General features: G+C 38.7%; 1 pseudogene; it reads left to right on the top strand.

Annotated features, from left to right (window-relative positions):
- Nucleotides 1-50,066: 50,066 nt before the first annotated feature.
- On the top strand, nt 50,067-63,334 carry LOC143382977 (bifunctional phosphoribosylaminoimidazole carboxylase/phosphoribosylaminoimidazole succinocarboxamide synthetase pseudogene; annotated as a pseudogene).
- Nucleotides 63,335-72,089: the final 8,755 nt, after the last annotated feature.

The raw sequence follows: 72,089 nt of genomic DNA, 5'->3' as shown, positions 1-72,089 counted from the left end.
TTGACTTGCACCTCCAGTTTTAAATATGACTAATACAGTACACTATATAATTCTTCCTTACCTTATGTATGTTTTTAATTTGATATGCCCATTTTTATCTTCTGTAAATTATGATTCTAAACAAATTGCATTTCAGGCAGATTTAGCATACCAAAATTTTACATAGAATGAGTAAAACCAAGTAGTCTTGGGATTATGGAGTAAGGCCACTATCTGTTAAGTATGGGCACTCCCATCAGCAACAGGGACAATACTGAAATTTGTCTTTGGGAGTCCATCACTCAGTATTGTTTACAAGAAAGACAAAAAAAAAAAAAAAAAAACACATGTTTTTAAAGTAAGAGTGATACGAAGAAAACAAAAATGAGCAGAGGCATCTGACACCACACTTCAGTGGGAGAGGGCCGGAGGCGTGGTTCCCCAGGACTGGAGGAGGGTCAAGGAGAACAGCTGTGGTCCCTCCACCCTTCTGAGCCACTACTTGCATGCTGAGATGCTATAGCAAAGAAATCTAAGTGACAATCTAAAAGGAATAAGACGATCCAAAAAAAAAAAAAAAAACCAATAATTTGCTCTTCTAACAACAAAATCTTGGGAGAATACTTGTGACCTACATTGAGGAGTTTAAATTAATGTAGTGCAATGATATACAATACAGACTGTCTACTTTATTCCTCCAATCTGATGTAACAAAATCCATAAAACTATATAAACTCCTACTAATCATCTTTTTGTCATTGTGACCAAACAACTTCGAGAAGAAAAAGGTTATTTTGGGCAAATGGTTTCAGTGGTCTCAGCCCATGGTAGACGGATTCCATTGATCTGGATCTTAGGTGAGACAGAAGATTATGGCAGGAGGGTGGGGCAGAGGGAAGGTGCTCAGCTCATGATAGGTAGGGAGGAAGGAGAGAGAGGAGGGCAGCCTGGAGAGGCCATTCACCCAGTGACCCACTGCCATGCCTAGTGATACCACACAGTAGTGCAGTTCATTCAAATTATTAATCCATCAAATCCACTGGTGAGGTTACACTCTCATAATTTAATTTTTTCATCCCTGAACCTTCCTGCATTGACTAACACATGAGCTTTTCAGGGAACATTCCGAGATCTGAATCTTAATAATGTATTTTATTTATATCTAGGATAACCTAAGCATACTCATCCATGTATCTAGATGGAACATTTGATAATCAATATTCATATCTTTTATAAAAAATAAAATGTATAGAAGTGGTATATATATTTTTATATATATAAAATATATCTTATATTTGAGTATATAAAAGCTTTTTAAATTTACATATAAAATAAGGCAAATTTTTTTTGGAAATAGATTTATCTTCACAAAAGTCCCCAACCCCACACATACCTGCAAACATGTTTGATTTGTTCTAACCTGATGCCTATTCTTGGCTTTTTTTCAAATGATATTTCTTCTTATTATGCACTGTCATTTTCTTATTCTAGTAACAATGACTTCTGTTATTTCATATCAGATTATTATGTTTACCAATCACCTACTAATTACAACGTTAGTTAGATGTTTGGGTAGGTGATGGTGGGTGATTTAACTTGATGTGTTAAAGCAGTTACATAAAAATCATACAGCAAATTAAAAAGCTAGATGTAGAATAAATGAAGTCAAAGTGGGTTTAGAGGGTGACACTACCACTTGAAGTGAAAGAGGTACTTTTGCCTGACCTTTTTATTTTGATTGTCCAAGTTTTATCTATATAAATGGAAAACATAAAGTGAAAATCCTGTTAAATCTAAGGTCACAGCCCCATCCCATCCACAAATCTGTAAAATAGGATTTGGTGAGGAAATGAAACCTGAGTTGCTACATCTTAACAGCAAACACATCACAGGTTTGAATGACAGGTCTGGTTGATTCCCTCATATTGGGGATGTAGAGATCAGACAGGTGGACATGAGTCTCCTTTTCCTGGACTGGCAGCTGCTGTTATCAAAGTGAGAGGTGCCCTTCAAGACACCCAACCAAATCTCCTGTCAGCTAAGCAGATGGCGAAGCCCTTCTTCCTTGCTGACAGTCTGTGGATAAATGGAAGGCTCACTTGGATGGTCCATGAACTGCTGAAAGGCAGGGAAGGTGTAAAACTTGTAAGAAAAAATATCTATGGATCATACAAGAATGGGTCAGTTCATGTTTAAGATAGCATGAGATTTTTTTCTATCAGAGTTGACAAGGCAAAATTCAAGACTGCTTAAATTCACTAACCTCAAGAGAACAAAAAATAAAGGTTTTTGGTGATTAAAGTGATGATTTTTTTTCAACAAATTTGAAATCAAAACATCTCAGCTAAAGGAATGGAATATGTATGTCAGTGTATAAAACAATTTTATGCTTACATGTAAAATAAGGTGAGTTTTTGTAAATAGATTTATCTTCATAAAACTCTCCACCTCCATACATACAAACATATTTAGTTTCTTCTGTCTAATTTGAATGAAAGTCACTGAAAAAGAAAACTTTTAATTAAAATTTAAAATAGATTTTTTGTTTTATGTACATACATGTTTATGAATATTTTTTATATTTTTTAAAATTCTTCAGGGAGAACTAGGAGATCAACTTCTAATATGTTTAAATTTGCCTTAGAGCTATATAAAAGTCACAATTTTGTCTTCATGATCTTGTACCACTATTTCCAATCTGTGTAGGTCATGTGACCACATTTTATTTTTACTTTATTAATTTGAGATTGTTAAATAAAAGGTTTCCTAACACCCTAAGCTTTCATGTAGGGCTTAATGATTTACAGGTATGATTTTAAAGGTATCCCCACTGCTCCATTGTTTTCATCATCTCATCTTCTTTTCCAACAGCTGGGTTTCCTAACAGCCTCAAACATCTGATGACATGTCCATTGCTCTGCACTCAGGAGAAAGTCCCCCGTGAGCAGGGGCCTGCCATTTCTCTGCCCTCTTCCTTGTGCCTGGCAGCATCTCTCAAGTGTACATGTTTTTCTCCTCTTTCCTCTTTTTTTTTTTAATGAAGTGAAATATTAATATATAGCTATGTCCATAGCATGTTAACGGCATCTGACATTAAGACTAAGTATATAATTCCAAATTCCATCTTCCTGCATTTACCTGAAAATGTGGGACTTGTGTGGGACCCTTGTACTTCGTTTATCTTTTAATTATTTTAGATAGGCAAAGATTGATGAAGCGAACGCCTCTCTCACAGAGAGGTGAAATGGACTATTATACAATCATCGGGGCACCTCTCTGATTTATGAGAGGAAGGAAAATCCACTCCATTAAAGGCACCAACTTTCAGAACATTCTGTCCAGAAACCATTTAACCTCTGGGTTATTCCTGCCTCGCAGACCTGGAGGAGGAACCAGGCAGGGCCAAAGAGCAGACATTATTCAGGGATAATTGAGAGGGGCACTTGCTGACTTCTTTTCCCGGGCCTTGTTATGAATAGCAGAAGACAGCCACTGTCAACAAGGTGCACAGTGAAGGGGGCCAAAAGGTCCTCTTGGCCCCAAAACAGCCATCAAAGTCCTGTTTCGTCTTCACAGATTCCAGCCTCATTAGCCCCTTTGGTGCCCTTAAGTGCTCTTTAGACAGTGTTTAAGTTTAAAAGGATAATGAATTTTTCATCAAATTAGCTGAGATAGGTTTATCCAACTATTCATTGCTACCATCTACAAAAGAACCTTGGAGAAATAAGACAAAAACAGTTTGGTGATAGGACCAAATCAGGAGTTTCCAAGGGAACTGAACTTCATCAGATGGAGTCGATGTTCTAATTTCTAACGGGAGGGTCAAGGTGGCAGAGGCAGTTTGTAAATCCTTAAATATGGGATCCAAGCATGACATATGCATGCTTGGGAATGACACAGTGAAAGGACCGAACACTCACAATTAAAAAAGAAAAGCTCATGAGAGCTGTACCCTTTAAAAAAAAAAAGCCCGACCTCCTCCTTGGAGAAAGAAGAAAGCCATTTTTAATAAGCTTAAAGGAAAAAGAACCTTAAATCCCCTATGCATCCCCCCATAACACACCCACATTAGCCATCACCTATTGTTGGCAATAGACAGGTGTGAGAACTGAGGGGTCCAGGAAGCCAGTGGGAGTCATAGGTGTTGAGTCAGACTCCTCTAGTGCTTCAAAGACTCAGGGTAGGTTGTCTATTTTACCCAACCCATAACACCTAGGCAGAAATCACTTCCCAGAGAATTCCATCCAGCTCTCTTTGCTGGATGTCCTGATGGGTTGTTTAGTGCTAAATCATGTAAGATAGTTTGATAATACATTTACTTTAGTGAGAGCTGAAAAGAATAGCTTGTTCAACCAAGGGAATGATTTCTGGGGAAAAAAATGATAGCGACTTCCTTGAATTAGATTTTCTATTTGCTGAGCAGAACTTTTAATTATGTATTTTTAGTCGATACTCAGCATTCCTTCACCCAGGTTTTTAAGCACAGTTTAAAGATAATAGAACACTTATCTCATGGTAGTGACATTTTGCATACCTTTGCTTTAAGCACACAGACTGCAGGCTGGATTTAAAGAAAAGGCAGTCTTCAGTAGACAGCATGCCCATTTGTAGTTCATCTGGATACAAAGGTGGCTCCATCATGCTTGCAATTGTCATATTGACCTGGAAAGTGTGAGTGAAGCTCATTTCTGACTCAGGCACTTAGTAAATGAAGCCGTACATGCAAATGCTTACCTCTGATTCCTTATTATCCTTATACTAATTTTTACTTCAACTGATGTTGATTCATTTGGGCTTATGATAAGAGTTGAAGAGATTAAAATGAGCAAAAGGGCCACTGTCCTTGTTATGCTTTGAATGTGGAATGGCCCCCTCAAGCTCATGTGCTGAAAGCGAGTTCCCCTGCACATTCAGAGGTGGGCTCTTAGGCAATGACTGGATCATGAGAGCTCAATTGACAGCTGAGAGGACGACTGGGGTGGGTACTAGGTGGAGGGAGTAGTCTCTACAGCACCCCCTGGAAGAGATCATCTGCTCCCAGCCGCCCCCGCATCTGCTCTCTGTTTCCTAGCTGCCATCAGCTTCCTGCACCACCACCTTCTGCCAGGATGCTCTTTAGCCTCATCTCAGGGGCAGACAATGGAGCCAGCCAACCATGGACTGAACCTCTGAACCATGAACCAAAATAAGTCTTTCCTCCTCTAAATTATTTTTGTCTTGTATTTTGGTCACAGTGATGAAAACATAACAGTTTTTGAAAAACTTCCAATTTTAGCAGGAAAGCAGGACATGTAAATATATAATGTATAAAACCAATACTATCAATGACTTACTGAAAGTGATAGAATTAAGACAATGAAAAGTACGATTCTGCCTAAGAGGAATGGTCTGAAGGATGCTGTAATGTCTGTATTCAAGAGATGCCTGACAGACACACTGGAAATATAGAAAAAGAGTTAAAGAGGATAATATTTATTCAATAAGAGGCAGACGACTAAATTAGAAAAGGGGACTATTTGCTGAAATGGAGACTGTAACAGTGTGACCAAAGCTGTAACAGTTGCCTCTAGAACACAGCAGGAGAGAGACTTAACAGCAGATGCACCAGGATTTAAAGAAAGAAAACTGCAAATGGTTTGGAGAAAAACCAATTCCAAGTCTCTGGATGGCTAGGAGTGATGGTGTGAAGTGAATGGAGGCCACCCCACCACCCCAGGCTGGGCGGGTCTGGAGACAGGAAGGAGCAGCGCGTTGGTAAGTACCATGAGGGTTTGGGAACATGAGGTATAAAGCAAAACACAGACTGTCAGGAGGCAAGGCTGGAAGGCAGGAGGGGCTGAGTGGAGAAGTCATGAAAGACCTTTTGCGCTGTGACCTGGGGGTGCCACTCCATCGAATGGCAAGCCCTGGACGTGATGTAAGCAGGTTGTCCCCAGTCAGAGCTGCAGCTAAGCTGGTCACTCCAAGGAAGCAAGCGTTGAGGGGGGCAGAGGTGGGAGAAAGTGTGCTTGAAATGGGAGAGAGAGCAGCCGGGGTGCTGACGACTTCAGGGTGGCAGGGAACGTGGGGTGTGCAGCGCTATAGGAAGACCCCGGGGCTGGGAGGCAGAGAAGGCCCGCTTCTGCCCCTGCTGGGCTCTGCCCCTGCTGCCGCGACTCCCAAGTGCCTCCTCAGAATGGAAGGATCCGCGCTTCCTTCTGTCTGTGCTTTTGCTCATGTTGTGTTGTCAAAACATCTCACCCTGTACAGCCCTCTCCTCATCAGTTCATTTTGACTTATTCATGACTCTCCAGAGGCTTCACTTCTAAAGCCCCCCACGATGACTCGGGGCTGAGAGGTGTCCCTGTCCTGTGCGGTCACTACACAGCGTCCCTTCACTTATGGTCCTCCCAGGCTGTGGTCGGCTTGGCTGGCTCAGGCATCTCTCCACCTCAGAGGGGAAGAGAAACCCCTAGAGGACAGAGACTCTACCATGGGTATCGGGTGTGCTCCAGGGTTATCTGGTTTACAGCATCTACAAGAATTCAAATCAACCTAGAGGAACAGAAGGAGACTCTCTTGTCAAAGACCGGCCATGTTGTAGAAATGATATGGGACAGAAGCTCAGCTGAGATATTTCTGTTGTAAAAGTATCAATGACTGAAAGGTAGACTCCAGTGTCAGAAAAATTCTGAAATTAGGAGACATATAGAAATATATGTATGTGTATACATAAATTCATATAGTGACGTACATATCATTTGATGTTTTGTAAAAGAGGCCTAATGACATCATTGCACAGGCACTGAGGGAGGTACTGATCATAAAGCAGTGAGACTTTATTACTTCATCATGTCTCCTGTACTGTTCTATCTCAAAAACATTTTGTAATGCTCTGTGGGTTTGAAAGAGCTGAGAGTGTGTCTTTCATGACTTAAATTTCTAAGCATATCCTCAGTAAATAATTCTGTAGTTATGTGGTCTTCTATTTCATTTCAGTAAAGCCATGGAGACTGGCAAGGCACCAGGATCTATGTGAGTCATCTGTTGTCCTGGCTCTGTGGTTTGTGATGACAGTCAGATGCAGAGCAGAAGTTGGAGGAGAGAGGAAACAGGCATCTTGATGCAGATAGGAACACTGTCCACCTCTGGAAATGTCAACCTATGGTGCCTGTTGTACCATGGATAACCTATAGTACCTCAACAGTCCAGGACAGGCCCTGGAGAGTGGATAGCCTCTAGCTTCTCAGCATGACCGGAAAGGACTTGCAGAGTGGATGATCACTAGGATCTTGACAGGAGAGGACCGTGCCCCCAGAGAGTGCTTCTGCAACCTGTCTTCCCTAAAAGAGAACACTTCTGAAAGACTTTGCTGGAAGTCTAACATAATGGAAAGGTTAGTTCCCAAGAAAGACTACAAATACTGGGCATCATTGTTGCCGTGTACAGGAACAGTGACTGAGAGGGGTGTAAATGGTGTAAAGACGTAGCCTATAAACTCTCTGAGGAATCCCACTTAGCAGGCTGTTTTGTATACAGGAAGGCTTGTCACCGTACTGTGCTGGTGAAGTCTGCCTGGTCTTGCCACCATCATATAGCTGTGCCAAACTGTAGCCATGGAAGGGTGGAGCCTGGGCTCCCCTGCATGGCAGGCAAGGTCCTCAGCTGTGGTGGCAGTGGTCATGTCATGCTGAAGATCAGCAGAGCAGTGGCTTAAGCATGCTGTAGCTACTCTGCTCATGACTTCACATAATTTTCGTCTTCACTCCTCCCAACAATCCTGACTTAATATATAAAGATTATTTCCATATTATGAGTGAAGAGAGCAAGAATTAGCTGGCTAAGTAATGAGGTGAAAGACAGCTACAATTTACAAAACTAAAATTGCTGAACCTTGACTCAAAACACACACTTTAAGTCATTGCCCATACATGGTTCTTCATGAGCTGATTGAGAAAGGTATACTTAAAAAATTCTGTTACTGCAGTTAGAGCACAAATTTTATTCAACATTGTTAACAAGAAGTAAGAATGGCTTTTTGTCCAGCAACATCCCACTGTTCCTGCCAGGGACCTTTCTTCCCTAGTGGAGTCCTTATGGGACAACCAGGATCCTGTGAGTGTCAGGGATGGGAATGTTCCACAGCAACAGAAGCCCAGGGAGGAGCTTGGTAAGTCTTAAGTGGACCCTGACAGTGTCCACTAGGACCTGTTGGGGCTGAGCAAGACAGGCAGATGTCCCTCCAAAGACCTCAGGGAGAGCCAACAGTGAAGTGCCTGGGTCAGGAGATTTCTATGGGTTCTACTGACACAGACCAGGAGCAGTCAAAACAGTAGTCAGCTAGGAGGTACCACAGAAGGAAGGACTGGGCCAGCAGGGGAAGTGGGCAGCACTGGGAGGCTCAGGACAGCAGCTATTTACCAGGCAGTAGATAGCTCAACCATCAGCACAGTTGTTGGGCTAGTCGAGTCGGCTTCTCACAGATGTGGGCTGCAGAGTGGAGGTCTCATAGAACACCCAGCCCTTCCTCATCAAGGAACATTCTGAGCCTTAACAGGTCTCTTCTGATGGAGTCCAGATTTGCTTTTGTTATGGTTTAGATATTAGGTGCCCCCAAAAGGCTCATGTATGAGACAATTCAAGAAGGCTTAGAGGTGAAATGACTGGGTTATGAGAGCCTTACCGAGTGGTAGCTGCAGCTGGGTAGGGTATGGCTGAAGGAGGTGGGTCACTGGGGGCAGGCCCTCCTTCCTGATGAGATGTCCGGAGCTCTTCCCTCCTGCCAGACTCTTCCACCATGATGTTCTGCCTCACCTTCAGCCTGAAGAATGGAGCTGGCTGTCTGCAGGCTGACCTCTGAAACTGTGAGCCTCAAAATAAACTTTTTCTCCTCTAATTATTCTTTTCAGGTCTTTTGGTCAGTTTGACTGATCTGCTTTCTGGCCTCCCAATAAGCTGACACCTGATTCTCTTGGTGCTGTCATTTTTTAGTTCTTTTTTACTTGACCCACAGTGTAAATCTGATCACAGGACTGCTAAGCATGCTCTCCTTTAAGTGAGCTATATTCTTGCAGGCTTCCTTCTATATTTATTACTGGGAAATGGCTCCACTTTCTTTGGGTTGAACCTGTAGCTTTCTATTTATACATACTTAGCTGGCTCTGTGCTTAGCTGCAGATGTAGAGAGATTTAAATTCTGCTCCTTCGGCAGAATGGGGTGGAATTACACTGGGGGAAGGGAAGCTTCTAATGTACAATGCCTTCTAAAAACAGATTCCCTCATTACAGAGAAACGTGACCAGTTCCATGCTTCTGTGTCACGGCTTTCCCACACTGCCTGCCCCCCTGTGCAGCGGCTCAGAGGTCATTCAGTTCACATCAATCACTGCACTCACGTTCTGCCATGTGCCACAGGAGCAGATCATTTTAGGACTGAACTACCCTCTTGTCTAGCAGTTGGGAAATATCTAAATGTGTGTTCCTTCTAAGCCTCCACCGCACTTCCACAGTTTGCCTCTGCATTAAACTATTTTTAGTTCTCATTTCAGTTCTTGAATTGATATAATTTAATTTTCTTGCTATAGTAATAAATGTTCTTTCTAGCCTCTGATGTAAACAGCCAACTTGTTTCAGTTTTGACTGTTTCTTGGCCAGATTTCTCTCCCCTTTCATCTTACATTCCTTTTTAAAAAAATCTTTTAAATTTGTTTTAATTAGTTATACATGGCAGTAGAATGCATTTATGCACTTTGGTATATCATACATAGATGGGATATAATTTCTCATTTTTCTGAGTGTGCATGTTGTAGAATCACATTGGTCATGCAGTCACATATACACATATGGTAATAATGTCTGTTCCATTCTACTATCCTTCCTATTTCCACATCCACTCCCTTCCGCTCTCTTCACTTCCTTCTACCTAATCTAAGGTATCTCTATTCTTCCCTAGTGCCCAACCCCACTTATTGTGAATTAGCATCCACATATTAGAGAAAACAATTGGATTTTGGTTTTGAGGAATTGGCTTATTTTGCTTAACCTGATTGTCTCCCTCTCCATCCATTTACTGGCAAATGCCAAAATTTAATTCTTCTTTAAAGCTGAGTAATATTTCATTGAATATATATACATACCTGGCTGGGGATGTGGCTCAAGCGGTAGGGTGCTCACCTGGCATGCATGCGGCCCGAATTCTATCCTCAGCACCACGTACAAACAAAGATGTTGCGTCCGCAAAATACTAAAAAATAAGTATTAAAAAAATTCTCTCTCTCTGTCCCTCTCTTTCACTCTCTCTTTAAAAAAAAAGAATATATATATATATACCACATGTTCTTTATCCATTCATCTACTGAAGAACACCTAGGTTGGTCCCATAATTTAGCTATAATATATTGAGCTGCTGTAGACATTGACATGACTGCATTACTGTAGTATGCTGATTTTAAGTCCTATGTTCTTTTGCTCTTAGTGGTGTATAACCAAAAGTCTCTCCTCTCACCTTTTTCACCTTTAACCTTCTCATTAAGACTTTAATTTAATTTCTTTTTCTCTTCTCCTTTCTTTTTCAATTTTGTTTTTAATAGCTCTCTTACAAGATCTGTGCCTACAGATACTCAAATGCAAGTCTCATTTCCAGGAATCCATAATATTCATTTTATGAATTTTGACTTATTTAAGTTCATGCTAAGACTCTCCATCAACATTTGAACATGAGCATATGCAACCTTTTAATATAAGATTACACAATGCAAATCATCAACTTCTTTTGGGAAAAAAATGTATTTTTTATCTCAAACTGATGGAACCCAGGATTGGGCCCAGCTGCAGGGGATAACACCAGAAGGAAACACAGAAAGAAGGTATTTCTAACTGCAATCCCCTGCCCCTCACCACTGATTTTAGTCTGCTACAGAAGGATGCCTATATTCTACACCATGTGCAAAAGCTTAGGGACTCCTTACACATTAGGACCACATATCCTTTGATTTCTGGAGGCCAGTTATTTCCAGTATGTGCTGATGAGGAGAACAGAGCTAGGAGATAGCTGTGTGGGACACAGCAATCCCTCTGCCTAATCCAATGTCCCTTCCATGGGCCACATCTACATGCCACATCGAAAGCTCAGATGCTTTACTGTCCATAATTCTATGGTTGAATTCTCAACATGGCCACACTACAAAGAAATTCAAACTTTGCATGTGAAAAGTTTTCAAAAGTTTTAGATGCATGTGGGTTTTCTAGGACACTCATTGAGTCAGCAAGTTATAAAATACTTACTGTGACATCTGGCTCTAAATTTGACTGAAGAAGAAAGAAATAGACAGGTTGCTCTCTCGGAGACATTTCTTTGGCCAGCAGAACAAAATCCTTCTTTCTACTTCTATTTCACTGACTATAATGAATGTTATATTAGTCTGCAGCCTCCCAAATGGTTGCATGACAGATGAGAAAGTCAGTAGCAGGAAGGAGAAAAAAAGACTGCTCATATTCCTGCCATGGCCCCATGTATCATGTGGAAAGCTCGCTCTTAGCCAGGGTGGGTGCTGAAGAAGGCGGGGCTAAGTGAGGTAAACTCAATTACATTTGGCATTCAGCATTTGAGTTCTAATCTGTTTTTCTCTATGCCACTAGGTTCTTTCAACATCTGATCATTGCAGATGTTCACGACAGAGCTATTCTCACCCAAGGACGGTGGGCACCTATGAATAACCCCCATGGTGTGGCAATTAGGAAGAACTATCATTTGGAATTCTGTGGAATCCTGGCTAAATTAGAGCCCCAACTAGCCACTGACACCCCCGACCCCAGAATTGAACAGAACACTGGAATTGGGCTCCATTGTCAGTCTAGATATTCCTGGACTTGTGCTTGACAGCTCCCCAGAACATCTTCATCTCTCTGAAGAGTCAGAAAACCAAATACCACCACATAGTTCTGATAGAGGAACATGGGACAACTTAACAGACTAACACATCAAGCAAATGACAGATGCAATAAATCCAGTTCTCTGTAATCAGAATCCCTACACTTAATAGAGGTCAGTTTAGTCTGACTTCTAAATAGGAAAGGAAGTATAAAGGGTTCTTAATTTGTAGGTCCCCTTGATTTTACCTCAAGAACAGTGGCACATTTCGGTTCTTGAAACTATTATGGAAATTGAGCAAGAAGATATCAACTTTGGTAAAGTCAAAAACCAACCAAAATATAAAAAGCAAATTCAATTATAACCATATTCTTTTTAGAAAGTAGTTAACTTCTCAAATGTAATTGTAAAATTTAACATTCTTACTGATTTTAAGGAATTCTGACAGTATGTAGTATACAACTATTTGATTGACCTGAAAGAAAGATCTTTAAAAAATCCTAAAAGTCAACATGAAACTGTATGTCATATATGAAACTTATAATATAAACAATCCTATTTATCAGTGAGCCTGCCTGATTTTTTTTTTTTTTACTTTTGGCTTTGAGTTACTCTGTTCCTGTGAAAATATTTGTATAATAAATTTCATCTTCACTTTCATACTTAATGATCACTGGAAGCTTTGTAAAATTCTTTTAATTGATTATTTATAGTTCTTTCTCTAAATTATTACCCTTTTCTACCTTCTGACATTTACTCCAAGCTAGTATTTAAAAAAAAACTGTATTTTCTATAAAATAATTGAAATCTCTTTGTTATCTAATTACATTGTTAAACGCATCTTTTTATGCTCTTATTACCTTTATGCAATATTTATTACATACTATTAAAATGTTCAGATGTTATCTCTTTTTTTTCATAAATCTTGATCTTGACTATGATTAGCATAAATAATTACTTGCATTTTATGGTGTGGTTGTCGGGGGAGTTATTTTATATCACGATTAACACAGGGGTGAGAAGAAGTCATAAACCAGGATTCCTGAAACTATATAAGCTCTTTGAAGAAAAATCTGTAAAGGAGGGATGAATATTCCATAAGGAAATTTAGAGAAAACCTGCCCCTCATTTTTGATGGAATGTAATTTTATGGTAAGAAATGTTTACAACCTTCCTGCACTCTCTTGCTGGATTTCCTTGAACAGTATTCTTCATGGTCACAAACATGCCATTGTATGAGCAGACTTTGATCTTATAAGCCCTCATAATAGTTGTAATTTAAGTTTGGTTGGCAAATAGGTGCAGCTCAGTGGTAGAGGGCTTGCCTAGCAAGAGTGAGTCCCTGGGGCCTGGGGATGGGGCTTAGCGGTAGTGCACTTGCCTGGTATGTGTGAGGCACTGGATTTGATTCTCAGCACCTCATTTAAATAAATAAAATAAAAGTCTATCAACAGCTGAAATAAATATACATTTAAAAAAAAAAAAGAGTGAATCCCTGGATTCAATTCCCAACAGCAAGGGAAAGGCAAAAAAAACAACAACAACAACAACAAAAAAAAAAAAAAAAAAAAACAGGGGCAATAGTCTTCTACATGCTATGTGCTATAAAAGGTGTTTGAGGATAAAAACCAAGACTACTTTTCCCAGAAGATATTAGATCATTTCAGTGTAATATGGAGAATGCCATTAACAACCTTACCCAAGCAAGTAGGGGAGAAGAATAGGAACTCATCACGACTGAGGAATGTTTGGGAAGGCCATTTGAAGGAGAGGATGCTGGATACCTGGTTCATGTGCTTCAGAAATGCAGATTGTGCACATCAAAGACAATGGTCTTACTGAGAGCAATGTCAAATATGAAGGTAAAATAAATCAACAAATAGATCAGCATTCCCTTTAGCAAGGAATGCTCAATGAAACAAATAAATGACAGATAACCCTTTCAATATATAAAATATCTCTGAATCATCCACCATTAGCAGATACTTACTATTTCTCATTAGTGGCCAATTTTCTGGTTACTTAGAGAAGAGTAGAAATCAGAATCAGTATTTAAGAACAAGCCCAAAGTTATTTATTTAACAGTGTTTTACAAATATTGCCTCTTGAATCTCATATCATCCCTGTAAAGTAGGTGCTATTTTTATATTCATTGTATCACTCAGTTATCTAAGGAATAGAGATTCTAAGTAATTTCGAAATAAAGGTAAAGTTACCTATCTAATATGTATTAGAGGTAAGATTCAAACTTCGGTCATCTATCTTCAGATTTTCTCACCAAAATATATTATTCTACAATCAAGATCCTAACTCAAGATGAAGTATGCAGATGAAGTAAGGCAGAAATAAGATTTCTGTAACCTTGGTTACTTATTTTATGTTGTATATATTTACTCTCCAGAGGGCAAAGACTGCATCTTAAATTTTCTTATTTTTCTTCTCGAATTCTAAAATAGCGTTACCCATGGTACCTATATGGTGATTCGATATCAGTCACATGCTCAACTTGGGCAAAATGCAGTCACACGTGTGAGAGAGAAAGGAGGGAAAAATCTAAAGAATGAAGGTGTTTGCCCACTCTTCAGTATGAGTATTACTCTAGAGTAAATGAGGTGGGTAACTGAACCAGTGATACCTCCACCAAGCTCACTCCTCTAGCTGTTCACAACATGAGCATCTTGGGCTTTGAATGTAATTCCAGGGACTCAAAAATGCATAGCTTTCTTTAAAAAGTATCTCCTAAATGAAAGGCGATGAATTCATTGAGTGCTCAACTAAAAAACTGTGGTCTCTTCCAATGCTGGGGAGAAAATAGACTTCAACTTAAGTCTCTATTTTAGTCAGCTATTATACTCCTGTGACTAAAAGACCCAACCAGAACAATTGTAGAGGAAGAAAAATTTATTTAAGAACTCATGGTTTCAGAGGTCTTAGTCCATAGAAGGCCAGCTCCACTCCTCAGGGCTCAAGGTGATGCAGAACATCATGGTGGAAAGGTGTGGCAGAGAGAAGCAGCTCATGTGATGATCAAGAAACAGAGAGAGAGAGGTCTTCACTTGCCACATACAAATTTATATCCCAAATCCATTCCCTCAATTCCCACCTCCTTCAGCCACACCCTATCACTTCAGTTACCACTCAGTTAATTTGTATTAGGGAATTAATTCACGGACTGGCTTAAGACTCTCACAACCCAATCACTTCTCCTCTGAACCTTCTTGCATTGTCTCACACATGAGCCTTTGGGGGACACCTCACATTCAAATCATAATGGTCTCCAATGTTGAGGTATCCTAAGGGATTTTTAAGGGAAATATTTACACAGTCATGACTCTTGGAATCACCTATGGATTCTCTTGTCACACTACTGTATTCAATAAAGAAGTCCTAATTGAACTAATCCGGTGGATGTTGAGGTTATGGTGGGTCTAGGGTCAGTGTTAGTGGCACTTGGCTAGGAAACCAAAGATATCTGAATCTGGTTTAACTAAACACTCTTGTAACTCTCCACATCAAGGTTTGTAAGAAAGAAAATGGAGCCCATGACCACCTTTCCAGCTGGATTGAAGCATGTGACTCGTAGTCTGAAGTCCTGTTAAGTTCTAACCTTCGCCTCAGCTCAAACCCCATCTCAGCAAGTTTTATGAGTAGACATCCAGTAGACCTGTCCACAACAGGCAAAAGCCCAATCCTCTTCCTAGGTAGTGTCACATCACAGTTTCTGGGTGCGGAGCTGCAGAGGCGGTGTGATGGAGAGCTTCCTCTTGGTGCTGGAATATCCACCTTGATTTACTGTGTTTGTTATAGAGGGTTGAGTAAATTGTTGAGAACAGGTTGCTTTTAGGAAGATGGCTACTTCTCTTTTTTTACTTTCAAAGGCTTACTGTGCCTTTCTATTACTTCCATTGCATATTCTAAAGCAACTTTTTCACTAGTGTTGTGTATTTGATGCTAGTATTTATTTTAAAATCCATGACTAAAATGCACATCAGAAAAACATGAAATGTTTGTTTAAAAAAACCAATGACAACAGGTAAGCATTGGATGATGAAGCCATCATCCAATAAACGGGAAAGCCCTCAGCAATAAGTGCGGAGGAACCAAGTCAGGTGCTTAGTCTCTTTCCTTTTATGGTGTGGATTCCCTTTGCAATTGAACTTCCCACAGACTCTTGAATTTAAAACATAGAGTTTTATTCAATTACCTCAATCTTCTTCTGAGATTTCAAGAATCCAAGTGAAGGATTCAAGTGAAGAAGAGAAATGGATAAAAGAATTTTTAAGAATTGGAATCCTACCTCTCATCTATCTGAATCTGTTCATTGGAATCTGGAAGGAGCCCTGTGCTCTCAAAGGATCAACAGCCCTCCCTCTTGCGGGACGGTCCTGCTTCTTTTTGCTTGTCTACTCCATGGTTTTTCTATACCAATCACTTCTTGTAATATAAATAAGATTCATTGGGCCAACAATAAGTAGACAGCTTTTCCATTTTTCAAATTCCAAGTCCTGAAATTGTCATTACATTGCTCTAAGTAATCACTAGAAGTCACTAATGATGCCTGAGAATTAGGAATGCACTGGTGTTCCATACAGAGAAGTCCTGTTGGTGCATCCTGGCAGTTCAGGTAAGGGATCACGAATGAAGGTAAACCAACAAGGGAAGGCACCTTGTACTAGATGCAGTGTATTTCACTTTATCACTTAAGTATTTGTTAGCTAAATGTGAAAAACGGTCTAGGGTTTGGAATCATCTATGTTCTAAGTTAAATTTAATCTTCTATATTTTTTAACCTATCACTTTAAAAAATTCTGTAACTTTGGTAGATCTGTGTGTATTCTTTTTGACTTTGTTTACCTTTTTTAACACACTCTTGATGGTTGCTAAATGCCATCATGAGGTTGCCCAGCTGTAAGAGTTGCTAATGGATTCGCAGCTTCCACTTGCTACTAAGCTCCAAGCTTATTTTGTAGGATTTTAGGTCACTCAGGGGGTAGAAGTTGAGCCCAGTGCTCCATGTCTTCGCTGTCATTCTGACTAGTTGACAATCGACATTATGTCCTCAGATGGCCCTTTGAAGTTCTGACAACGCTGCCTCCATCTCTCAATATGCAGGAAGCCAAGAAGCTGAACATGGAATAAGTAAGTAGCATGAAATACCACTAAATTATAAGAACTAAAGTTCTTTATTTTTCTCTTTTATCTCAAGCTCAATTCCCAAAGTCATAGTGATGCATTATTCCTTTTAAAGAAAGTTGATTTAATAATTAAATCCTAAAGTAGGCATGTAATAGAGCTAACATTTATGTCCCGTGAACCTACCAAATCCACTCTCTCTATACTGTCGAAAATCCTATCCTAATGAGTGAAATACCATTTTACTAAAAAGACAGATTTTCAGTTTTATCCTGGTCCCCAGTTGTATCTCTGTAAAAAGCAATTTGGATCACGACTTAGATCACAGATTTACTTTCTAAGGAGCCGTTTGGGCTATGTTTGCATGGTAATAAACAGAAAGTCTTTCTTATAGATTAGATTGCAATGCATGTGAATTTATGGAGCAGCTTCTTCATTTTTTAAAATCCAGTTGAACTAGCTCATATTTAAGTTCCCTTCCAGAATTAAAATGCCATGATTCTATGACTCTGCAGTCAGGTCAGCATCCCCTTTTTCTAACAAAAGGATGAGAACTCAGGTAAAATTTAAAGAAGGTGTCAAAGGTAACTCTCGCTCTCAGTTGCCTGTCAGATTGTTTCCTGTACATTCACAGAACATATCTTGTTCTCACAGAGTCACTGGTGTGCTTTCCCAACTGCTCTAAATTATTGTTCCCTTCAGAGCTAAGCATTTGTAAGGGGAACTTGAAAACAGGAAAAGTCTTCAAGATACCAATGATTAATTCCCAAAGGTGAAACTTCAATAAATGTTGGTGGTCCTTCAGTTGTCATAGCCTGCCTTATCTGCTCACTCCTTCTGGATCAGCTTGAAGTTTTGTAGAATTTAACAGGCTCTAAAAAAATTTCATTCCTTGTTCAATTTGACAATCAGTTGAGTAAAAGGTGTCAAATATTTATTTCCTTTATTGGTCAATATATGGCTGATTAATATCATTTTGATAGTAGACTTGACAAACATAATGCATATAAATTATATTGAGTTCTTTTTACATTATTTTACAGTGTATCTATGTGCATACAGAGGAGTCTGGCAAACAATGAATTTTCAGAAGTTCAGGGTCGTCACTGTACCTTTTGAGGCCCCTTGTGTCACATTAGAACACACTGTGACTCGGGTTGAGGGTTGAGTATTTGAGGTTCTAAACTATGCATACAAAATATTGTTTGCATAAAAGAAATCCTTTTGGTTATAAAACATCTCCAATTTATAGCTCCCTTAATTAGAAGGCAAAGATGACATTTTCCAGGACACCATGCCCTGGTAAATTAATAAATTTCATTTTGTTCACATTAGGCCTCCCAGATAAATGAGGTTACATGACTAAATCTATTTTATAATTGAGAACTCTAGTTTTCTTTAGCAGTGAACACATTAATGCATTCATCAGAAAGTTCCATTAACATATGCACAGGAGAATTTGACTAGATCTTTTCTTTTTTTCTTTATCACAGGAGATAGGAAAAGGTTACAGCTAAGGCACTGTTGACAATGGAATTGATGTTTATATTAGTTATCCAGTTTCAACAAAACCAGTATTATCTGAGGCAAACCAAGATATGGCTGCACTACAAAATTTTAATTATTTTGCACTAAGGTTAACTTACAGACATAACAGAGAACAAACATGAGGAATTGCTAAAGAATCATGTTAAGAGGAAGAAATAAATGTCAACCTGTAATTACTTCTTAAATCATATATTCACTTTGCCTTAGCAGGTGGGACTGAGAGTCACTGTCAAACATTTTTTTCCCCTTTCTTTTATCTTTCTTTCATGTCTACTGTAGACATCTTCAAGCTCCACAGGATTAACTTTCCTTTGAAGGACTTGGATGAAATTTCCTGAATAGTATGGTCACTCGAACATTTTGATGATTTTTTTTGATTGTGGCGACTGCTCTGCTTTGGGCATTTTGAATGTGTTCTCCAAGAGCCTGAGTGTTGGAAGCTTGTCCCATCATGACAGTGTAACACACAGAGTCTAGGGGGAGGTCACTGGGTCACTGAGGACACTGTTATCAGAAGAGATTAAGGTAGTTCTTATGGGACCATGACTTAGGTCTCATGAGAGAAAGTTGTAAAACACTACCCTGGACTCTCCCCAGGCTCTGGCTTCCTGTCTTGCCATGTAATCTCTCCCCCTCTTAATGCCTTCCACAGGAATATGATGCCACCAGGGGCCCTTCCAATAGTTGGTTCCATGCTATTTGGACTTCAGCCTCCAAAACTGTGTACTAATTCAACCACTGGTTAGCATAACATTCACCGCATTCAGCTGGATCGCATTTGTCCCACCTAACAAAATGCTTAATTAAGACTGATTTAAACAATAAGAATACTTAATATGTCACCTAAAGTTCCCACTGGTGCTTCGAGTACAGATTTTTACAAGGTCGTTATTTACAGAGGAGTTTCCACCTTGCTTCAAACTCCGGGATGTTAGAGTCTGTAAACAAGTCAGGATGGCGCCTGGAAAATGTTAGAGTCTGTAAACAAGTCTGGATGGCGCCTGGCAAAATGCCAGAGGGAATGGTTCCTGAAGTAACACCAGCGAGCCATTAAGTGTGGAGATTCCTTATTGGTTGACTGCTGTATCTAGTTTATGCTAATTAAGATAAGCTGTGTGGAATGTATATATACCTCTGTTGTCTTACAATAAACGGCTCCCATTCCTGCTGTATCAATCTACACAAGTTGTTCATCACCCCCCGGTTATTTTGTTGCAGCCGGACTGCGGCACCGGGACCCTAACTTTTATCCTGAAATTTGTTCCCAGAGGATTAAAAAACAAAATTGGCCACCATGGCCTCCAAAGGCTAATCCAAAAGCAGGTAGGAAGGTGACTGTTTCCTTATGGGTCCACTTTTATCAGAAACAGATCTTTCCAGTAGCCCAACAGCAAACATATTTTGTGAACCAGAACAGTATCCAAATCATTTGCTGAAAGAAAGGCTTTCCCAATTATGATGAATGTTGAGACTTGCCTTTTGTCACCGAAAATACATCGGCAAATATGAGAATCTGCTCTCAAGATGAAGATGTAAGTGACGAAGGGGCTACAGCTTCAAGCCCTCCCTCTGAACACACACTGGAGTGTTGACTATATTCAAGACATTCTGAAAAGCTTCCAATTTTCTATTTCTAAATCTCCACAGCCATTCCATTAGGTGTGTTCAATTTTTATCCTCATTTAGTAGACTTTTCAAGTACATTTATAAACTCTTCCAGACAGTGCCAAAATGCTGGTATATGAAGAGTCCACCATGATCCACTTTTTGTGCTCTCTGCAGAACAGAGGCTATTGGGGTAGAACTTATAATCAATAACTGAGGCCTACCCTGGTTCTTAGTTGCAGTGAGACAAAATATTGCATATCAGTTATGCAGGGTGAATTTTTTTTTTTTTACAGAAAAAGGCTATAGTTTTATCCTGAAGTAAAATTATTATTATTCCAAAATTAGAAAGAGGTAAGTTTTCCACCCACTGAATAAAACATGGATGAATATAGAAAATAGTAGAAAATTCTGAGAAATGAAATTTTATTTGTTATATTGAAAGCTGGCTAAGGTGTAATGTATTTGATTATAAGGTATTTATAAGATTACCAACTTTGTATTAACTTTATTTTTTAGTTAATTATTATTTTTATTTGTTCTTTTTAGTTATACATGAATACACTAACTTTAGTATAAAATGCAGATGGGTCCCCAACTTACGATGGTTCAACTTATTATTTTTTGAACTTAGAATAGAGGTGCTCAAGCAATGTGCATTCAGTAGACACTGTACTTTGAATTTTGATCATTTCTCTGGCCATGTTTACATGGTTTCCCACTCTCGGGATGCCAGGCCCTGGGGTAACCACATATCTAGTGGGCACTCATCACCAGGGTAAACTCCCCTTGCTCTTGAGCGTACTGCATCATTAACCACAATACTCTGTAGGACAGGGCGCTGAATGCATTATAAATGTACCATATTTTCAGTTTATGTGGGGCTTATCAGGTTGTAATCCCATTGTAAATTGGGGAGAATATGGATGCAAAGCTGGAATTTGGCTTTTTTTTTCTGATAATGTTACAAAATGTTCTTCTGTTATTGGTTCATTATGAGTAAAATGTTGTAAAGTATTGCGCTCTATCATTTTAGTAACCTGCCTAGAAAGCAAATATTATGTATTTTCAGAATATTGTTGTAGCATCTATAGAAAACTAATAAAGTATCTGTGAAGTGGACTGTATTCTGCTTTCTTACTCAAGTTTTTTAAACCAAATTTTGACTGTTTCTAGTTTCATTCAATATATCATTTCTGTCCTCCAAGCTAACATTTTCACTTTTTCTCCCTCCTGTCTGGATGCATGTCACCAAGAATAAAATCCTGACTGTCCAGATTCTTATGGGCACTTTAGCTGATTTTTTATCCAGACTTTTTCCTTAACATATGAAAAAAAAAAAAAAAATACCTGGGAGCCGAAGCCCAGAAGCTTAGCATAAACATCAGAGGACTCTTTACTGCAATAGACTAAGCATGGTTGGGTTTCTCTCTGGGCAATCCACGGCCTGGACCACAAAGGATTTCTGGCAAATAATTGGTCTGCCTTTTTACTAGTGATAACAAGGCCATCGTCAACATCACCAAGAGGTCACCAAAAACACCTACGATCTGGGGATGAATATGCTAATTACTTAACTTTTGTCATTATACATTGTCATGTGCATCTGTCAAAAAAATCATGTTGTATCCCATATACATGCATGGTTATGATGTTTCAATTAAAAATAAGCAAACAAAGATTCTCAACATTCTCCATAACTGAAGATTTTCCTTTGCCAACCGCCTGGACTCTATTGGACTGGTTCCTTTACTCTCGAGGTTCATCTCCTGTCTTCTAATACAAACTTTTTATTATCATTACTATTTTTTTGTGGTTGTAGATGGACAGAATGCCTTTATTTTGTTCTTTAATTTTTTTAATGTGGTGCCAAGGATCAAACCCAGTGCCTCACACATGCTAGGCAAGTTCTCTGTTAATTTGGGAGCAATTTACAGAGCTGCAGCCCCAGCCCCTCTAATACAAACTTTCATATGAAGATTTGCTGTTTTATTTTTGTCATTCCTGTTCAAAGATGGTTCACCTCCAGGACCTTAAACCTGACCTTTACTACCTCCTTTCAACATCTAGTTTCAGGGATGACGCAGGAATAACGCCAAGGAGAATCTTCAGAGACTAGCCCTCTGTAGCCTGGATGCTCACCTCAGAGCTGCTCAGAGATGCATATTGTTATCTTGAATAAGGACAGGAGCAACAGCTTGGAATTTTACCAGAGCCCTGAACTCCCAGGAAACAGCGATGATGAAGATACATCCATCCTTTTATCACTTGGAGACAGACAGCCCTCCCACAGGACCTCGCAGCCCAGGCCTCCTCCTTACCCTTGCTCAGCTGCCTCTGGGCTCCCCTCCTCTTAGGAGACGTTCCTCACTAGTAACCTCTTCCTACTGCAGGAGCCTGAATAAAATCATCTTAATTACCTTCTATATGCTTTCAAATTCAAGCTGTTCAATAAAACTATCTCTATGTTAAATGAGATATAAAAATCTCTGTGAATCTGCTGCCCAAACCCAACCCAAAACTGTGTAGTCACTTACCCTGTCCTACTGGCCTAGTTTTCTCCTCCAATCCACTCATTTCTTTCAATTTTTGCATTCTAGTTCAATTTTTTAAAGTTTCCTAGTGCATTTATATTCCAAAGAGTATATGTTTAACTTTTTATTATTTCATAACTATACCTAAGGAGTTAATATGCAGTCTTATCTCTGGAAGGTTGCTTTTTTATTTTGCATTGCACCACTCTTTCTGCTAGGGGCACCTGTAGGGCACTCACTATACTGCAGTGTATTGAAGTGTCACAGGTTATTCACTCCTTGTTCTGTGAATGTGCATCACTTAGCAGAATTGCCCGTTTGCTGCGTGTGAGGAAAATCCAACTGGTACCACCTCAAATGTTGCTTTTCTAAATGATGCATCAACTTGAAATCCCAATATAAATATTTCATGAAACTCTATTAATTCACTCACTCACTATATTGGTGTTAACTTCTTGAGTACTGCCACTCTGATGATGCATGTGAAATATTAATTTGCATTTGCCAGGTTATTTGTGAGTTACCCTGTCTGTTTTAGTCCTCTTCCTTGAAATGGCACCTGTGACTTTTGACTATTCATTTACTTATTTATTTATTTATTTATTTTTATTATTAGGTTGTAGAAAGCCCTTATATCATTCTTAAAAACCTCTGGTCAGGTAGCTGTTGAATAATTAGCCTAACATATGCGGCACCAACAGAAACAAACAAATGAGAACAAACCCTTAGCAGTGAGTCCATTTTGGTTTGGCCGTGAGACTTTCCAAGATCCCTTTACTCCAATGCTAACCCTGAAGGAGCACCTACCTTCTGGAGTCTATTGATCTTGTGGGAGAAAGAGCAGAGACACGGCGTAACTGGCTGATTGCCCCGTTTGTCATTAAAACAGAACACATTCACATCATAGAAGCCAAAGCAAATCAAAGAGCTGGATATCAATATACAGATGACTCAAAAGCCTCCCTTCGCCAAGAGGGCAACATTGAATAGTTAAAAATAATAACAGACTGTACTGGTGAAAGCATCACAGAGTTAGGTGCTTGTCCTCTCACTTTCTAAACTGGATGTCCATACCTTGTGAAAAAAATCCAGGAGGCAAGCCCTCCACCAACTGAGCTATATCCCCAGCCCTTGAGTACAATTCTGTTGTCTGTTATTCTGAATACACACCCAGAAGTGGGATACCAGATCATAGAGCTCTTTTCTATTTTCAATTTTTCAAGGAACTTCCATGCAGGTTATCCATAGCAACTGTGGGATTTTATATTCCCACCACCCGTGTATTAGGGTTCTAATTTTTCCATATCTTTTCCAATGCTTCTATTTTTTTTGTTTTCACTTTTACTTTTTTTATTTGTTTGTTTGATAAAGTCATCCTAATAGATGTGACTCACATTGCAGTTTTGACTCACATTTCTCTGAAGACTGGTGATGATGAGCATCTTTTCATAGAACCTTCAGACATTTCCATCCCTTGCTCTATTGGAATCCTCTGCCCGTTGCCTACTGAGTTCTGTTTTTTTTTTTTTTTTTTTTTTTTGTCACTGCTGCTGTTGTTGATGCCTTTGCCCTCGATCTGCAGCAGGTCCTCACATACAGTGATATTAGCTTCAGATGAGATGTATGGCTTCCAAAACTTCCTCCCATTTCATAGTTCTCCTATTCACTGTGGGTCACTCCGGTCCTTGTGTAGAAGGTTTGGGTCTGGTGCAGTTCCACTTGTCTGTTTGTTTTACTTGTTGGTGCTCTTGATTTCACACGCAAGACATCACTTCCAAGACCTCTGTCGTGAGACTCTCCCATTCTGCTTTCCTGAGGGAGTTTCACAGTTTCAGGTTTCACCTCTAAAATTGTTGTCTATTCTCTGAGTTGATTTCTATATATGGTGCAAAACAAGGGTCTAACTTCATTTTCTATTTGTGGATTCCAGTTTCCCCTGTCTTCTACTTTGAAGAAGCTATTCTTTCCTCATTGTGTTGTCTTGGAACTCTGACAGAAAATATTCTACTGTTTTATAGGATGAGTGATTTAGTATTGGGGTTTTAGTGTTGATCAATAGAGGATTTACATTTCTCTAGAAATTGGGCAGAATGCTTTAGGATGTCTCTCTCTGTGACATCATCAGTGGTGTCGTGATTAACAGTGTCTCCTCTTTCTAGAAGCTTCCACACTCCCTCAGCCATGCCCGTGGTAAGTAAACCAGTTCACACATGATTTTGAAGATGTCCTTCTCAGTTGAAATAGCACACGTTGAATTTTAATGCAAGAAGTTCTGGCAGAAAATGGTGGGCTTTCAAAATTCTTAGGGGGGAATTTTGTCAATAAACCACTATAATTTGTGATCTGAAAAAAAAAAAGGCAAAGCTTTCCTCTTTCAAAGGTGAGACTCCTTGTCTAGACAGAAAACAAATCATCACAGGAATTTGGGACAATGGCAAGTGGCTGCACACAATGACCACAGTCTGCATCAACATCATGAAAAGGGAGAAATGCAGGATTGAAAAGAAAGAACCAACCCAGGGAACCATTTCTTTAGCTGGAGGAGAGAGAGGTTAAGAAAGGAGTCCTCAGTGACTCAGGCCCCAGGTTTGAAGGAATACAGATTGATCTTTAATTCCAAGTGGCACAATAATCAGGCCTGAGCTGAATACAGGGCTCATAAAGCTGGTGGTAAGAGAGGGGACGCTGAGGACATTCTGCCCTGTGGTGGCTGGCGGCTCCAGCTCTGTGTTCTGCGATGTTTGGAAACCCCTCTCCTAACACTCCCTACTCAGGGTGAGCTGCAGGATATGTGAGGCCCCTCGCAACCTCTCTCTTGCTGGATGTCCCGCCTGCATCCAGTGCTATTGTGACACCATCTTGTCTTTACATCCTCTGACACTAACCTCTTCTCCCCTATAATCTTCTACGATTTCTTCTTATGGCTTCTTAAATTCTTCCCTTGTGTACACTGATGCATAAGGGATTTTCCTTCTGCATACTGATGTTCGTAAGACCCCCCTACTTCCCATTGCCTCTGGACAATCACGCCCACACTCAGGTTCTGGACTCCCCCACAGGGTGCTGAGAACATGAGCCTCTTCAGCACCCATCTCCATGTGACGTCAGCAACCCTCTATTCCACCTGCACTTGACATTCGTGTCATGTCCTGGCCTCCTTAGTGTGCAGGTGAACCTTTTCTTCAGGAGCCCTTTCACAAGACAGCACCATCCGTTCCTTAACAAGAACAGAAAAACTAGGATTACCCTAATCAATTTCTTTATCTTTTTCATCAGTTTTATCTGCACCTTATCTAAATCATGCGAAGTGATTCAGCAAATCGTCTAAAACACATTTCTCTCTCTATTCACCATGGAGAGTCTGCTAAGCTGGAGAGCATTTCTCTAAGTATCAGTCCAACGTTCTTCTATAGGATGTCAAAGAGAAATTGCACCAAAGGAGACTTCACTCTCACTTGGGGCATTGTGATAAGGAGAGGCCAGATGTGGCCTGGAGCCAAGGTGGGGTGCTAAGACCTGGGGTGGGGAGATCAAGGACCACCTGTTTGCTAATTGGTTTCTTCTCATCTTCTTCTTGAAAGCACACAGTTTTACTCTCAGAGCAGGACTCCCACTGAGCTTAAGCTCCTGCAATTCCAAGGAACTGCTGAGGCACGTCTAGCTCTCTGGGGAGCTTGATGATCAGACTTTCAGAAGGAAAATCCCAGGTGGTAAAACTGGCAAGAAGCCTTGAAAAGGACTTAGACCTCAAAACTGCAGAGGAAGATTTCTGTAGTTAGTGCTCCAGGGAAAGGGAGGCCAGGAGCAAGAAGACCTGGGAAGAACCTGTCGAGTTCAGCCCGGCTGAGGGGAACTTTAACACTGCATGGTCCACAGCCTCCAGGCTTGCTTCCACATCGATCCCCTCACTGACGTCACATGGTATTTCCAAACCTTCCACCTCACTGCGTCTCTTCCAGGCTGAGCTTCCTGCAGGGACCGCCCGCCACCTGCACCATGCTGCCTCTGCGCCACCTACTCCAATTCTCCTGGTTGTTCTCCTTCGCTACCTTTGTCTGTTCTGATTCTTCTTCCTGGAATACTTTTTCAGGTGCTGCTCTCCCTGGACACCCGACTTAGGTTTCATCACTAATAAGCCTTTCGTGGGTCCATATCAGGGATCCGCAGCGTCTCCCTTGCCCTGGGCTCAGGAAGACTGATGCCCTCTCCAGGAGGAGGCAGGAGCACCTACCCCCAGCCTTCGCTGGGCTCTGGGCCAAAGATTAGAAAAGTAATGTCTCCACCTTTGGGCTACTGACCACTGGGGAGATGAACACACTCAGGATCTACCTAATACAGAAAAGGGTGTAGGGAAGAAAAAGTCTGGCCTAGTGATGAAATCTGGAGAGAGAAGTATAACATCTAATCTGACTCTTAAAGGGAAAAAAAAATGAAGACCATCAGGTTCATAAACGTGAGGAAAACATCCAAACAGATGGTGCGTCAAGATTGAAGACCTGGAGGAATCACAAAGCCTACTGTGAGTGAAGCGCTGGGAGCAAATCGGCATTGACATAAAACATGAAAGTCAAAGTCATCAGTGGCTGGGACATGGGCATGGAGAGGCTGGGCTTTGGGACAGAGAATGGATTCCAGGGAACAAGACAGAATGTTGGAAAGGTGGGGGCAAGTGGAATGATCTAGCAAACATTTATCAAGACAGGATCCGAGGATGTATATTATCAGGGATCCTTGGGAGTTTCAAAGATGTAATTTGCAGCTTTCATTTTGATTGTGTATTTGGGATCATTTTGATGACTGCCCGATTCCCAGCCACTGCCACGTAATTTCAGCAGCTGCGTTGGGGAGGGTGATTAAAATGACAGACATCACCAAGGAATACGCCGTTAATTGCCACAAACTATAGGGAAAAGAGAATACACAGAAAACCAAGCAAAAATAATATATTTGCAGTAAGTGAAGATCATATGGTAAGGTACAAGTGAAAGTATCATAGAAATTCCAATAAAACTAGACAATCGGGAAGAGAATTACATGAATCCCTCCCACGTGGCAGTGAATATGAATTCCAGAGAACAGCAGACACCAGTAAAGCACAAACCTGGCGGAAGTGATTTACATTCAGAAAAACATCACTCATCAAATTCAAATGCCACTTTCAATTTTAATTGATTTATAATTTGACTTCTATTTATTTTGTAATTACATTTCCATGCTTTTGTTTTATATAAATTATATCCACAGAGTTTTATGTACTTATGTATCATAATAAAAACAATTTCTTTAGCCCCTTTAGATCTTTAGGGATTTATTTTATTTTCGAGCATGCCAACTCCTAGAAAGTTCACATTGCAACTTTGAGGTAGAAAGCCCAAGATCTGTGTGGGGATGTGGGTTTGCTGGTAAGAAAAAGAGGTCATATTTTAATTAATAGGTGCCTCCTTTGTTTTCTCTTGTTATATGGACTTTTCCATTCTTTCCTTCAAGTCAGACTATGAGCTGATTACAATCTGAGTTTATATCAATTGTGGTTTTTTTATTCTTTTTTTATGTTGATGAATGTTTATTTTATTCATTTATTTATATGTGTTGCTGAGAATCCAACCCAGTGCCTCACACATGCTAGGTGAGTGCTCTGCCACTGAGCCCCAGCCCCAGCCCTCAACTGTGTTTTTGTTAACCCATAAATCTGTAGTTTTGAGCAATTCCTGCATTTTCAAAATCCTCCTCAAGCCTGTACAGTTGTGGTCTCTGTTACTGACACACTTTGGAGATGACAACCAGAAACAACTCCGATAGCTACAGTCTCCTTTTCAAAAAAATTATTGTTAATAATTTAACTTAACAAAACGTGTCTCCATTTCATTTTTAACATCATGTTTTACAAGGGCAGCATGAACATCATCCTCAAAGATAACATCTGCTGCCAAGAAGCTGATTTGAAGACAATTAAAGGCTGAGGAAGCCGCAGTCTCGGGGCATCCAGATGTCTGATCATCTTCGTTGCCCGGCTTACATCAGCAGAGCTTCCTTCAGGGCTCATCTCAGCCTCGGTTCTGCAGGTAGGACTCCAGAGCCTTCCAGAGCAAATGAGATGCCACTCTTCCTGCCTCAGTGCTAAGATGAGGAACAGGGCTCTCCAACACAGGGACTCACTAGTCATAAAACCTGCTGTTTGAACATAGGAAGTTGAAGTCACCACAAAGCTAGAGATTTTTAAGTATCTTAACTCTCCAAATTTATGCTTTCGCCTTCATACAGTCTTGTGAACTTTCTGATGAGTGCAGAGTCCCCCACCTTTCCTATCCTACTTCCTCCTCCCCTGAGGAGCTCACACTTCTTCCTCCATCAAGCAAAGTGGATTTGGGGAGGACTTATGAAAAGAAGGAAAAGAAATCTCCATTGGAATACTATTTTATTCCCAGAGACCAGCCAGCTTTGGGTAGAGGTTACAGAGAATGTACTCTAATTGTCCGTCTGTATACTACCCCTTCCTAAATCTCACAGACTTTACCTAAGGTCCCTCACTGGTCTGACAAATGGTGGATGGTGCCCAGTCCTGTGCCAAGGAGGGAATCCAAGTCCTCTTAGATCGCATTATGGTTCACACTCCAAAAATCAAGAACCAGAATGCAAAGAGTGACCTGAAATTTCAGTCTACCCTTGATATATTCGAGAGTATGATATCCTGGAATATCTAGGAGAGACCAAATAGCATAATACACAGCAGATCCCCAGCCAACACTCAAACCATGAACAGGCTCCTTCTACTTCACCTGTAAAAGGGAAGAAAATAGCAGTAGCTGCCTTGTAGGGCTGCAACAAGGGTTGGATGTATCAGGAATGGTGTTAAAATGTAAAAGGATACCTCAGAATGCTGTCCCCTTCACAATTAACGTTCCATGGTTGCAATAGAAAGTAAATTTTACGGAAGTACACAGAAAGTCCTTTATTTCTTCTCACAGACAGCTAAGAAAGATCTCAAAAGTGCAACAATATGAAGGGGGGAAGGTCATCAGGGAGATGCTTTCTTACCTAATGGAATAAAATAAATAAAATTTGCAAAAGCAAAGTGATAGAACTCCACACCTTAGAAGTACAGGCTCCCCAGCCCAAACTGCAAGATATCAACACTAATGGAACAGATAATCATTCTTAAAATTAAAATTGAAACAAAACTCACAAAGTTCCCAAAGCCCCATGTGTTACTTCTAGACATAAAATAAGACTGGCAGTATGCAGCTTCCCCCAACACCGGCAAGACCAATTGTCTCCTGACTCAGACTTCGCCCCAAAGATAACCTGAAATAACCTCTCTCAATTGATTTCTCTTCTCTGGATGCCAAGAATCCTTCTATAAGATTATACTGTACAAAATTCAGCCTTGGAGGCATTTTAATGAAAGTTCTCTACCAGTAGGAGATATGCCAGAGGAGAGAAAACACTTACATTCTTAGAGACTCAACAAATAAAAAAGGAGTATTGTAATCCAAAGAAGGCCACTGAGCCCCCATTAAACAGACTAAAAATTCCTCCTAGGAAGAAGGCCACTTTTTAAGATCATCTTCTTAAGACATTAAGTCTTAACTTTGAGAACTTGAAAAGAGCAAAAATGGAGAAATTTTCCCCTTAAATAGTCCATATTGATGAGGACTTTGTTTTCTGCATTTGAAACAGCACAACCTAATCAAGAAACACTGAGTGAAGACCCAAGGAAGAACGCAGGATCATAAGTGTGTCTTAATATCTGAAGAGCCTTTTAGTTTCCCAGGCTAAGGATTTGTGGCCTCCAAACATAACTTTGAAGTGTTGTGATTCACGTAAACATAAGTTTAATCAAATTGAACATTGTTTTTTCAGGAAAGCTCAGATTTTAGGAAGGAATTTTTGAAAAGTTTCCTGAAGCATTCAGAGACCACAGGATTTGATATCAGAAATTAGTCTCCTTCAGAGAGGGTTAGGGATGGGGTGGGGAGCATGAGAAGCACAGCAGGGTGCTGAAGCCCTAGCTGGCAGCCAGGAAGTTGTGGTCCCAGGAGGGGGTGCCCTAGCAGAGGTCCTGAGGACCCCTCTAGTCCAGGACACTCCCAAGGGACTCTGGCAGTTAACCCCTGCTCTCCCTCTACTCTCTTTGTTTGACCATCTGCTGGGGTTCCAGTGGCCCAATGGAAGGGAGAGGGAGACCCTGTGGAGGCAGCAGTAAGTCAGGGTCCTGGGCGACGCCAGGTGAAGAAGGCGGAGGATGTGGAAAGCCCAGCTGAGGATGGCCAGCATAGCTGCCTCCCCACACTAGGTTTCCAGAAAATGGAAAACCAGACATTCTGTTGACAAAAATATGAAGCCTTCTATTTATGTTCTTTGCTTAAATGTTTGTGTTTTTAGTAAATAAAAGAATGACTGTGAATCATTTTGATGAAGTTAAAATTTATAAGAATGGAACCTGTTGCACTAAAAATTCTTCTTCTTTTTAAGACTACCTGTATTCACAAATAAATATAACTAATGGGATGATAAGATCAGGCTGTAAGCCAAGGAAGAGATAAAAGGACTAAGTGAAAGCTAAAATCTTTATTTTCTCAGGATTTAATTTTGAATTTTCCAGCAGCAAAATCGAGAGTTTAGAAAGGTGGGAAGGAAGAACATCTTTGCTGACATCTGCCTATGGTTGAAGAAGTATTTATGAATTTCTGGTTTTAAAAAATGTTTTCTAATTTTGATGTTGAATATCAAATTCCATTTTAAATTAACATGTGACTTTAAAATGCATATTATGTAATAATGTTTATTGTTTCACCTTGTCTTGGATAAATTTTTTTCAAGAAATGAGCACTGTTACTAGTAACGTAAACATGGAATTAGGGACAATGCATAGTCTAATTTCCTGCAAATATTTGCTTTTCTTCACTAAAACAATGTAGATGAAGTATTATGTAAATGAGACAGGAATTTAGGATTGTCATTACAACGTTTTAGGGTTTAAGTGAGTTAGAATTTTATAAACCTAATACTCTAAAAATGGGACTTATAAGCAGAATCCATAGGATTTATAAACTAATATTTAATTTTATTTAGTGTTTGCAGGTACTTTATAAACCTTTCAAAAATTATTATTTTGTGTTTGGGAGTTGAGCTTCATCACTAAAATGGATATATATATATATCTTCAATACTCTTTGACATTTTGAATTTCATGCTATGAATTCTTTTTAAAATTAAAATGTTTGAAATATAAGGACACGCATAACAAAGTTGGATTTTGTTACATTATTCCAAAAAGATCCTGACTGAGCCTCTACAACTTGTTTCTGCCTATCTTCCCTACTTGCCATGAGAAATTCCGAGAGAAACCTCAACCCTGGATTTCCCTACAGGAAGCCTAAGACTGGTGCAAATAACACTCCCTGAGCGAATCACTTGGAGTGACACATGGCAAGCATTGGAACAGTATGAACAATAGAATAGTTAATCGCATGGCGCTTTAAATGTGGAGACATTTCCTATCATAATATACAGACCAGCTGTGGCTCTGACAAGCTTTTCTACAAAGAAAGTTTGGCTAAGTTAAAATTTAATTGAATATGCAGAAACAGAAAATCTACTAATGCTAGAAAGTCGAGAATTGCCACCAGAAAGGGCTTGCTCAGTGGGAACTTCAAGACACGAACATTCTGAACTATCCGTTTTTTACCAAACTACAGTTGGGTTTTCGTGGCAAAATGAAAGATCCGTGTTTTTTCTTTCCAGTTGTCTCAGGGATGACAGGCAGAAAGCCTTGCCCCCCTCCTCCAACAGTTTAATAAAGTCATGGACACAAAAGAATAGAAAGAACAAGCACCCAAAGAGTATCATTTACCTCACATTAAAGAAGAAAAGACAATATTGAACAGAACTGTCCATCATGATTGAGCATCATTGGCTGTCAGCAGAAAAAAAAGTGATTAATTGCTCATTCCTTGGTGTTCTAAGGACAGAAATACTTCAGAGGAAGTCACAAGTCCATTAAATAGGTTATTTTCTCATGTTAATATGATTTTCAAATATTTTAGGAAACAATCATTAACATGAAAGAAAATGGAGTTCACTTAGAGAAGCCAAATGTTTTAAAAGGAATATGATAATATTAAGCAGAAGTGGAAAATCTCAGTATGAACTCTATCTTCAAAAGACAAGATACAGTTCTCATGCGTGGTCCTTCTGTCCCCTGAAATGCCTAGAAACAAGGCCATCCTAAGGCCAAACCCCATTTCCCACCGACAGATCCAGAGCTCCTTGTGGATCCAGAGTTCTCTCTGTCCTCAGGGAGCCTACAGCATGCCCTGGGACCAGAAGGCAGGGTATTTCCAAGGTTAACAGAGTCTGTCAAATGTGTCTACGAATTGTCCCCATGGAATGGAGTGTCCCCAGTTGGAGCATCCGAAGGGAACCAAGTCTCTGCTTTATTGAAAAACATTAAAGGACATGAGTTCAAATGAACCTCTCAAAAAAGTCAGAGGAAATAATAAGGTATTTTAAACTAGAGAAAGTATAACACTGTCTTGCACTTCATATACCTTAGAAACACATTACAGTGATAGAATTCTATGAGAGAACAGAAAAAAAAAATGAACACGTAAAGACCTCCTCCTCTGTAGATATTTACATATTGAAATGCCCACATTTCTGAAGCAAGAAGAATTTGGCCTTTTTAGGTAACAGCCTTGTTACTCTCCTATAAAAGTTGAATTGAGTAATTAAGGGTTAAGAATCTATGGCCATATTTTATAATTTATGAACAGTATCACAACATATAAGAGAGCTTAGATTTACTGTGTTCATATGAATGATTCATTGCATTATAAAAATTATTTTGCAATAGGAGACATTTATTTAAAATATCAGATTATTGAAGTGCTTTAAAAGGAAATACAATTTTGAAAATAAAGAGGAGGGATTGGATAATGGAAGAACAGTTGGAAGAACCTAAACTTCCTATGTACATAGAGGAATGTAGCACAGTGAATCTGACCATAATGTATATCCACAAGACCCTGATTTAAAAAAAAAAAAACAACAAACTAAAACTAAATAAATAGCAGAAAGATCAGTAGGTTCAGGGATGGAAAGAGGAGGGGTGAGGAGGAAAAGAGGAAGTAATGGGGACTGAATTCGAGTAAATTACATTCCGTGCTTTTATAATTGTGGCAAATGAATCCTAACGTGGTTTATAACTGAAAAGAACCAATAAAAATGATAATATATGTAGACTGACTTCGACATTATACAATGAATGCTTGAATCAAAATGTTGCATGGTACCTCGTTCTTATGTACAACTTTCAAGTTTTTATCAGTTCAAATTTTAAATTAAAAAAAACCCAACAATAAAGAGATTAATGTATGTAAAAATACTTATGTTAATGGATGAGATCAAAGATAACCTAAAAATGAGGGCTGAATGTTGGGGAGACTTATAAATTGAGTGATAACATTTGCAAATGGAGTTAAAACCATAGAAGAAAACACCTCGGGTTGCACCAACCCATGGTGCTTTCAGTTATCAAGAGAAGGGGCAGGCCAAGTCCAGCACCTGAGGCGGCTGTGGGACCGGGGCGTGGGGTGGAACCGACACATAGGGCCTCCCTCCTGTCTCCAAGCTCCTCTCTGAGCTGTTCTTTGCTCAGCAGCCTAACAAAAAGGTTAATAGAATAGTGACTACCTAGGGGTACTGTGTGGCTTGTAGCCGACAGAACAAAGAGAAGTGAGGATAAAAAGTTTCCTAGCGGTAAGAGAGCTACGGGTCTTGTACAATCAGTTTTAAAAGTCAACGTCTCTGCAAAGCGTTTGTCTACAGCAAAGCTGAGGAGCCTGCCATGTAAATGACGTGCCTTCACATTCGAAGTTCCCTCACTCACAACCCGGGGACCCGTCCTCCCTCCTCTTGTATCACAAGCTTCCCTTCCCGAGGAATGTCATCGATTCCTGTTCCTTCCTCCATTTCCTTCCAGGCGTGTGGTTCAGAGTGCACAGCAGCCATGTTTGAATTCTGCTCCTGTGGCCCCTTTCCCTCCTGGGAGTTTCAGAGCAGCCATCCTCTCTGACACGGCAACCAGACAGAACTCTAAAGTCCAGGCCTTGCTGTCACTGAGAAGCTGTGTGTCTACTAGAAAATTCATTTACTTTTCTAAATAACATTCCTTAACTGATAAATGATGATAATAAGAGTTACAATTTCACAAAGTCAATTGAAATTACAGGACAAGCACGTGGAACATGCCTGAATAAATCGAATGCCAGCGAAAGTTCTGCTGGAATCATCACCATATATTGTAATTTTTTTTTTTAAATTTATGTCCTAAAATCAAAACCATTAAGGAATAGAATATATGACACTTTTATTTCCGAATCTTTGGTATTTAATATTGTGTACTCACTACTGTTCACAAATGAATGCATCAGTAAATTGATTAAATGCTTAGCTGATAAAACTGTCTTCTAGATTCCTTCTAGTTGTGGAATTATATGACTCAATATATGAAGACTATTTTATCCTGGACGAATGGCCATTTGGGTAAAGAAAGCTCAGAAACATTTGAACTCACAGAGGTTTGTACAGTTTTCAGCTACTTTCAAGAGAAAATGTTTAGGATAAATTAATTCTAGCTTTAAATAGACTCAGTTATATTAAATGAAAGAAAATACAATTTTCTGTGTGGTTTAAACTCATAATTTATGTAGAGGGGAAAAAAAGCAACCTGGTAAAATATGTAGGACATTATTTCATATCAATCTATCTACGTATTTAAAATGTGCTGACAACATAAAGATAGTATGAACATCCAGCAGTGCCCATTACTGGTGGTTAAGCAATTTCATTCACAGAGGAAAATACAAGTAATTTCAAAAGGATGTGTGTGTGTCTGTGTGTGTGTGTGTGTGTGTGTGTGTGTGTGTGTGTGTAAATACATACATGCATATATATAGAGAGAGACAGACAGTGAAAGATAAAGACAGAGAAAGAGAAATAATGTCGGCACAGATGAAGATGGATATGGATACAGATTGTGAGGAACACGTTCATGAAACACAGGCCTTCTTTGCATAAGAATGTAGTGACCCAGGGCATGGGCATTCTACCTGGGAGATGCTGTCACTCCAAAGTCAGTGCGTGTATGTCAACTGTAAAGTGACAGGGCTGAAACAGAAACCTGCAAAGCAGCGTGGAAAGTAAATGAACTAATGTGGACCCAGGTGGTTCCTGGGGTAGTTCTATTCCCAAAGGATCTCAAACCCTGGGAGCTTCCGCGCTCCTCACCTTTCTCTCATAATTGCCTTGTGGTCAGGAGATCAACAGCCTTCCCTCCAGCATCACCTAGTCACGAGGAAAAGGACAGCTAGAGTCCTGAACCCCAGAGACACAAAGTCAGACAGACAAAGGCTCCAGCTGAGGCCCCCTCTTAACAGGAGCTGTCCCAGAATCTCCGCCCCACAATTCCACTTTCCAAAGCTTAACCCCCTCACTGAAAAGGCCATAGGGAAATGTGGCCTTTCAGCCGGAAAGAACACCATCCAACATACTCTCGGCACCGTTAGCAAGGGAATAGTGGCAAATGGATGTTGGACTGGTGTGTTGGAATCTTAGCGGCCACCGAGTTTTTCATCTTTTACGTTGCTATGTTTTACTGAATTATTAAACAAATAGAACACATCTATTATTTAAAAATCAACGCTGGTAAACTCACCAACATTTTTTATTAATAGATATTTTTCTTTAATAGTAGTTTAAGTTCATAGGAAAATTGAGCAGAAAATACCCCCTATGCCTCCCAACCCTTCATTAGTGAGCATAGACACATCAGACACATCGTGATTGAGCGAAGTTCTCAATTTTCATTAGGACTCACTGTGTTACACATTCTCTGGCTTCTGACACGCCTTTCATCACATGAATGTCCATTTGTAGTATCATACTGAAGAATTTCACTGCCCTAAGCCCCCTGTACTCTACCTATTTATCCTTTATTTTATCCAAACCTTCTCTACCAGAAAATTTCTCTGTCCCCATGGTTTTCCTGCTATGTCATGTGCTTAGAATTAAAAACTTATGTAGGCTTTTCAGATAGGTTTCTTTCACTTAGTGATATGTATTTAAGGTGGCTTTGTGTGTTTTTACAGAATGACAACTCATTTGTTTTTAGTATCGAATAATGTTCTATGGTGTGGCTATCTCACAATTTATCCATTCACCAACTGAAGAAGATATTAGTTGCTTTGCAGGTACAGAAATTATGGATAAACCTACTGTAAGATTTATGTGCAGGTTTTTGAATTGACAAAAATTCCCAATCTTGACTTAATTTTAGTCACATGGCCTAACAAATTTTGGCAAAAATGTCAAAGATGTTAAAATTTTTAAGTACTCAAGAACAATTAAATTTTGGTACTGGAATTGGAATTAATTTGTCCATCAACATGAAATGCAATTTTATTGTTTATATCAAACATGTCCTTCCATGGTGAAAATATGTATGGAATTACCTACTTAATTAAATATAATTAAAATATTATTTTATATTCATATTAAACAGTTTCATATCTATCCAGTTTCACTTTCTGCATTGATATTTGTGTATACATTTAAAAATACACAAGACACATCTTTTTATGTGAAGCTGCATATTGCCATTATAATGACCCTTTATTTGAATTTTATTTTTAAGTTTTTCTAAATCTTTCTCACTTATATTAGAAACACATCATAATTCTTTCTCTGTCTAAACCTTCTCCAAATAAGTTTACGTTTCAGATTAATCACTTTTTTGTTTTATGTTATCTGTTCCTAGTCTCTAATTTACTTCTACTTGCTTTGTCCCGCCATGCCCTGGAGTCCCTCAGTCAACTTTCTTTAGTTGTATAGAATTCCAAGCCACTTTGAAACTAACTCAACCATTGCTAGTGGCATGTATGTATTTTCAGTTCTTGGTTTATAATATCCCTTCTCTCCACTCCTCTATTCAAGTCTAACTTCTTCAAATGCTTCCAGTACAAGAGAACGTTCCTATTGCCATTCTTCAGGTGTCCAGTAAACTCCTACCCCATACTCCAGAAGACCCTGGGCTCTGTCTTTCTGAATAGCTGTACTTCAGCTCATAACACATACTTGGTACCCTGTTTTGTATTATTATCTAGCTGTTTTTGTATGTTTGTCTTCTAACATCACCTAGGTCCCTGTTGGGATCCCATGCGTTATGGATAACATGGTAGATAATCATTACTTGCTAGGTTTTTAACTAGTTGATGATTGATTGCTATCATTTATAAACATGCTATTCCAAGCTTTGTTTTGTCACCTGGCTTGTCGACCTATCTATACCTGTAGATTAATCCCTTTCTAGATTCTGCAAATGACCTTTTTTAAGCAGGCAGGAGGAATACAATCCAGGTTAATAGTATTTTCGGGATATTTTGCTGTGGCATTGGTAGACTCATCTTCCGAGAATCTTACAGTAGTCAGACTGGATGGTTCTCTCTCCTCCTCCCATGTGCTGCTAAATCTCTTCCCCCAGCTAGGTGGACGTGAGCAGTACCTCTCTTCTGGTATTCCATCTGTTGTGATGGGTTCTTTCCCATGCACTGGCAAGTTCCTGAGAAAATGGATGCTATTTCTCTTGATCAACAATGTTTTCCAGGTGCCTTGTGAAATACTAGTGGGCTCTGAATAGCAGTCTCCTGAAGAGCCAACGCTTTCCTAATATTTGCATTGAGTTTGTGCCTTGCTGTTGAGGCTTGCACTGATCACAGTCCTCACTTCCTTCTTGAATAGACCTGGATTTTGAATAGATTTTGCTTGGGAAATTTTTAAATATAGTACTCTACAGTTTTTTCTCTCCTCCTTTAAATGCCTCACAATTGGTTTTTTTTTTTCCATATCTAGAGAAGCTTCAGTCTTCAATGAACAGCTCATCTCATTGCCAACAGAGACCCAATTCAGTGACGGCACAATGAGTCCAGCCTGGAGTCACAGTTAAAATAGAGTGATTTTAGCACATTTGCTGTCCAAACATCTCCATGCTCCAGGTTGTATCGCAAGTGGGTGAACCTTTGAGGAAGTTCAGCAGATTGTAGTTTTCGTATCACTGTAATCTAGCAGGTGCTTTAAGTCTCATCATGGTGCTCTTCACAGAGGTCTTCATAGTAAAATTTGCTTGCAAAAATAAGGAATTTCTATTTTTAACTGAATCTCAAGCCCACCATGGTCATGAACTAGCTCAGAATTTTCTACGTATTCTAGGCCTTAGGTTATTGCACATATTCACTGTTGCTTTTATTTACTTCTAGCTTGATTATTTATATTAAATACAAATTTTAGCAAAATACTATTTCTCTTTTTCCTTTATTCAATCTTAAAATGACAATAGCATTTGTCCAAAATATGTTCAATTTTAAAAACCTTTTTTCCTATTTGACTTTCTTTATTCATAGTGGGAACAATCAAATTTCCCTCAAATTTACTCAAAAAGTGAGGAATAAATTTGAGAAGTGAGCAGTGGTGTTTTCTCTTCTTGAGTCCTCTATTTTAGTCAGATTTTTCATTGCTGTGAGCAAGAGACTGAAATGAACAAATTTAGAGATGGAAAAGTCTTACAGTTTCAGGGGGGTCTCAGTCCACAGATGGCTGACTCCAATCCTCAGGGCTCAGGTGAGGCAGGACATCATGGTGGAAGGGTGTGGCAGAGGAAAGCAGCTCAAGACAGGACACCCAAAAGCAGAGAAACGAGACCCGCTGTGCAGGGATATAATATATGAATCTAATTTCACATATTTAATTATGTATCTATAATATATGAATCACCCCCATGGCCGATCTCCTCCAGCCACACCCTAACCTGCCTATAGCTACTGTCCAGTTAATCCCGATTAGGAAATTGATCCACGATTGGCTTAAGGCTCTCATAATCCAATCATTTTACCAATAACTCTCCTTGCATTGTCTCACACAGGAGCATTTCAGCGGGTCATCTCATATCTAAACCAGAACATCCTCTAACTGTAAAGAATGCCTAATGGCAGTTTTGGGATTTTAAAATGCTCTTATATGGGTGAAATACTAAATTAGGTTGTGTGCTTCTCATACCTTATCTTTGGCTGCAAAGACGTTGCTATGACTGTTAGTGTTTTGAGACGCATCCCCTGCTGTTGTGACAGGCTTTGCATTATGGATGCTGTGGGGAGAGAAAAAGCAGAATAAGTCCAAGCAAATAAAAGCATAAAAGACTCTAAACACCAGGGGAAATAAGGCATGTGTAACCTTTGTATTTCTCTTTAGAAGGAATGTAACTTGGTAGTAATATTTTTGAAAGAGAAACAATGATCCAAATAGTAAGGACACTAAGGACTTAAAATGGCATTCCATGTCCTATCAACTTTCTGTTTCCTTCTTAGCATGAAAGATACAAGATTAAATAGAGATTTTAATCATTCATCTAAACATGAAGTACCCGAGTCTAACAGTAACAGTTTGGGGTGTTTATATAACTTTTTAGTGATGCTTCTGTACAACAAGTCATAACTTTAAAACCTCTCAGAAAATAGGTATTATTGTATTCTTTCTTTAAAAAAAAATTTTTTTTAGTTGTTGATAGAACTTTATTTATTTATATGTGGTGCTGAGAATCAAACCCAGTGCCTCATACATGCTAGGCAAGTGCCCCTCTTTCTTTTTTAATAATAAGATAAAGAGTCTCAAAGAAAACTGCCACCATTAACATTGAATAGCACAATAGAATTGTGGGCCACTTAAGAGTATTGCTATACAGGACTTCTTTAAAATAATACTTTATGAATATCGTTTGCAAATCTCACATAGAAATTTTCTCAGTCTATGCAAATACACAATTTTTCAAGGTATGACAAATAATTTAATTAATGTGAAACTATCTACGAAATGAAAAGAAATATATCGCTTAAATTTCCTTTCCAGTCCAGCAGTTTTAAAACTGGGATGAAAACATACACAGTTCCTAAAGCTCCTGTTCTCTGATGGCATTATTATTTTCCAAAGTCCTGCCTGATTAATCATTGGCTAATGGTGGCACAGGGGATAATTTGTAATTTCTTTCATTTAATTGTCACGGTCAGAAAAAGAAATGAAATTATCCTATGTCCATTGGTGAAAATGGTATTTGCAATACATTTCCACTCAATGATTAGTGCTTTTTACACATTGGGTACTTCTTATTAATAGAAACATAGAATTCATTCTGCAATTTAAAGCTCAGTTATTTGCAGGCTGGCTGCCAACTGTGTATGTGTGCATATGGTATGGGCTGTGAAATAGGCTTGTTGTTTACTGGTTACCAACTTGTCTGAGTCTGGTGGGATGGAACACCCCACACAACAACTTTCACAAAGCAGCTTTATTACTTATGGGTACCCTGCGAAAAGGGGCCACAGAAGGCCATGATTCATTGCCAGTCAGCCCCTCAAGGCCGGAGCTCTTCCCAGGCTCAGTAGAGGCTTTTCTATGTGAGTTTGACTTGCACAGGAGCTAAGGGGCTATGGAACACAGACCACTCTGGGATTTACATCCTGGAGGTTATATGACATGTAGCGTTGAAGGACATCCTATTCATTGGAAGGGACAGGAACAGAGCCTGAGCTGTCAACCAACTCTTTTTTCCCCCAACATATTACACATATTCCACCATTGTCCTTGAGAGTACAAGCAAGAGGACAGGAGCAGTAAGTTCATCCAGGGCCATCCAGAGAACTGACTGCAGTACGCATTAGCAGTCATTTCCTATTCCACCGCACACCCACTCCCTGACCTTAGGCCTGAGTGGACATCAATCTATAAGCACACTTATTTTTGCTCCCTACCTCTAAAGTCTAAACTACATTTTGTTTGCTTATTTTTACCTACAAATTAAAACTTTGGTGAACAAAAACTTTATTTGATTGTTCAGGATATTAGTTTTCTATTGCCACCATACACATTTCCACAATTTTTGAAACTGGAAACAATAAAAATTTGTCTTTATTCATCTGTAGGCCATAAATCTGGAAGACTCAGCTGGTTTCTCTACTCCAGCTCTTTTAAAGCCACAACTGAGGTCTCCGCTGGTCAGCCCTCTGTGAAAACTGCTCCCAAGCTCCGTCAAGTGATGGAAGCATCCAGTGCCACCCAGCTGAGGGACAGAGGTCCCCACTTCCTTGTGGCTGCCCGCCAGGAGAGGGCTTAGCTTCTGTGCCCTCCTGTCCTGCAGTGCTTTCTCCTACATGAATCCCAGCAACGTCCCCTCTGCAGCATCCCTCCATTCTTCACCTCTGACTCCAACCTGGAAAGTTCTCCATTTTATAAAGTATAAAGGCTCAAGTGACTAGAAAGGGCCAACCCTGACAGTCCAATCTAATCTCCCCCACTTTATGGTTCTTAATTTAATTGTATCAACAAAGTCCCTCTCGTCAGGCAATACATTTACAGGTTTTAGGTGCTGCCATATGGACATCTCGTGGGGGCCATTCTGCCTCCAGTATGCACCAGTTTATCTTGCTTAGCACACATAGGAAGATGACATTGACCAGAAAAACTGAAGTTTAATGAGACAGATATGCAATGTTTAGAAGATTTTAACAGTCAAAATTAATTAAATGTGATGCATTTAATTCTTTAATTGACATTATTTTCAAGTCTGAAGTCCTTGCCCGTTTCCATGTAATTGACTTAATATAAATAGTTTTTAGTAAACTTAGTGTAATTCGTGGTTACGTTTTGGTCAAGTTGTGAATGACTTGATGAATCCCAGCTTCTCTCTCCATGCCTTTGTGCACACCGCCCCAATCTCACACTCGAGTTCTGTTTCTAGAAGAAATGGTCAGCTATTTGGAAACAGTGTTGGGAGCTCAGAGTTGGTGTCCACCCTCCGCATGTTCTCTTCCTCTACTTCTCTTCTTGGCCTCAGCCATTCCTGTCTTCACAGTGGTTTGCCTCTGGACCCAGGGGTAGGGACACATTTGATTCTGATCCAACATGGTGCGTGTGATCCAGAGGTCTCTGATCTCCTAGTTCTGGCAAGAGCTGCCCAAGATGGCCACTTAAGCTGTCAGCTCAATTTCTCACCTTCTTTCGGGCACTTTTCATAGGTACTGTATGAAATTCACAAGATCCATTCTTTCATAGCAGACTACTAGGAGAACTAGGGCAACCCTGACTTTTGGAAAGCGCTTAATTATCTTCAATCCCTGAAAGACACCAAACTGAAAGGGGCCGCCTGTCTCATTTCTCTAGTTCGTTTATTCAGAACTCCCCCCTGTAGCGGTAAAGGAACCACATGGCAAACAGTTTCTCCACATTCTGTGACTATGCCCCTCCTAACTCCTACCCTAGCAGCCCTACCAGGAATGTGAAAAAGTCTCATCCATTTATGTTTTCAAATATTGTAACCCCAACTTTATATAAAGTACTTATAAATTCATAATTATTCTTTATTTTAAGTTAGTAAATCAATTTTGATATACCCAATGAACTCCTGTATTTAAACAGATATTTTAATGAGACCACCACTGATGCAACCGTTTACTCAATTTCCCCAAACTGGGCTGATGATGGGATTGGAAAAAAGAAGAACAAACACAAAAATAGCGAAAATAGAGAAAGTGGGACTGGTGGTTCAGCCGACCTCTGATAGAGCAAGGCTGACCACGACCAGGCTCCCACCCATATATTACATAGGTTTTTACATCAAAGGGATTTATTGTGAGAGAGATACTTTAAAACAGAACCAAGGTCAAAGGTTTGAACAGCCCAGTTACAGGCATCAGCTTGTGCCCACAATGCTCTACCCCCAGGCAGTTGGCTCTGAACCTTAGGTCGCGAACTGATGGCAACCATGGAATTTCCCTTTGAACAGAGTGTCACCATACAACTGGGCAGTTTTCTTGGCACCTTTGCACTGAAAGTTTTGCAAGGAAGGTGTCTCTTGCAGTTCAAAAACCCATAACTCATTTGCCACTCCCAACAGATGAGTTTTTAAAATATTGCTGTGAAGTGGCAATGAACACATGCAATCTTTTTTTCTTTTCCAAATATTTACTCTTTACAAGTCACACATTCAGAAAACTTTCTTTGTCCTAGCAATTTATGACTGAAATTATTCAGAAAAGTTGACATTAGATTATTTATGCTTTTTAAATTTCCCTTGCTAATTAAAATTCTCTGTACATTGTTTCCCCAAAATACTTCAAAAGTTGATCTAAATAATTGATTTAGGAATTCCCGCAGTCATTCATTGCTGTGTAATTAATGACTCTAAAATCGGATGGCATGGAAAACAGCCTTTTATTAGACTCATGATCCTGGGGTCAGAAGTTAGGAGAGGGTACAGCAGGAATTCTTCAGTTTGGCTGCCTGGTGTCTGGTCTGGGGTGGCAAACAACCTGCAAGGACCTAATTGATTACCCAAGAGCAATGAGCCTGGCACTTGATTCTTCTTCACCAGCAGCACCTGGAGCAACCTCTTCTTCATGCACAGAGCTTTACTTCAGGGAGGGCTGCCTCAGCCAATCTGGTTCCCTCTCCATGGACCTTCCCACATGGCTGACTTGGCTTACCTCAGAATATGTATTTCTCACATGCATCTGGTTTCCCCAGGCAGAATATGCTAGAAATGCATCTTAGCCATGAGTGTCTAACATTTCTCTCACCTTTTGTTAGTTACAAATTCAACAATGGAAAGAATTAGGTAATATCATGGGTATCAGGAATTGTGGTTTATTGGATCCTGGCTGTACTAGAATCCCACAAATAGTGCTAATTTCTCCTTGATAAATGCTTTGGTTTTATCTGAGATGTTGTGTTCTTTTGTTTGCTTTATGAGAATTTAAAACATGGGGAAGAAAAGTATGATATGCTATTTCTCATTGTTACCTTGAAACCAGGAGGTAAAAATAGTCTGTTAATGTTTTACGGTACTGGATGTTGAATTATATGCACGGTGTACAGCCCCAAAGTGGAGTGACTAAGAATCCCCATGGTAGATTTGCAAATAACAGAATGGAAATTTAAAATAAATAAAACTCTATAAAGCATTTGAGCTAAAGCAGTTAGTGTTGATCTTGTTGTCGCTGCTGACAGAAAATTGTAGAAGACAGAAGGATCAGAAGGGACACTCAAACACTTGGGCATAGTCATCCACTTCGTAGTTTCCTAAGAGCAAGGCCAGCATTTTAGGTTGCTAGTGAAATGGTACTGAAACAGGGGAGTGGTCATGACAAGCTCAGATTGGGATTAAAAATAGCTCTGTGACACAGTATCTTTTATTCTTCCCTAAAAAACATACCATAATGAGAAATAAGAGTATGTCAGAGTTGGATGAAGAGGTATGGGACGTGTGGAAGAGAAAGTCTGATGCGAGGACAGGTATCACTCGTTGTCACAAACTGTTTCCTCTTAAATTAGAGTTCAAGACACCTGCTGACCATGATGTTCTTCACCTGCCATCATAAACATCCTTTTACCTCACCCAGACATGGCCCACAGTAAGCCTAGCTTCCTTCCCTTATATACATGTTGTACTTAAATATTTAAAAGTATATAAATTGTAAGTCTATAATTTTCTAATGTTCCACTGCAGAAAATGTGCATATTTACCACCCTCCATCTAAATTGCATTGAGAGATGGTGCGCTAAGCACTCCTGGAATTCCTATCTAAACTCCAAGGCTTCACAATTATGGAGTCTCATCTTTGGGAAATTCTGATTCTCTAGACTCCTTGTTGGAATGTGAGGGCCTATTTGAAATCTTGATTGCACTTCAGTACGGCTGCTGTGTTCTGTGACACTATCAGAGAAACGTCTAGGCACTATCACCACTTAGAAAATAATGTCTGGACCATTCTACAAATGTGGGACCCTATGGTGACACACTTTTCACTACGAATGCTGCCAACTTTGGCAGTGTCAACCTACCTAAAAAGATTTATTCACTTCTACAAAATCCCAATAGTTTACAAAGCTTCCACATACGTGTGTAAACCCTTATCCCCGTTCTTCATCATATTAATATGCAGTTGGTGCTACATATCCACTGTTTCCCTGCCCACATAGTTGATGAACCCTGGATTGAACCTATTTGGAAAACTAAATTGTGTCTGTATAGAACACATACAGACTTCTTCTTGCCATTGTTCCTTAAACAATATAATAGAGTAAATATTTGCACAGCATTTACCTTGTTTGGGGTATTACAAGTAATCTAGATATGATTGAAGTATATAGGAAGATGTGCATAGATTATATAAGGGACTTATAAAAGGGACTTGAGTACCTTCAGATTTGGTCACTGTGAGGGCATCTAGAACTGATTCCTCATGGACACCAAGGGATGACTATTTTATATTCCTGTCTTGTCAATTGCATTACTTTCTGAATTTACTGTATGCATTTCTTTTCTTTTAATAATAACTTGACTTAATCTATTTCTTCATTTTTTTATTTGTTCTAATTAGTTATACATGACAGTAGAAGGCATTTTGACACATCATGCATACATGGAGTAGAACTTCTCCTTCTTCTGGTTGTACATGGTGTGGAATCGCACTGGTTGTGTAACCATATATGCAACCATAAGGTTTTATAACCATAATGTCCAATTCATTCTATTATCCTTTCTACCCCCAACCCCCCACTTCCTTCACTCCCCTTTGTCTAACTCAGAGACCTATATTCTTCTCTAGTACCCTCCTTACTGTGAATTAGCATCCACATAGCAGAGAAAGCATTCAGCCTTTGATTTTGGGGGACTGGTTTAGCATAAAAGTCTCCAGTGTCATCCATTTACCAGCAAGTGCCATAATTTCATTTTTCTTTAAGGCTGAGTAATACTCTATTGTGTATCTATACCACATTTTATTTTTACATTCATCTATTGAAGGGCACCAAGGTTGGTTCCATAGATCAGCTATTCTGAATTGAGTTGCTATAAACATTGAACCAGTTGCATCATTGTATTATACAAATTTAACTCCTTTGGATATAAATCTAGGAGTGGGATAGCTGGGTCAAATAGTGGTTCCATTCCAAATTTTCTTAGCAATCTCCATAGTGCTTTCCAAAGTGGTTTCACCAATCTGTAGTCCCACCAGTAATGTATGAGTGTGCCTTTTTTCCTACATCTTCACCAACATTTATTGTTGCTTGTATTCTTGATAATTGCCACTCTGACTGGAGTGACATGGAATCTCAGTATAATTTAGCTTGAATTTCTCTAATTGCTTATTCCTTCATTTTTAAATGCCTGGAATATATATTTTCAATTATCCAAAGTGGATGGCATTCAAATGAAATTCCTCCTTCTTTAATTTCCATATTTCATAATTGAACTATTTTTTTCTGAACTCTTCTAAGCCTTTGGTACTTCTGTTGCTTTTAACTTTTATATTTAATGTAGCTTATTTATGGATGCTTAACTTAATATTATTTAAGTTTCTCGATGCCAATTACAGACCTAGACCCCAGCACCCTAGCAGTGATAACTTGAGCATTCTAGATGCTTAATCACTGCTAATATGTGAATGAATGAATGAAAGAAGATTTTATTGATTAATTATGTTATATTGAGGTTTGAGTGCCTTATTGCTGAGTTACATTACAGTTTGAGTAAACTAAAACATTCATAATGTTAAAAAAGACTCTTCATAAAAGAATATGAAATCAGTCTACTACAAAGAAACTTCAGAGAATCCATGTACTCTCTCACACTTAAGTTGGCAATTTCTTTTAAATTTTCCATACAGAATTTGCAAACACACTAAAGATATTATGATCTTTATATTGGATAATTATTGGATAATTATTGCTTTATCATTTTGATTCAATATACCCAGCATTTACTCTAAGTAAAAAAAAAATAAGTTTCAATGTGAATTTACTAATTGTTTTTGCTTTAGTGCTATTTCACCTATTCATTTCAAATAACCATGGACTGGGATGAGAAGAAATGAGAAATGGAAAAATTCAATGTCAAGATGATTTATTGTAGGACATATTTTCAATAGAAAAACATAAAAGAATAAAGAGTTTCAAAATTCAAATGTTCTGTGGAAATGAAAAACAATAATACTTGCAATTAAATACTTTGTAAGAGGAAAAAGCCACTAGTTGAGGGTTTTGTGAAGTTTCTATATTGTTTTCACTCAGTAGAACATGCACAATAAAAATCACTTTCCCATTTCTATGGCTCCATATAACATTGCCTGAGCTAATTAAAAAGTTATTATTTACCAGAAGCTTCACCTTGTTGAAAAAATGGATACAATTAATATAATAGCCCCTTGCAAATTTAACTTGCCTTTGGCTATTATAAATGTTATGTTTTTATTTGCTGGTAAAACTTATTTCCTACAAGATAAATGGAACATATATAAACATGTAAAAGAAAATATATCTTTTTACTAATTTGTTATGTTATTTCCAATACACAAGTTGATAAATTTTAAATATCTGCCTTCAATCCAGCTACAATTAGGACTCTGTAAAGCTTTTCATTAATTGAAGAGAAAAAATGGAAATCTCAAAACAATTTCCCCATAAAAATTTAGATGCATCCTTCTGAATATTTTCTTTCCTTTCTTAAAATCCTAATAACATTCTGTGTTCTGTCTTAAATCAATAACTTTCTCATTTTTTCCTTCATTTTCCCCCTCTCCTTTCTTCTTTCCTCTCCCTGATAGAAAAGAAGACCTGGCCTAAATGAGGAAACTGAAATCTTAGAAGTTATGAAACCTTTGAAGTCCATGAACGTGAGCTGTTGAGCTAAAGACTGAGCTCTGTAGAGCTCTAACTATCCTACCTCATCGGAATCCTAGCCAAACTTCCATGTGTGTTAGGGTTTAGACCTGAGGTGTCCCCCAAAATCTCATGTGTGAAACAATGAAGGAAAGTCTACAGGTAAAATCACTGGGCTTTGAAAGCAGTAACCTAATTGGTGCATCAGTCTCCTAACTGGGATTAACTGGGTGGTAACTATAGGTAAGCAGGATGTGGCTGAAGGAGGAGGGTCTTTTGGGAGTATGTATTTTGTCACTGTTTAATGAGAGTCTCTCTTTCTCTACTTTCTGATAGTCAAGTCCAGCAAACCCTCCCGCAATGATGTTCTGCTTCTCCTATGCACAGAGCCTTGGAACCAGCGGTCCTTGGACTGAGACTGTGAGCCCCCGAGGAAACTTTTCCTCTTCTGTTCTTGTCAGGTCTTTTGGTCACGGCAGCAAAAAAGCTGACTGAAACAGAAACTGCTAATAGGAGTAGAGTTCTTATTGTGACTCACCTGACCATGTGGGTCAGAAGCTTTTGGAGCTTTTTGGAATTTGTGGGAAGAATTTTGAAAAGTTTAGAGATGCGAGTTGGGAAAGTTTCAGATTCTCCTAAGTGGAGATTAATGGGTGATTCTGGTGGAGCTCAGAAGACCAGAATGCTGATAGGACTGTGGACAGTGAACTGTACTCATAAGGTTTCATTAATTAATTAACTACTTATTTTTAGTTGTTGATAGACTTTGATTTTATTTATATTTATATGTGGTGCTGACAATTGGAAGCACTCCACCACTGAACCTCAGCCCCAGCCCGTGGACTCATAAGTTTTTAAAGGAGAAGGAAGACTCTTGGAAACTGAACTAGAGGCTGCTCATGTTACATTCTGGAAAAAAAAAAAAAAAAAAAAAAAAGTCTACATTTGGCCCATGTCCTGGGACTTTCTGTGAGGCTGAATTTAAAAGTAATGGACTTCTTAATATGGCAGAAGACATTTGTAGGCAGCATAGTATCCAGGCATGGATGTTGCTGGAGGTTTTAAGTCATGTTTATTGTGATAATCAGGAGCAGAGAGCACAGCATAAAGATTTGAAAAACTTGAAGTTTGGCCAGAAAACTTAAAGTAAGTGTAAATCGGGGGCTGAGAAGGAGTGGATATTAAAGACATCCACTAAAGGAACAGTAATTACTTCAATTTAAGGAATAGGAAAGATGGCTTTAGGGCATCTCAGGAATTGGCAAGACCATACTCACCTCAGGCTCAAGGGTATAAAAGTAAACATTCCTCTGAGAAGAGACCATGGAGGTGGGGTTGTTAAGAAGCTGTTTCACCATGCTCAGCCACCCAGATACTCAGAGGCTGCTGCATGGTCCCTGGAGGCTTGGCTATGGCTTAAGATGGTGGCAGACTTTAGTATCAACCATGCAGCGCTGGTTCGGCAATATTGCAGCAGGCAGGAGTTAGGGGCTCATGGAGGTCCCATTGAGGATTCAAAGGAAGGCCAGGGAGGCCAGGCAAAGTACAGCAGGGCAGGAGTCCCTTGGGCAGCCCCTGAGAGGGCAGCGTGTGGAGATGAGAGACAGAAGCTGAAGCAGCTGTGGAGACACCCCAAGAATCAGAGAAGCCAATAACATGGCATGTCTACCAAGGAAAGCTGCAGGGATCAAGCAGAGACTGTCGGGAGAGAGGCCACTTGGGCTACAACCAGCAAAGCCCTAGGGCGGAGCTACACAAGCCCTCTGGAGACCACGTGGAGCATGGATGTGGAGCGACGAGACTTGTTGGCCCCACTGAATTTCTGTCTTGCTTCCTTTGACCCCAACCCTTCTTTCTACCCCCCTGTGCATTCTTTTTAGATTGAATATGTTGACTCTGTGCCCTTGAATATGGAGTGTATGTAATTTGCTTTTCCGTTCTACAGGAGCTCATGCTGAGAGTTTGCCTTGAGTCTCAGAGAAAACTGAGACACTTCTGGAACTGTTGAAACTAGGGGCTGTTCTTGAAAATGAGCTAAATGTATTTTGCATTGTGAGATGGGCATGAGCTTTGGGGAACCAGAATGTTATGGTTTAGATGTGAGGTGTCTTCCAAGAGCTCAGCTGTGAGAATGCAAGAAGGGTTAGAGGTTAAAGGATTGGGTTGTGAGAGGCTTAATCCAATCAGTGAATCCCAGTCCCTGAGAGCGATGACTATAGGCAGGGAGGGTGTGGCTGGAGGAGATGAGTCACTGGGGTATGGTTTTGAGATACACATTCTGTCCTGTTCAGAAGAGTCTCTCTGTTTTCTCATTGTCATGTCCTGAGCTGATTTCCTCTGAAACACCTCTTGCCATGATGTTCTCCCTCTCCTTGTGCAAAGAGCAATGGAGCCAGCCACTTAGAGACGAGAGCCCTCTGAAACTAGGAGTCCCCAAATAAACCTTTTCTCCTCTAACTCTTCTTGTCAATTCTTTGGGTTGCAGCAGTGAAAAAGCTGATTAAAGCAATATGGATATTTAATAGATGTCTCCAACTTATTCATTCCCATTACATCTAAATAAAGCATTCATTTTACCTATTGCCTCTCACTTTCCTCTAAATGCAATGGTTTAAGCCCCATGCATCAACCCGAGGACACTGCCATGAACCCTCCTGTGGCTGATGTATTCATTGGCAACCCCAGCATTTCCTCAATCCCATTTTCTCTGCTTAATTTATTCCACAGTTTAGAGAACAAGACACCCACATTTCATTCTTGTATGTAACCAGAGGTTGCCATGTGTCCAAGTTCTGGACAATAAAAAAATAGATATCTTTATGGGGTTCTGTGTAAGGTTTTGTTATATATTTGCAGTGCAGAATGATTAAATCAGGCAAATTTTCAAATTCATTACCTTATACACTTATATATGTGGTAAAAGCATTTGTGTTCTATTTTCTTTTTAATATTAAAATATACAATTTTAAAACATTCAAATCATTATAATTTATTAAAGTCACCATTCTGTGCAATAGATCACTGAAGTTTATTCCATGTCACCGAAATTTTGTAACTTTCAATCAACATACGCCCTTGGTAATTCTACCTCCAAAGTACATCCTAAGTACCACAGCCTTACTTCAAAAACCCAAACTGGCCTGTCTTTTTATATGAGCTGATTGTTTAAAAATACCCCAGGATCAGGTTTTATATTAATTCATCAATAGCCAAGAGACCCAGAAGCTGTGTCATGCCTCAAATGCAGCACCTGCTGTATGCAAGCCCTGTGAATTTTTCCATTCTTGTCAACTCTCTCGGTCACCTTTTAGGATCTTCCCAGGAGTCAGTACAACTTTTGACTGCACACTGACACCTTCCAGGAAGAAGGGATGATCAACGTTGTGCTTGAGTTTATGTCCAGAATGTCTTTTCTGAGTGTTTCCCTGTGAAGGTCCAGCAAGTGTAATATCGTAGGAGGTTCCTCCATACAACAATTGGTAGAGGTCTTTCTCTCACATTAAACATGGCACAATACATGCAAAAGGAAGTGAGAAACTTATGGGAAAGAGATAGATTGGTCAAAAGTTGTCAAGATAAAACTGCTTATCGTTTTGGAAAAGCATAATCAAGTTAGTTTCATCTTGCTTAGTAGACCAAATTAGAATCAAGATGAATTTAAAAATCAAATGTAGTAAGTTAAACACTAAAAACTTTGTTACTCATTCAGTGTCTTCTAATCTGCCTTATGGACTTAACATTTTAAAATAAAATAATAATGTATATTCTATCTAAATCACACAATTCCCAATCGATATGATGCTTTTGCCACTCCCAGCTTGCATTGTAGAATTCATCACTTACATGGAGAGATAGTCTTAGTTTAGACCAAAGAGAAGAAGTCAGACTTTGATCCACATTGCCCCATGTAAGACAATTTTTCTTAAATAAATAGATTACAGAACCAAACAAAACCCAGTATTAATTACATTTTAGAAGTGTCATATAGTATCCTGAAATTATGCTGTTCCTGATTCTCACTCTCAAAAAGTTCCCAAAGAAGAGACAAATGATAATAGTACCATCAACTACAGGTGAGTCCTGGGGGACATGTATAGATGAAGAAATCGGGATGGCCACACTGCATGCCCATGGAATCATATCCACCTCAAAACTGACTCCACAAGATGGGGAAGCTGTAGGGATGGCAGGGTAGCTGTCGTGTGGACTGTGGCCTGCTCCAGCCACTCTTAGCCCAAAGGAGCCTCCATTCCTTCCCAGGGACAGACGCAAACATTTTGTGGACTAAATAAAGCCTTCTACCTCGCTCTCACTGGAAAAGAGTAAATGTTTACTTTTTATATAGACGTGGTTCCTTTTTTTCTAGATTTAAAAAGCATATAATTTGTCTTCAAATCTTAATTTCTGGTTGCTAGCAGCGTCAGTGATTTTTTTGGTGGGGGATGCAGAGATGCTTTGCAACATGTGGGAAATAAGAAAAAAAAAATTTTTTGAAAATAATATATAAAACTGATGTATTCATGTACAATAAGATTGTTAGTATGTGTGTTCCTCCTAGGGCCCTGATGCCCTTGAAGGAGCAGAGAAATGAATAAATTCACCATTCTCATGATACCGACTCTCCAGTGAGTTGCAGGAGATAGTTCACTGCACTTGAGTCTGATCTGTATCTCTTCAACTTATTATATTGGATAAAATTGAAATTATTATAATCTGATATTTAGCTTATATTTTCCTAAATTTAAATATAACTTTACATAAATATAAATTGGATATCTATCTTAATAATTTTCTGGACATTAAAATTAATGGAGGATGAATGTCAGCTTGAACTTACTTGCAATGGACCATTTTGTGTTGAAGAATGTCTCCAACACATGTTGAAACCAAAACACTTTGGTAAACCACTCTCTAACCCCATTATCTGTGTAAAACCTTTCCCAACAACATTTTCATATAAACAATGAAGAAAAAAAAAGTCCAAAGTTACTCCATCCCAGTGAAATTCTTCCTATCACTTCCAAAAGTAAAGAGCTCATCATGCCATTTTGGACTTCTCTGTGGCTAAAAGCCCATTTTCCTATCTATGACATGTCCATACCTAGTCTCTGGGAACGCAACATAGCAATTAATTTCTCTTATATAGAACACAGTTCAATTCATTTTGGAAAACCAAAGTACAGTTCCATCACTTGAGTTTTCCTTATTTATGCCTTATTTATAGCGACAGCAAAGTCTTCAAGACTTGCATCAGGCTGGTGGAGCTTCACCCCCGTGCAGACTGTCTTTCCTGAGGTTGGCCCGTACCAAATAACCTGGGCACTGCTTCCTCATTTTCTTCTGGACTATTTCATCACTGATAGTCTGGCCTTCTCTCTCATATGTCATGACAAATATCATGCATTCGATAATTCTCTGACAAGTTGTTCCAAATGATGTCTTAAGTTGTCCACTGCCGCAGTCTGGCTGCAGCAAAATAACCAGGGGGTACGAACAACTTGTACATTGATACAGCAGGAGTGGGAGCCGTTTATTGTAGGACAACAGAGGTATTTATACATTCCACACAGCTTATCCTAATTAACATAAACTAGATACAGCAGTCAACCAATAAGGAATCTCCACACTTAATGGCTCACTAGCGCCACCTCACAAACCACTCCCCCTGGCAAAATGCCAGGCACCATCCTGACTTGTTTACAGACTCTAACAGTACACAGCGGTTTGGCTAGACTCTCAGTTCCCAGTTTTATGTGCTTATCATCAACAGCATTTCTTCCAGTATGAATGCATGAGCATGTTTCCCAAGGATGAACCACAAGGGCGAAATGGCAGAAGGCAACATCATCTAAAAACTAAGAAAGCAGTACCAAAATTGTTTACTACACAAGAGACAATCATAGCTAAAGTAAAATATTGATCCCTTCATCTATGGATCTTCTCTTAGTTACCTTCGGATAACTGGAAATCATTGTCAGTCACCTTATTTTCAACATGAACCTTCAAATGTTATGGTTACCCAGTGTCTCTATGGCAGGTTAGCCAGACAGCTACACACATCATCTTGGTCATTCACAATGCCCAGATCAAGCATGTGTGGATGGTCAAGTTCAATCAAAGCCCTAAATTGTGATGTTTTTTCTCTGTCAACAGACATTGTCTGTGAGGCAATGAGAGCCTAGGGGTTTAAATATATATATATTTATATATTTATATTTTCCCCTTTGGAAAGAGACCAAAAAAGGACAACATTAACAAGTTAACCTAATTCTATTCCAGTTTTATAAAATATGAAGGATGAATGTGGTGGGGAAAGAAAGAACTAACCTATAAAATTTTTTTGAAAACACTCTTTTGATTTGCTACTGTAGGGCTAAAGACAACAAAACCTATACATAAATTCTGAAATTGGTTCATGAATCTATATTATGTGTATTAGAGAATTGAAAATAAGTATTACTCTGTGAGAGAAAGATACAGGTAAGCAAAGAGGAAAGACTGGAAACAATCCTAGTCATGTTGCTCTGAAATAGGGCGTCAGTGTGCGTTCAGTGACTGACAGATGGTAAATAGTAGGTGGAGTTAGATGTGATAATGATGATGAAGATATGTAAATCTGATGAAGATGACAATAATGATGGACATAGGCAGGTGGAGAGCTAATGGATGGATGGATATATGAAATATGATAGATAGATAGATAGATAGATAGATAGATAGATAGACAGACAAATAAATGATCCTTCTCTATCCATGGGGTATGTTCTAAGACCCCCACTGAGTGGCTGAAACCACTGATAGCACTGAACCCTACAAATACAGTGCTTCTATATACAAAAGCCTCTTGGAGGATAAGTTTTCTGATCCAAGTTACACATAAATTTTCAAGCTCCACTGGAAGCTTGTCATACCCCTGCTCTACCCTGCTATGAGATAGCCCTGAAAGGACACTCTTCTCCTCCACTTCCCTCCCCTCAGGTTTCTACTCTGCCTGGTCAGAAAGGGTTTCTCAGCTCTCCAGCCCTCAGGCTGGTGGGAATGAGAGCAGCACTCCAGTTTTCCTGGTCTTGCGCTTGGCAGCTCTCCACAGCTGCCACGTCTCGGGGGAGCCTATTTGCTGTGTGGGTCTGAGGGTGGGGGAGCAGCGCACCCTCTATGACCCCTCCACTGTGGAGGACCTGAGTTTCTGGTGCTACAGTCTCAGCAGCTGCCTCAGCTTCTTCTAGGGGTTTAAATATATATATATATATATATATATATATATATATATATATATATATATATTAAAATATATTTATATATTATATATTATATATTCTCTCCTCTCTCCTTCTCCCATCTCTCTTTCTTCCCTCTGTTTCTCCCTCTCATACTTATGGAACCTCCCATCCTGTCCCACCTGCATTCCTGGACAGGGTCTGTGGCAGCTCTGTGCTGGTCTCCTCTCACTCATAGCCCACCGGGAAGCCCGCCTGCAATTTTGAGCTGACACAGTCAGAACGTGCCACACATCTCTCTCTTTCTCCTGTGATCACAAGTTAGGCAACCAACTTCATGTGCACTTACTTCTCAGGTATGAGCTGAACTTTGGTTCTTTAAGTCATTGAAACTCTAGGAAACAAATATCAAATACATATGTTTTCTAAGCAAAGCCCTTCTTCTGAACTTAGAGTTGAGAGAGGAAACTTTTCCTGATCTTCACCTCCTGTCTTAGCTTTCTATCTTCTTGGCAGGCTGACAATAATTGCAGAAACCATCTTGGGGAGTCTTACAGAAAGTTCTGTATGCCCCTTTGCAATGTAGAACCTCCTTCTCTGGGTTTTCCTCTAACACTGAAGAATGAAGTACCTCCATTTTAAAAAGGTCTTTAGATTTATCTAAGACATATTGTGAGAAGTTGAGTTTTCTGTTCAGTTGCTTCTGTCTAGATGTTTGTTGAGCACTTGAATATACTGAAACCAAAGAATTAAAAGAAAGAGACTACTCAATGTTTAGTGAAGCTTATAGAAGTGACTAAATGGGAAAAAAATGGTCCTGTTACCAAAATTCAGTAACAAAATATGGTAGAATGATAAGATTTCCTCTTTGTCTATGTGTCCTCTGATAATGATGGTCGGTCTGCTGGGACTCACACCTGTGACTAAAAGTATGACACACTTGGAGATAACTAGCTTACCAACAGTTCTCTCCTTCTTCTCTCTTGACATTTCAAGACCATAAATGACAAGTTTGGAATCATTTTCTGAAATTTTATTTCAAGTAGTTTGTAGATCATTTTCCCACATATGAGGAGATATAATCTATAGGAAATAGGAATAGTTTCCAATTTAACAATAAAATGTAGAAATGACTAAAAATTAGTTTTCATTAAAGTTTCTAGACAATAGAAAAGGATGAAGGAAAATATTAAAACTAATGTGGGGATTTTGCTTATGATATAATATCACACACTCCAGCACTTTTCCCAGGCAGTGAATCATTGCTGCCAAAGAGCAGTATAGAAATTGAAAATTTGAAAAATGACAAAACATTATAGAAGAGAATCATGAGGTTAAGTGAACTGGCAAATCTAAAGTGAAATCACCTCAATCTAAATGACAGACACAACTTTGTGAAAATGTGAACATTAATTCTGAACAAGGGCCGTTCATCAAGTAGAGTCCTTATTATTTGCATGGTAAGAGTGCTTGCTTTTTATGAATTTTTTATATTTGCATTATTCTATCATAAAGCATTTAGCAGCCCCTTTTATGCTTCTCCCCTTTAAATACCAAAAGTATATTTTTCTACTTTGTACAAAATAGAAGAGGCAAAGTGACAGAAAACATCTTTTCTTGGTTGACTTGCATTCTTAAATGATCTCAACATGCTTTACAAATACACTGATTAAATCTTACAATAACACTGAAATTGAAATAATGTAAGAAAGAATCTCATTATGAACTTCATTTTGGCAAAAATAAGGTACCTTGGAACTTTGCTTATTAGCCCAGGGTCAAGGACGTTTCATGTCCTAAAACTGATGTGCTGAGCAACAGGAACAGCAGAGCCGGGCTCAGAGGGGTGAAGAATGTGCCGCTTCCTGGGTGATGAGATCTGAGTGAATTGGATCCCCTTCCTGACTTGATCAGTGATGGCTGAAATGCTCTCCAATGTGGCCAGATCCTCTCATCTCAGAGTTAATTGAAACCTTAAAATCAAATTACCTCTATTCAGTTCAAAGGAGAGCTATTGCAGTTTTTTTTTTTTAATTCATATTCAGCAAAGGAAGATACCAGTTAAAACATGAGGATTTTGAACAATCTGACAGAAGATGGCGTTTTCATGGTAAAGGAGGGAGGAACTCAGAGAGATCCCCAGGTACTCTAAGAAGGTCCCCATCTTGAATATGTTGGGCAGGCTCTGGACATTTGCCTTCTGTTGCCATTCCCTGGTTGCAGAGTGGCTAATGCATCCCATAGATGTGGGCCTTTAGGTCACAGAGCCTATCAACGGCTACTTGAGATACAGATAACAGAAGTACTAACATATTCAGTGCCGAGGCTGGACAAACCATAATTCCATCATCATCATCAGCATCATCCAACCTATAGTCATTTTCTAGAAAGTGCCATGAATAATGTTGAGAACACTAAAGATAAAGGACAAACAACATTCCCAAGTGTAAGACCAGAAATGAGAATGAAAAAGTAATACTTATGAAGTCAGTGAAACTTTGGTTCCCCTTCATGCATTCTATCTTCTTTGCATAAACACATTGTTACTATATTTAATTAAACTGATATTAAAATGTAACTATTTTTGAACAACAAATAAATAAACATTTATATCAAAAGAGATGTAAATTGGTGAATGAGACTGGTCTCTGCTGGGGGCAGGTATTTGATGGGCAAAGGGTGACAGCCATACTACTAATTGCCATACAAAATGGAAATATAAAACTTTATATCTACATCATGTTTTAATATTTAATTTCACTATAACATTCAGACCCACAACTACCAAGAGCACAATTCTTATATTTATAAATGAGAAAACTAGTGAAACAGAAAAGCTGAGTTTTCCTCCAAGGCTTAATTATCCTCTGCCTTAAAGACTAGGATCAGTATTTCACATTCTGTGAGAACATCATTCATCTATTTAGGAATTATTCAACCTAGATGCTCTTTAGTGGATGAATGTATAAAGAAAATGTGGTATATATACACAATGGAATATTACTCAGCAATAAAAGAGAATAAAGTCATGGCATTTGCAGGTAAATGGATGAAGTTGGAGAATATGATGAGAATATGATGCTAAGTGAAGTTAGCCAATCCCAAAAAATGTTTTCTCTGACATAAGGAGGCTGATTCATAATGGGGTTGGGAGGGGGAGCATGGGAGGATTAAACGAACTCTAGATAGGGAAGAGGGGTAAGGGAGGGGCCATGGGGGTTCAAAAGATGGTGGAATGAGATGGATATCATTACCCTAAGTGCATGTATGAAGACACGAAGGGTATGAATATAATTTGTATACAACCAGAGATATGAAAAATTGTGCTCTATGTGTGTAATATGAATTACAATGCATTCTGCTGTCATATATAATAAATTAGAATTTTAAAAACCTGGTCAAAATATGCCATTGTTAAGTTATAGTCATAAGTAATACATTGCTCTTGGCCCAAGATTCATGATCCTTGGGAAAATACACCTGCACAAATAAAGGCATGATGGCCTGAAGGAATGCTACTGGAAACATGTGCATAGCAGGGGATAGGTCTGGGCACTGTGTTCATTTTCCATGGTGGCCATAGCAAATTATTAAAACATTGAAGATGACTTGCAAATACATGAATTTATTATGTACCATTTCTGTAATTACCAAGTCCAAAATGGGTCTCAGTGGGCAAAAATCAAGGTACCAGCAGATGGTTCTGGAGGTCCAGAGAAGACAACCCCACTGCCTTTTCCATCTTCTAGGGTATTGCCATCATCCTGGGCTGTGACCCACCCTTCACTTTCCCAGCCAGCAGCACTGTACAGCCCCTGCTGCCTGAGTCAGCTGTGAACTCTCCTCTTCCACCTCCCTCTTCCACTCTTAAGGCCCTTAGAGATTGTTTTGGGTCATTTGAATAATACAGTGTAACATTCCTATTTCAAAACTGAAGTTAGCAACCTAATTCTATCAACACCCTTGATTCCCTTATCACCAACATGTCCCCAGCTTCTGAGGACAAGAGCCTGAGCATTTGGGGGGACCGTTATTCTGTTGACCGCCTTTGCAAAGAAGGAAGTAGAGAGGCTAGAAGTCATCAGGAAAAATGTTTCAATGATCAGACCTGAAATACAATCATGAGCAGGTTACTATGGGAGTTCAGAAGAGGGAGAGATCAACCAGAATATTAAGGCATTCATGTGATGAGACAGCAGGTATTATAACTGACAGTCCTTCCCTGAAAGTAGATCTACACACACCCCATCAACTCTGAAGGCTGTGCTGAGCTGGAAACGTTCTTGACATACCAATGAGAAAGACAGAAATTAGATCAAAGATGAATTCCTTTTCTTGTGACAAACTTAGGTTTAAATTGACCAAAAAGCGCCTAACATACAAATTTGCGAATTGAAGGGGTGTTTTAGCAACTTGTCAGCAAATAAAATTTAGCTCTTCATTTTGTAATTTATGCATGTTTGCATTAGCATTTTAATCCTTGAAAAATTAATAAGTTCAAGTTTGTTATTAATTAAAAAAGAAATACATATGACACTGAAAGTTTGAGTTAGTTAATTAATATCATTGTTCTCTAGATATTTTTCTCATTATACCCGGTCATATGTTCAAGTGATTCTTTAAATTCAATATGTATGTAATGTTTATTTTTAAATTTTATTTTCAATGCTCTTTATTTTGAATAATTTTAGATCTATATAAAAATTGAGTAGATAGTGTATATATCTCGCCCCCAGTTTTGCTATTATTAATTCCTCTCATCAGTGTGGTACTTGTGCTACATTTAATCCAACAGTATCAACATACCATCACTACCTGAAGTCCACACTTGACTCAGATTTCCTTAGTTTTGCCAGTTTTTCCTTTTCCAGTGTCTCACCCAGGGTATACCACATTACTTCCAGTCATTACATCTCCTTCGGTTCCTCTTGACTGTGATGGTTTCTCAGATGCTTCTGGTTTTTGATGATTTTAATAGTGTCAAGAAGTACTGGACAGATGTTTGTTTTGTAGGATGCTCTTTCATTGGAATTTGTCTGAAATTTTGCTCATTATTAGATTTTCTGTTTTTGGAGGAAAACCATAAGGTAAAGTACCACTTTCCTAGAGTCACATCAAGAGTACCTACTCTCTGTATCACCATTGATGTTAGCTCTGATCATGTGACTTAGGTAGTATCTGTCAGGCTTCTCCAATGAAAAGTTACTCTTCCCCACATGATGTTCTCTTTGGATGGAAGTCACTACACTCAGTGCAAATTTCATTAAGTGGGAAGTTAGGATTCCCCTCCTTAAGAGAAAGGGTAGCTACCTAAATTATTTGCTATTCTTCTAAGTGGGAGATTTATAAAGCCCCTACGTTGATTTTTTTTTTCTTTTTCAGTCATTTATTTATAGTAGTGTGTCCTCAAGGAGCTGTGTTCCCATGCTTTAGATTATAATCAAATATTTATTTTGTTGCTACAACTGATCAAATTGTTATTAAAAGGAGATAATGCTACTTAAAATATTTTAATTAAATTATGAGTAATAATGCAATACAAAGGCTACATCTGTTAAATTTGTGTATCATATAACATTTTAATTAGAAAAGTAAGACTAGATACCCTGAATATGTAAGTTCTTCCTTAGTCATTGCTATAGAATTTACCATTACAAATTTAGCTATTTTAGATTCATACAAAACTTCACTTCCCAAACAATGTTATGGCTAGAATATTTTATTCAGTGCCACCTGTTTGAATAATAATAAATCTATTTCTTTTCATGTCCCTTATTATTTGGCAGCTGAACTGACTAAATATGATTTAGCTAGAGAAGTGTTCTTTATATTTGAACTAAAATACAAGACACTGAGAACAAATAATAATATTATAATTGCTTTTAGAACTCAAAATTCGCTGCAGGCATATTTTACAGGATTTAAATGGTATAAAATAAAATTACTCTTACCATGGTGATATCCAGGGTTCATATCTGAGTTCAGAAGTACTTTGAATACATTAAATATATGTATTATTGTGAGCAGAAATACATTTCTCTCTTTGCCTGATCTCATTGGTCAAATGCATGATTTAACATTCTGTGCAGCTGTAAAGAGGAATTGAATTCTCAATGCTTAATTACTTTAGCCAGTTTCCATCTGTTACTTGATTTCAGGCCTTTTCTCCAACTTCAGATGACATAGAAATTCTGCAAGCAGTACCATTGCATGAAGGGAATTTCATGCTAAAATGTATAGACTTAATGTTCACCTTCAAATTATTTACCCAGCATCCTGGCCCTATGTGACCTCCAAGTGTATGAAATGGGTTTTATTTCTGTGTCCTTATATACTTTTCACAACTGTAAACCTAACATGAAAAAACGTATAATCTTAAATTGCCTTTTCTCAGTCAGTCACACCTCTGATCAAATAAAATGGAATTTTAAAAGTGTAAAGTAAATTGAGGTCTAACCAACTTGCCATTTTGAAATTTCAGCCTTTCTTTCCGGTATGGTCACTGTTCCCAACCCACTCTAGGTAACAGTGATATCCGAGAAACTCAACATTATTTTAAAACACTCAACACCTTATCAGGGTAAAACAAAAGAAGCCCTTGAATTGTTAGACAGTCCAAGAAAAATCCTCTTGCATTTCAAGACCCTGACTATAGCAAGACACCCATCTAGAAAGAGCCACCCGAAGGGTAAGCTGCAATTCCAAATAAAATGACCAGTTGTGCTTAAGTTGTCATGGGACACAGTTGTCAGAACTGTTCTCAACAGAAAACATGAGGAGAGAGCTCACCGTGCTCCGTGTGGAATGATTCCAGCTGGATGGGTTTGCAAAATAGTGACTGGTTGTTTTCTCAAAGGAGATCTTGGTATCAAGGAAGGATGTAAGTTTTGTCCCCTAAATTGAATGTGTTTTTCAAGGATGATGGAAACAATGACCCACAGTGATCTAAGGAAGAGCTAATTGCCATATAATTTTGCTTTTCTGAACTCATGATAGGCCAGACTGAAATAGGTATCATAGCCATGCAACATGGGGTATTTCTCAATTACTGGAGAATTCCTGGTTATCCCAGAACTGTACACTGGTCAACCAAATTCAGTGCTGATATAGTAACTACCAGAGAAACTGCTGTCTCTGATTTTATTGGTAATCATTCCAGGAAATTCACCATTAGGAGATGAAGGATGGTCAAAAGACAGTCTCTTGGTGACCTCAGAAATGACCCTTGAAGGGCTCCAGATGATAAAGGAAAACTTTGAGTGGGTGGAAGAGAGTAGAGTTGCTTCTAATATCCAAGTCAGCACAGGCGCTTGTAGTATTGGTGAGTTCAATTTTTTTTATGCCTATCACAATGAAAAAAATCAAAAAGCCTTGTGGAAATCTTGGAATGCTGAGTCAACTTCAGGTAATGTCTGCCCAAAAGGAGTCGGATGAAATTCTGGGTATTAAAGCTGAAAGCAAAGGGGATGACAATTCTACTGGGTTTGTGGCCGTGGCAGGCAGAAGCAGTGGTTAGGGATGTGGTGCCTGATCACTGCATATCCAGTGATCGATAGGCTGTCCTCCCCCACGCCAGGCTGGGGTGCTCAGGATGTGAGGTCTTCTCCCTGATGGCCCAGTAGTCTAGGCTGTTCAGACACACTTTCTCCAGAAGGATCAGCTCCGCTTAGATATTTGGATTAAATAACCATTTGGTATGGGCCAAACTGTAAACAAGCATTCCGGAAAATATACACCTAAGAATGTCATTGCATTTTCCAGGGGAAAAAAATCTATAAATTTCTAGTGTAGTTGCAGGAAAAAAAAAATCAAGCAAGATGGATCACTGAACCATCAAGCCGCATACCTCTTTTCTTCCCTCTCACTGCTGCTGGCTCAGGGACCGGTCACTTCTCCTCATGGTCCCTCATGCATGGCTACCAGGGACCTGCCAGGAACAACAGGTTCTGACACCTACCTCGGCTTCTACTTTTGGACATTGCTCAGTGGCACTCTAGGATCACCTCCCAGGCCCGGAGGTGGCCCCAGCGTGATCTAACCTCAGTCATTGTACTCGAGGTTCCTCACCTTATAGTGTTATACATCTTTCATATTCAGGTAAGACTAAATCAAGCTGGAAAACTACATAAGAGTATGCAAGATTCTTCCACCTGTAAATCTCATTAAGGAAAAACAAAAACAAGAGATCCACACGTGTTTGTCATTCAGAAAGTCTAATGAATATAGATCAGTACTAAAATAATACAAAGTACATGTGAACTTAATTCTGTAGCTACATATGATGATGGCATATGATTTCATTTTAAAAATGTAGACTCCCTGTCTGCCTTTTTGCTTATACTTTTCAGATATATGTGAATTTTGAGGGGGAAAGACTGTAACTTTTATTGCCATGACTCTATAGGGCACATGTTTTTATATGTATATGTATTTGTCTATGTACATAAAATATAAGAACTAATCCAAACAATGTTTTCTTTTCCTCTATTACCAACTGTATTTAATTAAAGCTTTAATTTTTCACTGAATTATTACAGGGCTGCCTCTAGACATATTTCTTATAATCTCCATGAACCTGCATCACTGTTCTTACAAAACCCTCTGACCTGCATGCTTGCTTAGGGACTGATCATGGGTTGTGGTGAGATTTGAACTGCTGACCCTGACAGGAGGCCCTTGGAGCTGAGGCACTTAGCCCCACACTGTTCCAGGCATACCAACCGCAGTGTGGTTTCCAGAATGTGACAAGCTCTGTCTGCATACTGTCTCCTGTCTTTACCTGTCTTTCTGATTTCCTCCAACTCTTTTTGACCCCTACATGCCATTCTAACTGTGTTAAGCAATCATCTTTTCAGTGCAATATGCCCCACTCTCTCCTAAAACCAGCTATACTCTTGCCTGCCATAGCAAACAGTCAATACGACTTCTGCAGCCTCTATAAATTACTAGAAAGCATCCATTTACTTGTTTGTTTGTATTTAAGGATCCCAAGTACCCTCATAGATAACATGTACAGTTATCACAAATGTGTTATGTGCATGATAAAATCATTTGACATTTGTTATCTGTATTGTTTTCTTCTTATCTCCAAGTCTGACAGCATGGTGAACATGGGTCAATTGTATGGAATATTCAAAAGCTGAAAATTCAAGGACACTGCATTGCAGGACCATTGCAAGGGGGCTGTGTGGGTTGTTTTACTGTGTAGCCTGTTGTCGTTACCACATTGGTCTGCCACAATTATTAGAATCTTTCCTTCAGTTTTCGTCTTAGAATTTAAGCTTATTTCTTTGTATTTTGATCTTATAAAGAATAAAACTACACAAGTTTATTTCCAATACAAATCCTATTGTATTGCTTAAGCGTTTTTTGCATATCTTTCCTCTAAATCAATCAGACTAAATTTTATTTCTCTACTCACTGAAAACCATTATTTTTTTTCCCCATTGAAAACATAGTTATTCAAAACCATGAGGAACGTGTATGGCAACTCTTATTTTACCTTCTCAATAAATACAAGCAAAAGAATTTAATTACTAGAAAAGTGATTAAAGATTTCTTAAAGAATCATTAATTTTTTCAATTATAAATAGCAGTAGAACACTATTTTCAATAAATAAAAATTTCATTTTCCTCATTAAAATATGTGCAGTGGTGTTTAAAATATTAAAGTTCTTTATGCATACCTCTTTGGAGAACATTTGGTAATTTCTTTGTAGATATGAATTGATAGATTCTGATCTCTATAAGTGAGAAATCATTATGACACAAATGCTTGCATTTTGCACAAAATATGATAAACATGTCCAGCAAAGGCACTTCCAAAATAGCAATAAAATAATTAATCATTATAATGAAATGAAATTCACATCAGTATCTAAGCATTTGGAGTTTCCATTCACTTAAAATATTATTGATGAGTTCATCAAAAAGAGCATTCTTTGTTCAGGAATCAATCAAAGTGTGAGGGGGGAAGCTGAAATTTTTGTAAATACCTTGATTCAAAATGTGGTAGTAATGTTGACAGGAAGGTACATCGTTGGTCACACGAAAACCTCATTAGTTTGAAGAGATGTAAAATAAAATATTTGCCTTGCTTCAGAGAGCTTTTGTGTGCATGAGTTTTCATATGTATCAGAGATTACTGCAGAGTAATGAAACTCAGCTCCAAAGCTCGTTTAGGAAAAAACATAATTTTAAGTAATAAAACCCTTGTTGTGAGTCAGATATGACAATTGAAGAACAGAGCACACTAGGCTGTGCTTTATCTCTTTTTATACTCTGTGTTCTCAGACCAACAGGGCATGACATAACCACCCCAAACAGGCTCCTGGTCACCACAGGACCACGCCGAGCCCTGGGGGCTGATGCTTCCAGGTTAGCTGCTCCAAAGGCTGCTACAGTGAGCACCTGCTCCTGGAACTAGACCTGCCCACTCTCATCTCTGGAGGACAAGTGGATGAAGCCTACTTCCCTTGCTTGTTCCAAGGTTTCGCAGTGCAAGCCAATCACCTGGGTGAAGAACTCTGCTCTTAAGATACCAGGAGCTTCAGGTTGCATTAGTAATTGAGGAGCCTGACCCTGAAAAGTAGACATCCATGCATCTTGGCAGTATCACATTGAGGATTTCTAGAATATATTCTTTAAAAAGTCCTTGGTTGAGGGTAAATAACCTGATGCTCATTTATCACCTGATTAATAGATGTCCTGCAGAGCCTAATTTGCACTCAAAGTCAAGGGGGCTTACAGGAGGTCCTGAACCTGTGGTGTAGAAACGAATCATCCGCTGGCTTGGCAGAGATGCTGAGTGCTATCTGGCTCTGCTTATTGACTCTGAAACCCAGCTTTTACCCTCAGCAAAAGGGAGAGGTGAATGGATAATTGGTAATTGATCACTGAAATGACACTTGATAAAGACAACTTTAGAGAAAATTAACGTGATGTCTGGCCCCAACAGCTTATCTCCACATTAGTGGTACCTGTACTAGTGGCCATGAACGTCTGTGGTAATGGTAGCTCTTTTGGTGATGGGAAGAGAAGCATGATGTCTTTGGAGGGTAGGATACTAGAATCGAGCTTGTGCAGTCACCTTTGGGGGTCACGGTTCCTATCAGATATAGGTGTCCTGACCATGTCCCTGGCTGATGCGTGCAGAAGTCCACTCATCAACGCATATTCCAGCAATCATGCCTTGTCCTCATTTCCCTCATCAAATCATCTCTCTGACCTTAATCCTGAGAAGGGATTTGAATTTCTTCTCTGCCAGCTGCTTCTGAAATGAAGTGACCCAGGGATATCCCTGAGGCTGAAGAAGGAAGGTACTAGATTCAGAAACCGTTTGTCTCCCCTCTCCAGAGCTGCTTGCAAGTTAATATAAAAACTGTAACAACCTGTGTCATGCCTCTGGAACTGAGTTTTCAGCAACAGCTAAAATTATTTAAACAGAAATTCATTCGAAAATCATGGTTTTATTAATGATATGGAATGAGATGAAAATTCAATATCAGTTTTTATGATCAATTATGTTAACCTTATAAAATTTGTAATGTAATAAGCTGTAACCTCTGAGCTGAAACACAGAAGAAATTATTTGACAAACATTTGTTTCATATTTGATTGAGAATAAGTTTGAAATCTGATAAAGCAAAAAAAATCAATGCAGTGCAAACATGAGTAATACATTTATAACACACAAAGCCCTGAATTTTTTGAATATTTACCTTTGTGTCCAGAGACTGAAAAGAAAAATAGAATTTTATTGTATTTATAAATTCAGAAGGAATTCATCTAGAGAAAATACCAGTAGAAACATTAATTTGTGTGTCTGTAAGAGATTCTTTCATGATTAATAAAAGTCTAGATTTCCATCAAAATCACATCAGAAATATAGCTTGTATTTTTGTATCATATTCTTATGTCATATATAACTGCTACTACTATAAGAAACCAGGGAAGAAAATCTTAGCAAGTTATTCCAGATAAATAACAGAAAACTTACATAATATCACTATGTTAAGATTCTTAGCATCCTGTGTTACACAAAATTATAAGAACAAGCTACATAGCTCCCTCTCTGCAAGAACAGATAATTAATCAATCATTTGCATGTTGACAGAAATTCATATGAAATACAAGTTTCAGTTATGATTTTCTTTTTTCCCAAATAATGCAGGTTTAAAAACCCTTCAGAGGTAGTATTGAATGCTGTCTTAATTTCCATAACATCTAATATGGACTTGGATAATACATGCTAGTTTCACAATAGGAATTAAAATGATTATCTACATTGTCTAGGTATTAAAAGGTATAAAGAGTGTTGAAGAATATACATTACCAGACATCAAGGCATGCTATAAGTTATAGTAATTAAGAAGATTTTTAGCTGGGTACTGTGGCTAAATAATCTGTAATCCCAGCTACTAGGGAAGCTGAGACAGGAGAAGGGCGAGTTCAAAGCCAGCCTCAGCAAAAGGGAGGTGCTAAGCAACTTTGTGTGACCCTGTCTCTAAATAAAAAATGCAAAAAATAGGGCTGGGGATGTGGCTCAGTGGTTGAGTGCTCCTCAGCAATCCCCGGTACCAAAATAATAATAATAATAATAATAATAATAATAATCAGAATAAACTAACAGACAAGTCAATCAAGATAAAACTAACAGACAAGTCAATCAAGATAAAAATCTCAGACTAGACACACACATGTATAGTGAGTAGATAAGCAATAAAAGTACCAATACAATTTAGTGAAAACAATTATTATTTTGGTAATGTTTTAATAATTTCACCTGAAATGTATACTTTAAACACACACACACACACACACACACACACACACACACACACAACCAGCCTCCTCTCTCTGACTGCTCTCAGATCGACAGAAAGAAAGAAAGATAGAAACATACACAATAGTGTAATTTATTACATTATTGAATTAGGATTCGTATGAACAATATTATTGTTTTGGGCAGAAATAATATAAAAAGTCACCTTTGAAATAAAAGATATGAAGCAACATAAGAAAGGACTAACATTTTTGTAGTGAGCATGATTAATTTTGAAACATTTCTTTAATTCACTTTTGCATATAAAAATTTTCGTGATGTCTCAATCTTTTACACCAAAAATTATAATAGTAAAATAAGTTCTAAACTGAAATGTAAAAACAAAAAAAAATTTTGCAAAAATTTTTAACATTTTAAGTTTAAAAACACTTAGATGGTGTTTGAAACTCCACAGGCAAATTTAGGCCATGTTTTAGTTTAACAATCATAGCATTTGCATCATAAGGAATGAGTTTTAAATGTGTTACTACATAGCGATTATCCCACCTCAGCAACTATAAATAAATGTTAGGTTCTCTCTCTTTGCTCTCTCTCCTTTTGAAATTTCCCTTTTAAATACTCCCTGGTATCATATGTCTCCTCACGAGCATTTTCTTCCCTAATGGCCCCAAAACAATTCCACCATGCCAGTGTCTTTTCAAAACTGCCATTTGTACAGCCACATAACAAGCCTTTGTTCTTAAGCCTCTCCTCCCTGTGTGAGGAGCTCACTTTCTCCCACACACCACTCTACCTCACACCAACCTCAAGTCACAGGGTTTTAAATGTGCTTGGTGACTCCTAGTCTTCAATAAAAATCACAGCTGTAGAAAGATCTTGTGAAATGATATTCCCAAGTGAATTTGCTACGGGGAGAGGAATTTATCTAGTGTCTTCAGACAGCTTGTCTCAGTCCTACGTCCCCAAGGTTACTGAAATTGTTCGTCCTCTGCTTTTCTTTTTGACTTCTCTTTCCAGATTGACAAAGACAGGATTTATGGGGGAAGAGGCCTGGGTAAGGGAGGTGAAAGGGAGCCAGAAAGGTATGATTTTACAGTTACCATCTCAGCTCCTGCTGGGTTCTCAGTCTACCAGGGACAGTCACTCTGATCACAAGGCACACCAAGGCAGCCCTAACCCTTCACCCCACTCCTCCGTGAGCTCACTTTAGGACATACTGTATTACAATGGGGGTGGACCCTTTGAAAATACAAATCAAATATATTCATAAATTCCCATTCCTCACGCCAACACAAAGAGAGAATTTAGCTTTTCATTTTTGTCCATTTTAAAGTACCATAGTAATAGAAAGAATTTGCAAAATATAAACCAAAAATGTGCAGAAATAGAATTGTTCCTTATATTTTTCATTTTGATTTTATATTCTGACTTTTTTAAACAGTAGCAGATATACTGTGAAAAAAATAAACATGAGAAGAAAACAACAGAATTCCTAGGTAAAACCCTCCATTAACTTGAGAACAAATCCCAAGCCCTTCTTTGTAACTGTGTTAGATGTGATTCTGCAATTTGTATTTGGGGTAAAAATGGAAATGCATAACTCACTTGAATCAAATGTATGAAAGATGAAAAAAATAAAAATAAAAAAATAAAAAAATAAAAAAAGATACAGTGGTCTACATACATATGTATAATAATGCTATTTATACATCAAATTTTATTTTAAAAAATATGATACTTAATGCATGTATGCTTATATTATTTCACACCATAAAGACTTCTAAAATTCAATCTATATTCCACAGCATGAACAAATAAGATGTATTTGAGGTACTCACGTACAGTTCAACATTTTAAAATCAATGAATATAATCTATGTTGATAACTTGATAAAGAACATCTCCAAAAAAATCTATTAATTAATGTTGAGAAACTCTAAGATTCTCACAAACATCAGGAGAAAGGCAAGAATGTCCCCTCTCACTACTATTATTTTTCAAAATTGTTCTGGAAGTCAGAACTACTCTAATGAAACAAAAAGTGTATGCTCAGGATTGAAGAAAATTATTTGCTTGTAGATGACATGATTGTTTATGGGGAAAGTCTGAAACAAGCAACAAGAAACTGTGACAATCACAGGATATAAGGTTCGTAAACAAAATTCAATCCCTTCCCTGAACACCTGCAACGAACAAGTGAAAACGGAAATAAAAACACAACAGAATTTACATTAGTACAATCAAAAATTAAATTCTTAAGCAAAAACTAACAAAACACGTACCATATCTACATGATAGAAACTACAAAACTCTGATGAAGAAAATAAAAAAAAAAAAAAAAACTGAAGAAGTCCATGAGTAGCCCATGTGCGTGGATATAAAGACTCAATATTTTCAAGATGACATCTCTACCCAATGGTAGAGTCAATGAAATTCCAGTTAAAATCCCAGCAAGTCTGATTATATCAACACTCTGATTCTCACATATTCTTTGAGAAGCAGAAGACCCACACCCGTGAGCCCAGCTCTGAAGGAGAGAGTGCTAAAGGACTGATGTTACTTGACTTTTTAAAAAAAAATAACTAATTAATTAATTCTGACTTTAAGACCTACTCCAAAGCTCTGATCATCAAAAACATGTAGTATTCGTGAAAGAATGGACAAGAAGATCAACAGAACAGAAAGCCCAGAAACAGACCCACACAAAGTCAACTGATCCTTGACAAAGAAACAAAGGAAATCCAATGACGAAAAGGCAATATGCTCAAACAACAGTGTGGGGTCAACTGGACATCCACTTGCAAACGTGACCACAATTCAGACGCAGAACTTGCTCCCCTCTCAAGAAAATTTCTCAAAATGGATCTCAGATCTGAACCTATACTGCAAAATCATAAAATCCATGAAGAGAGCATAAAGTAAGTCTAGGAGACCCTGGGGATGGGGATGTTTTTTAAATGCAACTCAACTCTATTAAAATTTTACAAACTTCTGCACCATGAAAAACACTGTCAAGAGGATAAGAATATAAGACACAGATAAGACGAGAGTATTTTCAAAAGACATATCTGATAAAGGACTGTTATCCAAAACATAAAATGAAGTTCTTAAAACTCAACAGGCAGAGGGGAGTGAAGGGAGGGGAGGGGTTCAGGGTGAGGAAGGATAGTAGAGCGAATCGGACATTATTACCCTATGCACATCTGTGATTACATGACTAGTGTGATTCTACATCATACATAACCAGAACAACGAGAGGTTAGACTCCATTTATGTATGATGTATCCAAATGCATTCTACTGCAATGTACAACTAATTAGAACAACAACAACAAAAATTCAATGCTTTAAAATAAATCGCCTGATTAAAAAATGGAGAAATGTATGAATAAACACCTCACCAAAGAAAATGTGCATATTGTGAATACACATATGAAAAGATGCCCAACATCATGCCATTAGGGAGATGCAGAATAAAACAATGAGATATAACTACATACTTATGAGAATGGCCAAAATCCATAACACTGACCACACCAAATGTTGGTAAGGACAGGGACGCAGGAACACTCAGTTTTTGCTGGTGAGGAGGAAAAATGGTACAGCCATTTGGAGGACACATTTACAGATTCTTGGAGAATGAGCTCATATAAGCTGAAAACTTACATCCACACAAATACCCACA

Source organism: Callospermophilus lateralis, chromosome 17 (assembly GCF_048772815.1).
Source record: "Callospermophilus lateralis isolate mCalLat2 chromosome 17, mCalLat2.hap1, whole genome shotgun sequence".
NCBI classification, from domain to species: Eukaryota; Metazoa; Chordata; class Mammalia; order Rodentia; family Sciuridae; genus Callospermophilus; species Callospermophilus lateralis.
This window is presented reverse-complemented; position numbering and strand designations above follow the sequence as displayed.